Source organism: Anolis sagrei, chromosome Y, assembly GCF_037176765.1.
Source record: "Anolis sagrei isolate rAnoSag1 chromosome Y, rAnoSag1.mat, whole genome shotgun sequence".
NCBI classification, from domain to species: domain Eukaryota; kingdom Metazoa; phylum Chordata; class Lepidosauria; order Squamata; family Dactyloidae; genus Anolis; species Anolis sagrei.
In genome coordinates this window covers 76,267,172-76,328,119 of record NC_090035.1, presented here as the reverse complement: position 1 = coordinate 76,328,119, position 60,948 = coordinate 76,267,172, and the positions used below count along the sequence as shown (strand labels likewise).

The following is a 60,948-nucleotide window of genomic DNA, read 5'->3' as shown; positions in this document are numbered from 1 at the left end:
GATTATCTGCTTTGAAGTATATTATATGCCTTGTGTAGACCCAGATAATCCATTTCAAAGCAGATCATGTGGATTATCTGCCTTGATGTTCTGGATTATATGGCAGTGTAGAAGCACCTGCAGAGTATCACGGCAGATAATTCACAATATCTGCTTTGAACTAGGTTATCTAATGCCCCATCTACACTGCCATATAAAATCCAGATTATCTGCTTTGAAGTGGATTATATGGCAGTTTAGACTCATATAATCTAGTTCAAAGCAGATAATATGGATTATCCAATTTGATAATCTGGATTATATGGCAGTGTAGAAGGGGCCTGGGTTCACACTGCCATATAATCCAGTTCAATGTGGATTTTATACAGCTTTATGGAAGGAGTCTAGGCCCCCAGTAACACTGCCATATAAAACTCGAATTATCTGCTTTGAACTGGATTAGGCAGTGTTATATTATTATTATTATTATTATTATTATTATTATGTTTAATTATGCCCTGCTTTATATCTCCCGAAGGGGACTCAAAGCTGCTTAACATAAAAGCATTAGTACGAAATTTATAATATGCAAATATACCAACATTAAAATAGAATTAAATATAAACAGTATTAAAATTCACAGTTAAAAGCATTCAACATATTCAAAGCATAATCAAGTTAAAACCACAGCACCTTCTGACTTGATCTTAAAAAACCTTCATCTTAAAAATCTGACAGTATAGACTCACATAATCCAGTTCAAAGCAAATAATCTGGATTTTTTATGGCAGTGCAGAAGGAGCCCCGAAGATTCCAGTGTCTGCAAACTCACAATATGGAGTAGGCTCTGCTTTGGATGCAAAAAGTAATCTAACCTGTGTAAACGTAGTGGTGAATTTAAACCACCTAACAGCCAAGAAAGATGGTGGTTGAGCAATTAGAGAACATGTTACAATATGCAATTGATGAAATTATAATTAATTAGAAGTAATAGAATTGACAGAGCTATATTTTTCTAATATAGAGGGGTATAGATTTGGGAACAGATGACATGTCCCCTCGGGCAGAGAGGGCGGCACAGAAGTAAAGTTTTATTATTGATTATTATTATATAAGATAATTGTGTTCTGTTTTAAATGTTTTTCAATAAATACTGTTTTAAAAGGAAAGGAATCTGAAGAGAGGATAGCTTGGCCTCTGTATTCACAGGTTTAACTATCCACAGCACAAATATTTTTACTACATTGTATACAAAGGGGATTTGACCCAGCCAGTTTTAAGCGTGATTTTAAACTCATGTCTTATGTTTCATCTCTGTTCTCTGTGTGTATGTGTGTGTGTGTGTATAACTAGCCGTCCCCTGCCACGCGTTGCTGTGGCCCACATGGGGGTTCTGTGTGGGAGGTTTGGCCCAATTCTATCGTTGATGGGGTTCAGAATGCTCTTTGATTGTAGGTGTCCTATAAATCCCAGCAACTACAACTCCCAAATGACAAAATCAATTTTTTGAGTGAAGGACATACATTGGGTTGTTAGGTGTCTTGTGTCCAAATTTGGTGTCAATTCATCCAGTGGTTTTTGAGTTCTGTGAATACCACAAACGAACATTACATTTTTATTTATATAGATTTGTACAATGTTTATGTGTTTTAATTCTGCTGTAACCCATCTTTAGCCACGAGGAGATGCAAGTAAGAAATAAAATTATTGTTGTTCTTGTTTCCATGGAGTGGGCAGATCCTGGAATCAAACTTCAGATAATATAGGTTCTGAAATTCTTTTATTTGTCTAGAAATTTATATCTTTTCCATTTCTGTTTTGGGACTCCTTTCCTAACAGGCTGAACCCCATTCTCTGCATCTTCAAGAGTCTCTCTTTTCTGCTCCATATTTTCTCTAGGGTTAGTTGTGGGGTTTTTTTTCTTAATTATCAGCTCTCCATTGCTTTCTCTTCTTCTGGGCTGGGCTTGGGTTCTTCCTTCGCTGGGCTGGGAGACTTTGCTTCGGCCACTTGGGTCTCCATTTCAGGCTCCTCGGGAGAAGGAGAGGGTTGGTTTGCTGTGGGCGGTTTGCCTGATGATCCTTCATCTGAACTGCTGCTGGCTCCCCCTTCCTTGCTTGGCACCTCCTGCGAAAAGACACAAAAACCATCATAATACACTGATCTGTGAAAAATAAAAGCCCAGACCTTTCGAAGCAGCTTGTGTTTATTTGTATTTATTATTTGAGCTGAATCTGATTATCCTCATTAGATACATTTGGAGAAATGTCTTTGGACAATAATGAACACACACCCACTCTTGCAGAAAGAGGAATAACAGCGTCATGACTTTCATAGTTGTCCTACCCCAGTTTGTTCTGCCAAATAGCCTTTATTATGTACTAGTGTATTATTTCTTGTGTTGCCTGAGTGTTGGAGGGGCAGGTGCCCCCCGTTTTCATTCTTCTTTTTACCTGTGTTAAATGTTTTTAATGTTTAAATTATTTTTGTACTGTTGTGGGCATTGAATTGTGCTGTTTTGTAAACTGCCATGAGTTGCCCTCGGGCTGAGAATGGCGGTATAGAAGCATAGTAAATAAATAATAAAATAATTTTGCTTTCCTTCCCCCTTTCTTTTCTTTTCTTTCTTTCCTTCCATTCTTTTGCTTTCTTTTCCCTCCTGTATTTTATGTGTATTTTATAGAAATATGTTTTAATATGTATCCTTTGTAGAACTACATTTCAATACATATGTTTTTAGAATTTTTGCAATGTTTGTGTATTGTGGTGTGCATTGTGGTGTATTGTGGTGTGACTCGCCTCAAGCCTAGAGGAGAGGCAGGTAAGAAATAAAATAATAATAATAATAATAATAATAATTATTATTATTATTATTATTTGAAACACAAGATGAGTCCACAGCAGACACTCTGCTGGCTGTTGTATTGGATCACACGTTGGAGACTTCTCAAGTGTCTACGACTGTGTGATGTATCGCCAAATAATATGTGCAGATCCCAGTAAGGTGGCCTTCTGCAGCTGGCAGATGGTAATCTTGTCAGCACTGATTGTGTTTAAGTGCAGGCCAAGGTCTTTAGTGTGCTGCTTTATTTATTATTATTATTATAATCATTATTATATTATGATTGCACTCTGGCACCACGAGATGCAGAGCCAATCTTAAGAAGTGGGGCCACAAAGTGGAATCCACGACATGCGAGTGTGGAGAAGAGCAAACCACTGACCACCTGCTGCAATGCAACCTGAGCCCTGCCACATGCACAAGGGAGGACCTTTTTGCAGCAACACCAGAGGCACTCCAAGTGGCCAGGTACCGGTCAAAGGACATTTAATCAACTACCAAGTTTGCAAACTTTGTGATTTTTTTATCTGTTTGTTTGTTTTGTTCTGTTAGAAATGTAATACAATGGTCTGGTTGCCCTGACACGATAAATAAATTATTATATTATAATATTTATTATTATTTATTTCATTTTACTTTCCTTCCCTACTCCTTTTCTTTTTTCTTTTTCTCCTTTTCTTCCTTCTTTCCTTCTACTCCCCTTTTTGCCTTCTCCAGCTCTAATACGGCCTACCTCACAAAGTGTCTATAATAATAATAATAATTATTATTATTATTATTATCATTATTATTATTATTATTATTATTATTTTATTTCTTACCCGCCTCTCCTCATGGCTTGAGGCAGGTTACAGAACAATTAAAATACATAAACACTGCAAAAGTACCACAGATACACATATTAAAACATACCTCTATAAAATACACACTAAAATGTATCACTATAAAATATTAAAATGCACAAAACAAGGATTATACAAAGGACATGCATTTAAAATTCATGCTTAAAGACTGGGTAGGTCTATGGCAACATGGCTCGTTTGGTATCCCTTTCCACCCTCCCTTCCCCTCATACACATGTCACCTTTCTTTTCTAGTGACATCACAGGGACCACTTCACCTAGCAACAGCCAATCCTTCACCTAGCAACTGCCAATTCCGTGACATCACAAAGGACCACTGGACTGTCAATTTGCAACAGTCTTTATTGTACAAACGGACAAATATATACATATTTTGACTTTTATATAAATCTATTTATGTTTAATTTTTACATTTTTTAATTTTTTTTGTCCCAATCTGAATGTGGCTGCTCTCGTACCACAGAAAAGCTACGTAGAGTGGTTTGAGTTTATGGAAGGCAAAGCGGGATTATAAATGTAATAAATAATTGCAATTAAATTATTCTATGGCTGACTTGAAGTATTTATGTATTTACTGTATTTGTATACCACCTTTCTCAGCCAATTGGCGACTCAAGGCGGTTTCCAACAAATCAGTACATATAAAAACATAATACAGATTAAAACATTAAACAATATAAAACACCACAAAAGCAATAAAAACAACATCATTACCGTCTTATTATTATCAAGCATTGTCCAGTTCCATTGTCAAATCGTTTGATTTCCTATATTAGCTACTTTGCATTGGTAAATGCTTGCTCGAACAGCCATGTTTTAACGTTCTTCCGAAACGTTAAGAGGGAGGGAGCAGATCTAATCTCCCTAGGGAGAGTGTTACATAGCCGAGGGGCTACCACTGAGAAGGCCCTGTCTCTCGTCCCAGCCAAACGTACTTGAGACAAAGGTGGGACTGAGAGCAGGGCCTTCCCAGATGATCTTAGAGTATCATTCAAAGTATCATTGGATAGTATCATTCCAAGTATCATTGGCTCCTCAGATCTTTTGGGACCACTTAAGACTACCAAAAATGCCAGCAGGTTGGAAGGCAAAGGTACCTTATTGGGCCAGGGTCCCTCCAGACTGGAATCCAGCAGGGAGTTTTCTCCACCAAGGCTCTCCTCCTCCTCCGGCATGCTGATGAAGATGGTGGGATTTTCCGCCTCGGGCACGTCCTCATGCAGGTCCACAGACTCCTCTGACGGAGGGGGGGCCGATGGGGCCGTGGCACGGGGTGGTTGCTGCTGATTTTGCTGCTTGAGCTTCAGCTTCTGCTCTTCTTCCAGTTGGCGCTTGAGGGCCTTTTCCTGTGCCAAGCGGAGGGCGATCATGTCCTGGGACACCCGAGGAAGAAGCGGCTGGGGCTCAGCTTCTTCCTGTGATGGAAATGGAAGCTCATCAACACACACACACACATACACAGAACCCTTCCCTTCTTCCTTTTCTTCCAAAATATCAGCTAAATAGAGGTTTAATGGCTTCATTACTGGGCTTCCATTTCTTTTACAGCTACAGGAAAAGTATTGGGTTGTTGTAGGTTTTTTGGGCTATACGGCCATGTTCTAGAAGCATTCTTTCCTGACGTTTCGCCTGCATCTATGGCAAGCATCCTCAGAGGTCTCAGAGGTTGTGAACTCACAACTTCTGAGGATGTGTGCCATAGATGCAAGTGAAATGTCAGGAGAGAATGCTTCTAGAACATGGCCATATAGCCCGAAAAACCTACAACAGCCCATTGATTCCGGCCATGAAAGCCTTCGACAATATATTGGGTTGCTGTACGTTTTTTGGGCTATATGGCTATGTTCTAGAAGCATTCTCTCCTGACATTTTGCCTGTATTTATGGCAAGCATCCTCAGAGGTCTCAGAGGTTGTGACCTCACAACTTCTGAGGATGCGTGCCATAGATGCAGATGAAATGTCAGGAGAGAATGCTTCTAGAACATGGCCATATAGCCTGAAAAACCTACAACAGCCCATTGAGTCCAGCCATGAAAGCTTTCGACAATATATTGGGTTGTTGTAGGTTTTTCGGGCTATACGGCCATGTTATAGAAGCATTCTTTCCTGACATTTTGCCAGCATTTATGGCAAGCATCCTCAGAGGTCTCAGAGGTTGTGACCTCACAGCTTCTGAAGATGCGTGCCATAGATGCAGGCGAAATGTCAGGAGAGAATGCTTCTAGAACATGGCCATATGGCCATATACAACAACCCAGTGATTCCGGCCACGAAAGCCTTTGACAATACAGGAAACGTATTGTTTCTGGTTTCTTTGTTTGAATAAACCAGGCATGGGCAAACTTTGGCCCTCCAGGTGTTTTGGACTTTAACTCCCACAATTCCTAACAGCCTACCGGCTGTTAGGAATTGTGGGAGTTGAAGTCCAAAACACCTGGAGGGCCAAAGTTTGACCATGCCTGAAATAAACACTACAGAATGCTTGTCCCTTAATATTATCACCTCCTAACCTGGATATTCTCTCCTTGTCTCCTTTCTGTTTCCCAACACTCCCAAACCCAAAATATCATTATGCAGGTTGCAGCTGCTCAGCAAAAGCCTTATTTGTGTTCAGTGTTATGAACCAGCCTCCTGTCGACGCTCTCACCTCTCTTTCCCTTTTGATCCCCTTGTTCTTGGGGGGCGCAGGGCCCCGCACTTCCTCGGTCGCCTGCAAGTCTTTTCCTTCGGCCTCTTGCTTGTTGCTCGCTTCCAGGATAGCCATGGTGGAATTGGGGACATGGGCTTGCTGAAAGGCAAGGGGAGCAGAGATGTGAAAAGAGAGTAATTAATCAGATTAATAATGAAAAGTAAAGGTTTCCCTTTGACATTTTGCCTAGTCAGGTCCAACTCTGGGGGGTGGAGATCATTTCCATTTCTAAGCTGAAGAGCCGGCATTGTCCGTAGATGCCTCTAAGGTCATGTGGCCAGCATGACTGCATAAAGCGCCATTACCTTCTCACCATTTGGTTGGCAGAAGCTGGGGCTAACAACAGCAGCTCACCCTGTCCTGTAGATTAGAACAAACTAACTAGATATTCTCGCAGAATCCATGAGAAGACTTTGAAGTCCAGGTGTGTGAGATATGATGTCATGGGTGCCGGGACTGGCTTAAGTTATGTAGTTTGGCTTCAAGCCTCTCAGAGGAGACAACCTTGCTAAAGGATTATTTTCCTGTCTGTGCTCTCAAGTTCATGATTCAAGTATGCTATTCTGGCTCATATCTTTGTTCCTGTATGGGTTTGCCGTGGAAGAAGATCCTGTTTTCTAGTTTATGGATTCATGTATGAATAACTGCTGTGGATTCTGTTTTCCTTGACTTTTTTCAATATTTTTTATTGACATTTTAATAGTAGTGGTGTAGTAGAGGTGTAAGAAAGAAAGAGAAGAAGAAAAAAAAAGAAAAGAGAGAAAAAAAGTGTAAAAGTGTTGCAGAAAGGCATTAATTAGAAAAAAAATCGAATAAACCCAAAAATACAAAAAATAAAAAAATAAAAAGAGCTTGTTGACTTCCATCTACTTTATAGTGATGTGTAATCCTTCTGGTGTTATTTATTTATTTATTTATTTATTTTTTATTATTATTATTATTATTTTATTTACGATATTTATATGTTGCCCTTCAGAGCGGCTTACAAGTAAAAAGGAAATACAATATATTATATTATTACCGTAGCACAATATTAATATTATATATTACACTGTACTATAACATTATACTGTAATATTATTAGTAATATTACATTTAATATAAAATATATAATTATAATATATTATTCTTAGTAGTATTATATTGTATTACATTATAATGTAATAAAGCCTGTAAAACTTTTCTTTTCCGGCAAGCTTTTGACGGGTGAACAATAGACTATGCCTATAGTCTATTGTTTTGTTATTGTTATTTTTAAAGCTAATTGTATTGTTTTAATCTGCTTCTGTAAACCGCTCCGAGCCAAATTGGGAGTAGCGGTATACAAGTTAAATAAATAAATAAATAAATAAATAGATAAATAATATTATCAATATTATATGTATATACAATATATTATATTACACTATATTATATTTTTATCACTTTGATAGCATTGTTTGTTTCTTACATCCCCTTTCTCCATCACAACATTTGAAGAGCAACTACGTTCCTGTTTATTATAGTCCCTTTTTTAAAGTTATTATTTTCTCAAATAGTCCTTAACCAGTTCCCAGTCTGTTTGGATTCTTAGTCTGCCTTGATTTGTTGTTGTTAAATACGTCACTCTATCCATGTTCATTATTTCAGTTCTTTTTAACTATTGGTCGACCGAGAGTATTTCTTTACTTCTCCAATTTCTGGCGTAGACAATTACTAAGTAGTTTCCCTTGACTTTATGTACTTTGCCATTTTTTGGATTACTGCTAATTTGTATTTTCTATTTTTGGATTGCTTTTATTTTGTATTTTCTATTCTACCGACCCTTTTGGAAATGCCCCTTTTTCTCTTTGTACCTGCTTTCCTTAATAAACCTTTCTAGATAATATTTATTTATTTCTTATTTCTGGTATTTATATCCCGTCTCTTCTCTACCCTGAAAGGGGGACTCAGGACGGCTTACATAGGCAGCAATTCGATGCCGTTGCATGAACAATTAATACAATAACCATTAAACAAACCATCAAACCATTAAAATACATAAAATACATAATCTATATAAGCCATTAATTAAACGATATAAAAACATGTGGTGTTACCAAATAGAATCGTATCCTCGTGTAAATCGCCTTTCCAATCCATTTCCACTAAAGTACTAATTTATGTCTGCTGATCGAAAGCCTAGTCCCATAGCCACGAGGGATGGGATTGATCGTATCTCACTCGGAAGTGTGTTCCACAGGCGGGGGGCCACCACCGAGAAGGCCCTGTCTCTCATCTCCACCAGCTGCATTGTGATGTTGGTGGGAGCGAGAGCAGGACCTCCACAGATGATCTTAAGTTACAAAGTGGAACGTAAAGGCAGATGCGTTCAGACAAGTAAGCTGGACCAGAACCATTTAGAGCTTTATAGGTCAAAACCAGCACTGGACTCTGGTGTGGTACTGGGTGAAAAGGTGTTTCAGACCTAGACTGCAACCACTACCATTAATTTCCTCCCTGTTCACTCTTTTCCCAGCTCCATTTTAAGCAGCATTACCTGATGCGGAGTGAAGGAGCGGACATGGGCCAGCAACGGCTCTCGCAACTCTGGGCACTTCTCAAAGACGGCGCTGAGCTGCTGTGGAGGCAACTGGAGGATGACCTGGAAGGACTGGGGCTTAGTGCGCTGGCAGCACTTGATGAAGCCCTCCCAGACCTTGGGATACTTCCACACCTGGGGAGGAAGCAGAGTGTTAGTATCAGCAGGAAGAATCTCCTCTGTATTTTGTCCCCCTGAGACATAAGAGTGGCCTAGAGCACATGTGCCAAACTCAAGGCCAGCGGGCCGAATCCAGTCCGCCGTGTCCTTTTATGTCGCCCTCCAGATGTTGGATCAAAATGCCTATATTCATCATCATTAGACATTTTTATTTATTTTATTTCATGCATTTCTACCCGGTCCTTCTCCCCCCAAAAGGGGGACTCAGGGCGGCCTCACACATGCATCATGTGATGCTATCAGCATATAAACAACAACGATTACAGTTAAAACAGTAAAAATAATTAAAATACATTATGTTGTTGTTGTTCATTCGTTCAGTCGTCTCCGGCTCCTCGTGACCTCATGGACCAGCCCGCGCCAGAGCTCCCTGTCGGCCATCACCACCCCCAGCTCCTTCAAGGTCAGTCCAGTCACTTCAAGGATGCCATCCATCCATCTTGCCCTTGGTCGGCCCCTCTTCCTTTTGCCTTCCACTTTCCCCAGCATAATTGTCTTCTCTAGGCTTGGCTGTCTCCTCATGATGTGGCCAAAGGACTTCAACTTTGTCTCTAGTCTCCTTCCCTCCAGTGAGCAGTCGGGCTTTATTTCCTGGAGGATGGACTGGTTGGATCTTCTCGCAGTCCAAGGCACTCTCAGCACTTTCCTTCAACACCACAGCTCAAAAGCATTGATCTTCCTTCGCTCAGCCTTCCCTAAGGTCCAGCTCTCACATCCGTAGGTGACTACAGGGAATACCATGGCTTTGACTAGGCGGATCTTTGTTGCCAGTCTGATGTCTCTACTCTTTACTATTTTATTGAGACTGGACCTTGCTCTCCTCCCAAGAAGTAAGCGTCTTCTGATTTCCTGGCCACAGTCTGCATCTGCAGTTATCTTTGCGCCTAGAAATACAAAGTCTGTCATGGCCTCCACATTTTCTCCCTCTATTTTCCAGTTGTCAATCATTCTTGTTGCCATAATCTTGGTTTTTTTGATGTTTAGCTGCAACCCGGCTTTTGCGCTTTCTTCTTTCACCTTGATTAGAAGGCTCCTCAGCTCCTCCTCGCTTTCGGCCATCAGAGTGGTGTCATCTGCATATCTGAGGTTGTTAATGTTTCTTCCAGCAATTTTACATTATACAAATTTATTAAACAAGTTCATTTAACAATAAATAATACATTAAACATACCAATTAAAACCAAGTCAGGGTAAATCTAATGTTGCAGATGTCCTAAATTTTCTTTCCAGTTGCTGCTGTCCACTAATTGAACCCCTAGGACTAGAGCCAATGGGAGTTGTGATGCAGTACCATCTGGAAAGCTGAGTCAGGGTAGTGGGTTCTGAACTTTGATACAAGGTTAATGAATATGATGTCTGACTTTAAAATCCCCTTTAACCTTTCCCCAACCTCAGAGCCACAGTGCACTGGGGTTGCAATTCCCATTATCCCCAGATAATAAAAAGTGATGGGAGTTGTCATTCAAGAACATCTGGGGAACCAAATTGGGTAACAGCTAAAGGAGACTAGAATGGAATTAGAAAGGAGTAGAAATTGTGCTATATCAGAAGAGTGTGTAATCTCTTTTACTTGTAATAATAATAATAATAATAATAATAATAGTAATAATAATAATAATAATTTATTTATACCCCACTCCATCTCCCCCAGGGGGACTCGGGGTGGCTTACATGAGGCCACGCCCATCAGTACAATAAACACAATATAACAAATAAAATACATAAAATGCAAAACCAATACAATAAACAACACAGCAATATAAAATCAAATATTAAAACATAAAAGATTACACTGGGCAGGGCCAATTCAGAGATAAAATTTTAAAACACTGGGAGATAGGGCAATATAAAATTGTCAGAGAGGGGGATCCGGGGACGAGGAAGGATTTAATTGCATGAACCATAAAATAAAATGCTTCTGAGGCCATTTTATGTGAAGTTTGGTCAGGGAGTGCCTTACATTCAATCACTGAAGGCACACTGGAATAACCAGGTTTTCAGACTCCTTCTGAAAATTGTATTGGTTAATTACGTTTCTTTAATGTTTCTTTATTTTTATTTATTAACTGTATTTATAGTCTGCCTTTCTCAGCCCTAAGGCGATTCAAGGCAGGTTGCAGATTGGCAACAATTCCATGCCATACATTCATAAAAATACAATTAAAAATATTCACCGTAACAATATAAAAACAATATTAAAAAAACTATTAAAAACATATAATGACCAGTGTACTTCTGTAATATAATGGTGACAGTTATATTCTACTTATAAAATCTTATAAAATAATTTTAAAAAATCAGGACAGTAAATAAAGAACAACATTCTGAAAACAGGAGAATTCCAGACAGGAAACAATCAGGGCCAGCTAACAACTCCCAACAAAGGATTCCCCCAGGCAGGAATCAGTCAGACCTTGAAGTTGAAATGCTTTGCAATGCTAATCAATGTGATTAAATGCAACATTCACACTTGCCTCCAACAGACAAAAGCTCTTTCTCCCATTGTGGGCCTTCAACAGATACATAAGTCTCCCTTGTCTAGTTTCCAACAGGCCTCACAACTTCTGAGGATGCCTGCCATAGATGTGGGTGAAACGTCAGGAGAGAATGCTTCTGGAACATGGACAGACAGACAAGAGTTCTTTCTTCCACCCTGGACATCATTCCACAGATATATAAACCTGATTAGAACCAGACATCCTGAGGAGTGAGGTTGAATGGGCCTTAAGAAGCATTGCTAACAACAAGGCAGCAGGAGACGACGGGATCCCAGCTGAACTGTTTAAAATCTTAAAAGATGATGCTGTCAAGGTGATGCATGCCATTGGCCAGCAAATATGGAAAACACAAGAATGGCCATCAGACTGGAAAAAATCAACTTATATCCCCATACCAAAAAAGGGAAATGCGAAAGACTGCTCAAACTTCCGCACAGTGGCCCTTATTTCTCATGCCAGTAAGGTAATGCTCAAGATCCTGCAAGGAAGACTCCAGCAATACATGGAGCGAGAGTTGCCAGATGTTCAAGCTGGGTTTAGAAAAGGCAGAGGAACGAGAGACCAGATTGCCAATATCCGCTGGATAATGGAGAAAGGCAGGGAGTTTCAGAAAAACATCTACTTCTGCTTCATTGACTATTCTAAAGCCTTTGACTGTGTGGATCATAATAAATTGTGGCAAGTTCTTGGCGGGATGGGCATACCAAGCCACCTTGTCTCTCTCCTGAGGAATCTGTACAAGGACCAAGTCGCAACAGTCAGAACTGACCACGGAACAACAGACTGGTTCAAGATTGGGAAAGGCGTACGGCAAGGCTGCATACTCTCACCCAACCTTTTTAACTTGTATGCAGAACACATCATGCGATGTGCGGGGCTGGATGAATGCAAAGCTGGGGTGAAAATTGCTGGAAGAAACATTAACAACCTCAGATATGCAGATGACACCACTCTGATGGCCGAAAGCGAGGAGGAGCTGAGGAGCCTTCTAATCAAGGTGAAAGAAGAAAGCGCAAAAGCCGGGTTGCAGCTAAACCTCAAAAAAACCAAGATTATGGCAACAAGAATGATTGACAACTGGAAAATAGAGGGAGAAACCGTGGAGGCCGTGACAGACTTTGTATTTCTAGGTGCAAAGATTACTGCAGATGCAGACTGTAGCCAGGAAATCAGAAGACGCTTACTTCTTGGGAGGAGAGCAATGTCCAGTCTCGATAAAATAGTGAAGAGTAGAGACATCAGACTGGCAACAAAGATCCGCCTAGTCAAAGCCATGGTATTCCCTGTAGTAACCTACGGATGTGAGAGCTGGACCTTAGGGAAGGCTGAGCGAAGGAAGATCGATGCTTTTGAGCTGTGGTGTTGGAGGAAAGTGCTGAGAGTGCCTTGGACTGCGAGAAGATCCAACCAGTCCATCCTCCAGGAAATAAAGCCCGACTGCTCACTGGAGGGAAAGATACTAGAGACAAAGTTGAAGTCCTTTGGCCACATCATGAGGAGACAGGAAAGCCTAGAGAAGACAATTATGCTGGGGAAAGTGGAAGGCAAAAGGAAGAGGGGCCGACCAAGGGCAAGATGGATGGATGGCATCCTTGAAGTGACTGGACTGACCTTGAGGGAGCTGGGGGTGGTAACGGCCGACAGGGAGCTCTGGCGTAGGCTGGTCCATGAGGTCACGAAGAGTCGGAGACGACTGAATGAATGAACAACATAAACCTGATTTGCCTAGTTTCCAACAGACCTCAGAACCTCTGAGGATGCCTGCCATAGATATGGGTGAAACGTCAGGAGAGAATGCTTCTGGAACATGGCCATAAAGGTTGGAAAACTCACAGCAAGCCAGGAAAGCCTTCGACAACAAATGTTAAAAATCTCCTAAAAATTATAGTTGGTCCTTCATATTTGCAGATTAAACAGCTCTTTGAAGGCAACTATAATAAGTCTGATTTGGCCTTGACAAAAATGAGTTTGGCAACCCAGACTGATGGGATCACGTTACGATGCAAACAAAGGCTGGAGGAACCCTGGGAGTAAGAAACAAGGTAGGCCCAGGCTTCTTCCTTGCAGTCCCTTTCTCACCTGCTTCAAGATGAGGCGGGAGAGGATGTTCATGACGAAGCCGCCCAGGCGTGGATACATGGTCAGTGATTGGATGACTGTCCGCATGAGGAGCATGGGCAGCGGGCTCTGCTCCATGAGCTGTTGCATCACCACGGCCAGGACCTCCGATGTGTAGACGTTGCGCTCAGCAAAGCACAGGTTGGTGGCTGTGTGCATGGAAACAGGCAAAACCAGCTACTTATATATATAATTTCTATACACATAATAAATAAATACAAATAATAAGTGTGAAAAATGTGTTTGTGTGTATGTTGTGAAGCTGTCCATTTGGAAGGACTCCCACCTCCACAAATAGGGTACAGTTCCCATAAGAATTAAACTATACATACGCAACTGATTTAAAAGAAAATTGGTAAAAAAATGTTCCACTGGTGGTACATTACACTAAAAAAATTAAATCAAATGTATAAAAACACCTCCAAAAATTGTTGGAAATGTAATGAACACGAAGGGAGCTTCTACCATCTTTGGTGGACTTGTAGGGAAGCTCAGAAATATTGGAAATCAATTCATGAAGAATGCTAACAATTTTTTTTCAAAACAAAATTCCAAAAAAAAAACCAAAACCCTGAATGTTATTTACTAGGAATTATTGATGGGGATATTAAATTAGACTCGAATGAAGACGTTTTGTTTATGTATTTAATGACAGCCGCTAGGATAATATATGCGAAAGTTTGGAAACAGAAGGAAATACTGGAAAGGGACCAATGGATAACAAAAATAAATGAAATTAAAGACATGGACAAATTAACCTTTTTAATAAAGAGGGACACGGGAAACCCGATTAAGCAAACAGACTGGTTACAGGTGGAGAAATACATAGAAAAGAGAAATAAAGAAATTCAATCGTGAATAATTCAATAAGATTGGACACAAGGGTGGTAAAACTTCGGGCCTTGTTTTTCTCTTTTTCCATCTCTCTCTCTCTCTCTCTCTCTTTTTGGAATATTAGTTATAACCTGGAAGATCAAGTAGATTATAAAGTTGGACTCACGAAGGATTAGAAGAAAGTCACAAAATCCTTTTTCTTCTTCTTTTTTTCTCTTTTTTTACTCTTGTTTCTTACTTTTTTAAAAATTGAATTGTTCCCCCTCTTTACTTGGAAACTATACATATATCTATATATTTTTCTTTATACCAAATAAAAATTTATTTTTTAAAAAAGCACTCCCTCTAAGGACATTGCAGATTACAGCGAGCTACATCCTAGGGTTCCTTTCTCTCTCCATTGGAGTGGAATTTGCATGACCTCGCCCATTGCTTCTCCTACCCTTTCTTATGGCTCAGAGCAAGCAGAGGAATTGATCTGCAACTGAAAAGGGGTTTGGGGAACTGACTTAACAGGATGGAAGTCGTAGTTCATCCTGCATCAAGACACAGCACTGTGACCCCCAGCGACTATGGGCCTGGACCACATCTGACACACAGAACCTCCATGACCAAGTTTGGTGGCAATTGACCTTGATTTATAGGGCTTGTAGTTCACCTACATCCAGAGAGCATTGTGAACCCAACAAATGATAAACATATTGCAGGGGTTTGTGGGAATTGACCTTGATTTTGAGAGTTGTAGTTCACCCGCATCCAGAGAGCACCGAACCCAGCCAACGTCAGATCTAGAACACACTTGGCACACAGACCCACAGCATGGCCAGTTGTGCATACAGCTCTGGTTTGGGAAGGATTGACTCACAATTCTGGGAAGTGTAGTTCACCCACATCGTTATGTATTTTCTAATGAGAGCATTTACAAAAAAATGAAATTGAAAACTGGCTTTTTTCCTAATAAATAGTGTTACTAATTAACTAAATGATATTACCTAACACCCCAAAACAAACAATGCCTTTTCAAAAACATGGGCAACGCCAGGTACCCAAGTTACTATACACACACACACACACACACAGAGGCAGCCATACCTTTGATGATCGACTTCATGTCACACTTGGTGGAATCAATGTTGTGGAGGGCGATCAACAATTCCCCAGGATTCAAAGGGGAAACTGCCGAGTTGCCTTCACCTGTTCGAATTATGACAAGAGAGAATCAACATTGGCCAGTACAAATAATTCATTAAGCAGAAAGAACAAAAGAGAAGCTACCAGAATCCCATAGTCAGTGGGCATGTTGGCTAGTGGGAACGACTCTCCTCACATATATACAGCAGAGTAGCTTATTAGCTTATTCCTTCTTTACTTCCACACGGCTTCTTTCTCATGCAGATAAACAGCTTCATTTTCAAAGAGACTCTTCTCACACCAAACTTATATAGGAGCTTCACACAGTAGCTTTACGCACAGCAGCCTTTGCACTGAAGCTTCATACACAATGGCCTTCAACCTGGGGTTTCTCTCCCTGAAGCTTCTCACATCAGGCCTTCTCACACTGAGGTCTACTAACACTGAAGCCTACCTCACACTGAGGCCTTTCTCCCACTAAGGCCTTCTCACACTGAGGGCTCTTTCAGACTGACCCCTCTCTCACACTGAGGCCTGCTAACACAGAGACAGTCTCATACTGAGTCCTACTAACACTGAGCCCTACCTTACACTGAAGCCTTTCTCCCACTAAGGCCTTCTCACACTGAGGGCTCTTTCAGACTGACGCCTCTTTCACACTGAGACCTACTAACACAGAGACTGTCTCATACTGAGGCCTACTAACACTGAGCCCTACCTCACACTGAGGCCTTTCTCCCACTAAGGCCTTCTCACACTGAGGGCTCTTTCATACTGATGCCTCTCTCACACTGAGGCCTAGTAACACAGAGACCTTCTCATACTGAGACCTACTATCACTGAGGTCTACCTCACACTGGGGCCTTTCACCCACTAAGGCTTTCTAACACTGAGGGCTCTCTCACACTGACGTCTCTTTCACACTGAGGCCTACTAACACAGGGACCATTTCATACTGAGGCCTACTAACACTGAGGCCTTTCTCCCAGTAAGGCCTTCTCACACTGAGGGCTATTTCAGACTGATACCTCTCTCACACTGAGGCCTACTAACACAAAGACCTTCTCATACTGAGGCCTACTAACACTAAGGCCTACCTCACACTGAGGCCTTTCTCCCACTAAGGCCTTCTCACACTGAGGGCTCTCTCTCAGACTGACGCCTCTTTCACCCCAAAGTCTACTAACACAGAGACATTCTCATACTGAGGCCTCTCACCCTGAGGGCTACCTCAGTCTGAGGCCTTCTCATACTGAGGCCTCTCTCACTGAAGTCTAAGACTGAGGGCTTCCTCAGGGCTACTAAGCTACAGGCACGCTTGCTTATATTGAACTGCAGCTTTTGCTGAGTCATTGTATCCATTTAACCCTTTCAGTGCTTGGCTCACATTTTTGTAATTAAAATACCTAGTTAATTTTGAATATGTCTGACAAGAACATGGCATTTGGTCCATGACTTCCAAACCAGTTTACATCTCTGCAGAATATTTGGGGACAATGAGTTGCATTACAGCTTTTTTTTACTATTCGGACAATGAGTTTCATTCTGTTCACTGTCCTTTTTCTTTCCCTGGGAAAAGCTTGTCACAGCAGCAGCTGAACAATTGCCATTAGAGAAATACAAGGTCTGCTTGCAGCTTGGATCCCTACCGTGTTGTGTTCCCAGCAGGCGATTAAACACTTCCTTCACAACGATGGGATTCAGCTTGATGAGCTTTGGGAGGGCCTGAATCACCTCTTTCTGAAAGGAGGAAAGGCGAATAAAGCCTCAAAAAGGATAGGCAACAAATTCACATTGCATTTGCCATCAGACTCCCTGCACACTGCGCCACCTCCACAAAAATATAAGTATATTTGGAGATACTTAGTGATCAAATGGAAGAAGGACTCAGTAGCTATTAGACAAGTCACAACACAATTCTTTTCTCTTTTCTCGAGGGGAAGAAAGTCCAAGACTTTTACTAAGAGTGTCAAACTCATTCTCATTGAGGGTCACTTCCAACTTATGGTTGACTCCAAAAGGCAGTTGAATCCACAGATGAGAATCCGTGGATACAGAGGGCCAACTATATATATATATATATATATATATATATATATATATACACACACACACACACACACACACACACACATCATGGTCAGGGCTTTTTAGTTCTTATCCCTATTATTTATTATTATTTATTTATCATATTTATATACCGCCTTTCTCAGCCCAAAGGCGACTCAGGGCGGTTTAGGCTCTTAGTTCTTATTCCCATTATTTATTATTATTTACTTACCATATTTATATACTCTTACCATATTTATATACTCTTAGTTCTTATTCCCATTATTTATTATTGTTCATTTACCATATTTATATACCGCCTTTCTCAGCCCGAAGGCGACTCAGGGCAGTTTAGGCTCTTAGTTCTTATTCCCATTATTTATTATTGTTTATTTACCATATTTACATATCTCCCTTCTCAACCCAAAGGCGACTCAGGGCAGTTCACAAATGACACAATTCTACGCCTCCAACAACACAAAATCCAATTCAAAACATTTAGCATAAATATAAAAACCACACAAATCAACAAAAACCAATAAAAACATCAATACTCAGTGTATTCATGTTTTTATTCATAAATATATATGTTCGTATTCATATGTTGCTTAGCACTTTTGATTGTTCACAATGCACAGTGGGGATTATGGGAATTGAAACCCAACAGCACTTGTGGCGCTGAGGTTGGGAAAAGGTGGAAGGACATTTGAAAGTCAGGCAACATCTCCTCAAGCCTTGTATCTCAATTCAAAGCCCACTCTCCTTACTAAACAAAACAAATGGAAGCCTTCCAGATGTTACTGTATCACAACTCCCATCAGCCCTAGTCATGATGCCTAATGATACAGAATACAGAAGATTTCAGCATCTCGAGGGCCACATAAAAGGACATGGTGGGCTAGATTTGGCCCACATGTGCTCTACACACTGTGGATTTAAGCCTGTTTGACACCACTTGAACTGCCATGGCTGAATTTTATAGAACCAACCAGCTGGAATGAAATTATGGATCATAGAGTCAGCTTTGTCCCATCTCTGAGAGTACCTTTTCCAAGCCGTTGAGGACAGGGATAAGAAAGCGGACATCTGGGAGCCTTTTATTGTACAGATCTCGAACTCGCTTCACTAATTCCGGAGACGGAGGAACTGAGTGGAAAAAGAAGTAGTGTTCAGTTATGCGACAGAACAGACTACATCAGACAGTACAGTATTCCTTAGGTAGTTTAAAACCTAATTCTAAAGTAGTTCTGAAAAGTGATTACCGTATATATTCAAGTATAAGCCAACCGAATATAAGCCAAGGCATCTAATTTTACCACAAAAACTGGGAAAACTTATTGAGTCGAGTATAAACCGAGGGTGGGAAATGCAGCAGCGACGGGTAAATTTCAAAATAGAAATAGATGCCATTAACATTACATTAATTGAGACATCAGTAGTTTAAATGTTTTTTAAATATTTACATAAAACTGTAAGATAAGAGTGTCTAACTCTGATTAAGCCATTATTCTAACCTTCTTCAATGTAAATATGCTTGTGTATCCTTCCAATAATAATAATAATAATAAAGAGAGTAAAATAATAAATGTAAAAAAATAATAACAGAGTAAAATAATGGAAATGTAATAACAGTAATAATAGAGTAAATTTATTTATTTATTTATTTATTTCGTGTATTTCTACCCCGCCCTTCTCAACCCCCAAGGGGGGACTCAGAGCGGCTTACAAAAGGCACAATTTGATGCCTACACAAACAATAAAAATAAAACATATATAAACAGCAATTAAAACAATTATAATTGTAAAACAATCAATTATATATCACAATCAATCAATAATAAATGTATTAATAAATTATTTTAGTGATGAGACGCTGAGGACTTGTGTTTTATGGCTTTTATTGTTTTTATATGGTTTATACTGTATTATATGTATAATATAAACCATGTATACGTATATGTTTTTAACTGTATTTTATGTTGTTTGGGGGCATTGACTGCCGATAGTAAACTGCCTCGAGTCACCTTCGGGCTGAGAGGGGCACTATATAAATATGGTAAATAAATAAATAAATAACAATAATAGAGTAAAATAATAAATGTAATAATAATAATAATAATAATAATAATAATAATAACGGGTTGTTGTAGGTTTTTTCGGGCTATATGGCCATGTTCTAGCGGCATTTTCTCCTGACGTTTCACCTGCATAATAAATAACTTTAACTTGAGTATAAGTTGAGGGGGGGTGCTTTCTGAGCCTTAAAAGGGGGCTGAAAACCTTGGCTTATACTCGAATATATACGGTACTCAGATCAAATGGCTGTAAGCAACTCTGAATCCCAAGAGTGGATAGCAGGTCAAGAAATACCAATATGTGGATCAAAGAGAAACTAAAACCAAAGGTAGACCACCCCAAAGATCTGTCACACTCAGAAAGTGGCCCTGGGATTGGCTGTAACCTTTTACCGCTGTCAAAGAATATACAATAATGCCCCTCGTACCTTTATCAGTGAGGCTGTGCAGGCAGCGGGTCACCAAGGTCTCTGCACCTTTGGGGCAGTTTTTAACCAGTTTGAGCAACTCCTGGGAATTCATGCCCATCCCACGGATCTGGAAGACAGGAAGATAACGAGAGGAGAAAATGGCATGTTAGGAATGATAATTGTGTTGAAGGATCTAGAGATTCCTACCAAGGTAGCCTCACTGAGAATTTATGGTGTCATCCGATGCAACTCTACAATAGCTTCTTGGGAAATGCCAAAAAAAATCACTGGAAGACCGAGCAAAGTCCTAGAGAAATCATTTCCCCTTGGGCTCCAGGAAATGAAACTGAGGATATAGGGCATATTAAAATGTACTTCATGATCCAAAATGGGGTCCCCTTTGCTCAATATTGGAGTCCCTTTTTTTTCTGAATACCATCTAGTGGCTGATTTAGATGTTTACACGAATCTTTTGGGCAATATGGACTCTGTGAAAGATATGTGTATTTTATATAATTACTAGTTGTCCCCTGTCACGCCTTGCTGTGGCCCAGTCTGTGTATATGTGTCTTGTGTGTATATATATATATGTATATGTGTGTGTATATATTTGTGTATATGTGTATATATCAATCAAATCATTTATTTTGGTCATTGACCAGCACAGGAATATATATGTATATATGTATATGTATATGTCTATATATATTTGTGTATATGTGTATATATGTGTTTATGTGCATGCATTGTAATGTATTTTTTAATATATATTTTTTGCTTTTTAAGTCTCTTCTGGGGTGTTTTCCAGTGTTTTATGAGTGATGGTCACTTGTTGGCCTGAAAGGTGTCTTGTGTCCAAATTTGGTGTCAATTTGTCCAGTGGTTTTTGAGTTATGTTAAACCCACAAATTAACATTACATTTTTATTTATGTAGATTATGTGTATTTAAGCTATGTTGTAACCCGCCACGAGGAAAAGCGGTTAAGAATTATTATTATTATTATTATTAAAGACTTTATTGAAAGAGCTACATATTTATTTATTTACGACATTTCTATGCCGCCCTTCTCACCCGAAGGGGACTCAGAGCGGCTTACAAGGTATATATATACATACAATATATTATATTATTGGCATAGTACAATATTTATTTATTTATGTATTTATTTACTTCATTTGTATACCGCTCTTCTCAGCCCTTAGGCGACTCAGTATTAAATATTACTATATTGTACTATACCATTATATTGTAATATTATTAGTAATATTACATGTAATATAAAATATATAATTATAATATATTATTAGTAGTATTGTATTACATTATAATACAGGATTAGTCAAAATGCATAGGCCAATCTGCCATTCAATTGAATGGCAGATTGGCCTATGCATTTTGACTAACCCTGTATTATATTAAATGTTTATACAATATATTATCATATGTTATATATTACAATATATTGTTATATATTATATTACATTATATTAATTTTAAAAGGGGATCAAAAGTGCGACTATTATGCAATGAAATACAGGTAAGTTATAACATAGTGCTTAGTACAATATCAGTATTAAATATTACTATATTGTACTATACCATTATATTTTAATATTATTAGTAATATTACATGAAATATAAATATATAATTATAATGTATTAGTAGTAGTAGTATATTGCATTACATTATAATATTATAAATATTACATGTATATATTTATATTCCGTTCTATCTTCCCAAAGGGACTTGGGGCAGATTCCCAACATAAAAGGCAAACATTCAATGCCGAAATGCAACAACAATATATCCATACTAGCAAAATTTATACAACCCAACATATAAACACGAATTATAACTTAACAAATCTATATTTGTTAACAAATCTATATTAACATATCTATATAGAAAAGTTAGAGCACAGCTATGTAATTATCTACCGAGAAGCAGGAATATTGCATTCAAATCACCCCTGACAGATGGCCATCTGTCAGGGATGATTTGAATGCAATATTCCTGCTTCTTGGCAGGGGTTTGGACTGGATGGCCCATGAGGTCTCTTCCAACTCTTTGATTCTATGATTCTACCGCTCTGGAGACATCTTGCCTCTCTCCATGCTCACAGGAGAAGAACAAAAATGGAGGACTCAGAGACTTTCCACGAATAAAGAGATGTGTGTCCCTGAGAAGTATCATTCCAACAAACAGAAGTAGGAGAGAATAGAGACACAGACCAGGAGGGCAATGGGGACAGAAAGGATCTCCTTATCAACGAACTCATCTGCCTATCTATTTCCTTGATGAGGTCTACAAACTTCTGCAGGATGTGGTTGACTTCCAACACCCCAGGCTACTTACTGGTTGCTCGATGACTCTGAGGACGGTACGCTTGATGTCAGCAATGGCCTCCGTATACACGGATGCCAACTCATGGATCAATTTGTGGTTCTGGGGCAGGAGGGCCAGGTAAAGGTAGAGGCAGTGCTTGATGGTCTCTTCTGTCCAGGGAGCAGCTACCTCTGCAAGGCAACAAAGACATTTGGAAGGGAAGAGGTCAGGCATCAGGCTGCTAAGAAGTTAAATATACGTTGGAGAAGCTGGGAGACGAAACAGGAAGCTTAGAGGGACCCATCTGAACTCGGATGACAATTCCCATAATCTCCCAAACCAGCATTAGTTTTAGATCAAAGAAGTACAAAGCCGACCCCAATATAAGCCGAGTCGTCTAATTTTACCACAAAAAACCTGGGAAAACAGGGGTTGGAAATGCAGGAGCTACTGGTAAATTTCAAAATAAAAATAGATACTGATAAATTTACATTAATTGAGGTATCAGTAGGTTAAATGTTTTTGAATATTTAAAATAATAATTGTAATAATAATAATAATAATAGAGTAAAATAATGAAAATGTAATAGTAACAGTAATAATAGAGTACAATAATAATGTAATAATAATAATAGAGTAAAATAATAAATGTATAATAATAAAATAGAGTAAAATAAATGTAATAACAGTAATAATAGAGTAAAATAATAAATGTAATAATAACAATAGAGTAAAATAATAAATGTATAATAACAGAGTAAAATAATACATGTAATAAAATAGAGTAAAATAATAATGTAATAATAACAGCAATAATAGAGTAAAATAATAAATGTAATAACAATAATAAAGTAAAATAATAATGTAATAATAGAGTAATATAATAAATGTAATAAAAATAACAAAGTAATGTAAATGAATAATAATCAATAGAACAAAATAATAAATGTAATAATAATAATAAATAGAGTAAAATAATGTAAATGTATTAATAATACTTAATAATAAATAGAGTAAAAAAATAAATGCAATAAAAATAATAACAGAATAAAATAATAAATAACCTTGACTCGATTATAAGCAGAAGGGGGCTTTTTCATCCTAAAACAGGGCTAAAAAACTTGGCTTATACTCAAGTATATATGGTAATTTTTCTAGTTTTCAACTTTCTTTAAGAAAAAAAGTCTGTCGACACTCAATTCTGTCTAATATTGGAAGTCAAGCAGGGCCAGCCCTGGTTAGTATTTGGATGGGAGATGGCCAATGAATTTTGTATGCTATCTTAGAGGAAGGAATTGGCAAAACTATCCCTGGGAATCCCATAAGAAACTCTATAACATTAATTGAGTCGCTGTAAGTCAACAAGGGACTTGAAGACACACCTACTGACACAAACATAAACAATAAGCACCCAGTGTAATGGGATAAATAAACTGTGATGCCTTTTAGAGGCGTTATACCTCAATGTACCCCTATCCTTAAGCTTGTCCAACCTGCTACACCTCTTGATCCAGATCAGTCCCATTACCTGTATCTTTGTCAGCGCCAAAAAGGACAGAAGGAGGATTGGGATGGACCAGGAGTTGCAGGTAATTCAGGGCAAACTTCTCCACATATTCCCTCAGGTGGTCTTTGTCATACATCCGCTTGATGAACAGAAGGGCTTGCTGGCGAACCTGAGAGAGAAGATGATGTGAAACGTCTGAAATGATCTGAAACACTTGGGATCCAAAAGGCTTGTGATTTGGGAATACCTGGGTTTGCATAGGAAATCCTTACGTTTCATATGCACCTTACAAACATAATCTGGAAGTCATTTATTTATCTTTTATCTACCTGGGCATCACTGGGTACCTAAACTAGTCTGTAATAAAAGTGAACATATGTATGCATGTATCTATGTATCTATCTATGCTTGTATGTGATTTCCAAGATAGCTCCCACATCCAGAGAGCCCTGTGAACCCCACCATCAATGGATCTGAACCAAACTTGGCACACATACCCAATATGTTTAAATGTGATTACTAGAGGGGTTTGGGGGAACTGACCTTCCTTTCTGGGAGCTGTAATTCACCCACAACCAGAGAAACTGTGACCTCCACCGATGGTGGACCTGGACCAAACTTGGCATACACAACACTATGACTAACTCAACCTACTGGAGGGGTTTGAGGGGACTGATTCACCATAGTGGGAATTGTAGTTCACCCTACACCCAGAGAGCACACTGAACCCCACCAAAGATGCCTCTAGAGCAGATTTTCCCAACATAACCAACTTTAAGGACTGATGGAGTTTCTTGGGGTTAACCTGGCATGATGTGAGTTGTAGTTCACCCACAACCTTATGCATTTTGTACCATTAAAATTGACTTTTTCAAATAATCCGGGCAACGCTGGGTACCCAAGCTAGTTTCTAATAAATAGTGTTTCAAAATACCTAACCTGGGCTAGCTTACTACCTAAGCTAGTATAACAATATTTGTAATAATTTGGGGCAGGAAACAAAGCTGTTGTGTACCAAAGAACCAGAAAGCAAAGATGTCACTATCTCATCCAACCCCATCACTGTTGCTTGTGCTGCTCCCAGCGACCAACACAGGCTAACCCAAGACTCACCTTGTCCTTCTCATGGGAGCTGAGGTCCAAGAGAACATGAAGGTACTCAAACTGCCTGGCTGGGCGTTTGAAGATTAGATCCCGAAGCGTGGACATGCCCAGGTAGGACCGGCTCTGCAGAAAGAGTCAGAAAAAAAATGCCCTGAGATTAGCAAAGGGGGTGCTTCAAACTACAACTTTTGCAGGAAAGTGGGGGAAAATAATACACAGGTTGAGCTCCAGATTGTGTTTCACAACATGCATGCAGTTGAGCTGGCAGAGAGGAGCTTCCCCGACCCTTCCTTCTCAGGGCATCCCCTTTCAAAATACATGAGCATTATAGAATCATAGAGTTGGAAGAGACCTCATGGGCCATCCAGTCCAACCCCATTCTGCCAAGAAGCAGGAAAATTACATTCAAAGCAACCCCAACAGATGGCCATCCAGCCTCTGTTTAAAAGTTTCCAAAGGAGGAGCCTCCACCACACTCCAGGGCAGAGAGTTCCACTGCTGAACAGCTCTCACAGTCAGGAAGTTTTTCCTCATGTTCAGATGAAATCTCCTTTCTTGTAGTTTGGAACCATTGTTCCATTGCATCCTAATCTCCAGGGAAGCAGAAAACAGGTTCTCTCCCTCCTTCCTGTGACTTCCTCTCACATATTTATATATGGCTATCATATCTCCTCTCAGCCTTCTCTTCTTCAGGCTAAACATGCCCAGCTCTTTAAGTCGCTCCTCATAGGGCTTGTTCTACAGACCTTTAATCATTTGAGTCACCCTCCTCTGGACACATTCCAGCTTGTCAATATCTCTCTTCAATTGTGGTGCCCAGAATTGGACACAGAATTCTAAGTGTGGTCTAACCAAGGCAGAATAGAGCATGACTTCCCTGGATCTAGACAGTATATTCTTATTGATGCAGGCCAAAATCCCATTGGCTTTTTTTGCCACCACATCATATTGTTGGCTCAAGTTTAACTTGTTGTCCACAAGGACCCCAAGATCTTTTTCACATGTCCTGCTCTCAAGCCAGGCGTCACCCATTCTGTATCTTTGCATTTTGTTTTTTCTGCCTAAGTGGCGTATCTTGCATTTGTCACTGTTGAACTTCATTTTGTTAGTTTTGGCCAATCATCTCTCTAATCTGTTCAGATTGTTTTGAATTCTGCTCCTGTCCTCTGGACTATTGGCTCTCCCTCCCAATTTGGTGTCATCTGCAAACTTGATCATGCTTTCTAACCCTTCATCTAAGTCATTAATAAAGTTGTTGAACATCCTCTCTTGCTAAAGAAGACTGGACTATATGGGACCACCATGGCACACACCTCATCCTCACAGTATTTCCGGATCACCTCCAAGGCACTCTCTGTGATCAGTGGGGCCTCAAGAACCATCTTGGTGAAGATCCTGCATAGAGAAAAGGCAGGAACAAGCTCTCAGAAAGAATTTGTGGGCAAAGATGTCCAAAGGATATGAAAAATAACAGTACAGTACTACAAGCAAGATAGTAGGCCCTTGATATGCCTCTGCAAGAGCAACTACCTACCCGTCCTTTTGGTCCGGCTTCTCTTGAAGCCCAGAGAGCAGCCCAATGAGGCACTCATCATAGTTGTTGAGAGAACCAGTGGGATACTGGCTCAAATAGGCATTATACTCCTGGTACAGCCAAGCGAAGGCCAAGTCGAGCCGGTTGCGGACGTCGTCCAGGATGAAGTTCAAAACCTCGTTCTTGAGCGGGACCTCGAACTGGGTCACCAGGGAGGAGAGGATTTTCACCCGGGCCTGTTGAGAGGAAGGAAGGATCAAAGTGAGCGAAACGTCCCAAACTCAGCCAGTTCATGGTCTGGAAACCATGAACTTCTCTGAGACGTGGCTTAAAAAGCTGGGTCTGTTTAGCCTGCAGAGGTGAAGGGTGAGATGAGACATAATAATAATAATAATAATAATAATAATAATAACAACAACAACAATAATATACTGTATATACTCGAGTATAAGCCGACCCAACTATAAGCCGAGGCACTTAATTTTACGACAAAAAACTGGGAAAACATATTGACTCGAGTATAAGCCGAGGGTGGGAAATGCAGACACTACAGGTAAATTTCAAAATAAAAATATATACCAATAAAATTACATTAATTGAGGCATCAGGAGGTGAATGTTTTTAATATTTACATAAATCTGTAATGTGAGATAAGACTGTACAACTCTGATTAAATTATTACATATCTTCAATGGAAATTTACTTACGTATCCTTCCAACAATAATAAAGAGAGTAAAATAATAAATATAATAATAATAATAAATGCAATAATAACAGTAATAATAGAGTAAAATAATAAATGTAATAATAGAGCAAAATAATAAATGCAATAATAATAATAATAAATAGTGTAAAATAATAATAATAATAATAATAATAGGGTAAAATATTGTAAATGTAATAATCATAAAGAGAGTAAAATAATACATGAAATAAAAATAATACTAATAACAGAGTAAAATAATAAATAACCCTGACTCGAGTATAAGCTGAGGTGAGCTTTTTCAGCCTAAAAAAGGGGCTGAAAAACTAGGCTTATACTCGAGTATATACAGTAATACTTTATTTATATAACGTTCCATCTCCCCGAGGGGACTCAGAGCAGTTCCCAGGTAACATCACAAAACATACAGAGTAAAAGATTAACTAACAAAATATAAGCATAAAAATTGTCTCCATAACACACATATATTAAAAGTAATCCTGCCTGTTCAAGGCAATTAAAAATTTAAAAGGCTGGGCCAAGATTTGTGCAAGCCCAAAAATTCTGAGGGGCCGGAAATTAAGTGCAATGCTATGGCAGGCAACAATAATATTAGGTATGGATCTGTGGATGTTCATTCCAGGCCCGATTAGAGGAAATAATCTGGGTAACTGGTAGGAAGAATAAGGCCATATTCGACAATGTGTAGGGCTGAGTTAGAACTGGTCATTCTCAAAGGTTTGTTGAAACCACCAGGTCTTCAAGCTCTTACGAAAGGAGGGGAGGTATGGGACCTGTCTTATTTCCCTTGAAAGGGCGTTCCAGGGACGAGGGGGCCACCACCGAGAAAGCCCTCTCTCTCGTCCCCATCAACCGCGCTTGAGATAAATAAATAAGACAAGCTGGCACATCACTGACAATGGTAATGATGATAATGTTACGGAAAATAGACTGACAGGCTTCAGATTGAGTTGTGCTTGCTGGATTTGTTTCTACATAAGGTTAGACAGCCAATAATAATAATAATAATAATAATAATAATAATAATAATAATATACTTTATTTATATTCCACTCTATCTCCCCAAGGGGACTCAGAGTGGATTACCAAACAAATATACGGCAAACATTCAATGCTGTTATACAATTAACAAGTCTTTCTCTTCCCCCCCAAATGATATCCGTTCTTACATTTGCCCCCCACAACCCACCCCAAAAAGGCCTTTTTTTCTTCCTCAAGCTTTGTCGTTTCCCATATGTATCCTGGACAAAGAAGACCCCCAAAGCTCATCCAGAAATGTCTCCAAATTCTTTCTCATTCTTCCTTCTAAAGCTTTATCAGTTCCCTGGACAAGGAAGACCCCCGAAACCCACCGCAAAGGGTCTGTCTGTCTCTTGCCCCAAACGTTTTTAGTTCTCACATTCCTCCCCCAAAATCCACCCCAAAATGAGCCCCAGATGCTCTCTTCTTCTTCGTCCTGAAGCTTTATCAGTTCCCGTGTGCATCCTGGCCAAGGAAGCCCCTCGAAACCCACCCCAAAAGTATTATTGCACTTTCTATTTTAAAACTAATTTTAAAATTAATTTGCTGTGTTCTTATATGTAATTACTGTATGTATTATTTATATGTAATGGCATCGAATTGTGCCGGATGTAAGCAGTCCTGACCCCCCACCCCCGGGAGGGTTGAAAAAGGCGGGATACAAATGTTTGAAATAAATAAATAAAATAAATAAGGAGCGACAGGTTCAAATTACAGGAAAGTGGATTCCACCTGAATATTAAGAAGCACATATTGATGATAAAAGCTATTAAACAGTTGAACTCTCTGACTCCTCAGAGTCCCATTTTGAGGCTTTTAAACAGATGCTGTAAGGCCATCTGTCAGGGGTGCTTTGATTGTTTTTTTCCTGCCTGGCAAAAGGGGGTTGGACTAGATGGCCCTTGGGGTCTCTTCCAGTTCTACAATTCCACATTCAAACTCGTTTGGACTTGCCTGAGCAGCCCCGCTGCATGCCACGGCCTTCTCCGAGCGCAGGATCCGCTTCACGGCCGCCACCTTCAGCTTGTCCCTCTGTGCGTCTGTCAGAGGCTTGATGGCATCGCTCAGGCGGAAGATCTTCTTCCGTCCGCTGGCACCAGCCAACCTGAAAAGAAGAAAACTTGGTATCTCCTTCTGAATTTTGGGCTTTGCTTCAGTAGCAGCGACACAAAATGGATACCAAATTCTACCTCGGCTTGGTATCTTATGTTTACAGGAGGAAATCTGTCCAACTGTGACATGGAATTGAAAATATTATAAGGACTCAGCACAATAAATATGGAGATTTTCCTGGCTACTGCAGAAGGAGGTCGAAAGCATTTCTGCTTTTTTGGCCTACTTGCAGGTCAACTGAAAACAGTGATGCCACAAGTATGAAGAGGAACATAAACTTCTTGGAAAGGTTCCTTTGGGGAGGGACCGTCTCTCTAACAGTAACTTTGGTGGTAATAATAATAATAATAATAATAATCAAAGCCAGAATTGAAAAGTTGACAACAGATCCCAAATGTAGATTCTGCAAGGAAGCAGATGAAACAACAGATCCCATCCTCAGCTGCTGCAAGAAGATCGTGCAGACAGACTACAAGCAGAGGCACAACACCGTTGCTCAGATGATTCATTGGAACTTGTGCCACAACCACCATCTGCCTGCGACAAAGAACTGGTGGGATCACAAGCCGGAAAAAGTTACAGAGAATGAACACGCCAAACTCCTCTGGGACTTCTGAATTCAGACAGACAGAGTTTTGGAGCACAACACTCCTGACCTCACAATTGTGATAAAAAGCAAAGTATGGATTGTTGACGTCGCAATCCCAGGTGACAGCAGGATTGCAGAGAAACAACTGGAAAAGCTGACACAATATGCGGATTTAAAGATTGAACTGCAAAGTCTCTGGCACAAGCCAGTCAAGGGGGTCCCAGTGGTGATCGGCATACTGGGTGCAGTGCCTAAAGACCTTGGCCTGCACTTAAACACAATCGGCGCTGACAAAATGACCATCTGCCAGCTGCAAAAGGCCACCTTACTGGGATCTGCACGCATTATTCGCAGATACATTACTTGGGAAGTGTCCGATGTGTGATCCAATTCAACAGCCAGCAGAGTGTCTGCTGTGGACTCATCTTGTTGTGTTTCAAATAATAATAATAATAACAATAATAATAATAATATTTTCATAGTTCAAGACGGGATACAACACAATCAAAACACACCACCATATAATACATGCACCAAAACACATGGTACCAAGATCAAAATATAGCAGCAATAGAATCCAAATCCAAAACTCATAGTTCAAAGTTGACTGGGTCAGCCTGCTGGAAAAGACAGGTTTTCCGTTGTCTCCTAAATTCTAACAGCTGATTTAGCTCTGGAATCTTTTCCAGCAAATCTCTATTTGACCTTCAAGTACTTTTACAGCACTGCAAACGTGCATCAACAGCTTGCAAATAATATTAATAATAATAATTATTATTATTATACTGACACAAAAACACAGTATGGCAAAGCAAACAAGATATATATGCTGGATTTTGTTTCACAAAATTACAAGTCGAATACTTCCCAAGCATTTAGGACTGTGTGATTTATTATTATTATTATTATTATTATTGACACAAAAGCACAGTATGTCACAGCAAACGAGATCTATATGCTGGCTTTCGTATCACAAAATCACAAGTTGAACACTTCCCAAGCATTTAGAACTGTGCAATATATTATTATTATTATTATTATTATTATTATTATTATTATTATTGTTGACACAAAAGCACAGTATGTCACAGCAAACGAGATCTATATGCTGGCTTTCGTATCACAAAATCACAAGTTGAACACTTCCCAAGTGTTTTCGAATGATGCGCACAGATCCAAGTCAGATGGCTTTTTGCAGTTGACAGATCGTTATTTTTACTATTATTATTATTTGAAACACCACAAGATTAGTACACAATAAATACACATTAACAAGAAATAATAATAATAATAAAAATAAAAATAATAATTATTATTATTATTTATTTCTCATCTCTTTCAGCTTTTATTACTATCTGAGAACTATTTCTGCCCCTAACATGCACAAAACCAGTCATACATAAACCGCCACAAATGAGGCTTGGGTGATTCTGACCTGGGCTGAGTGGAGGGAATGATGGGCTCCGGGCGGCGTTTTGTCTGGGAGGCCTCTGAGTCGGCGGCGGCGCTGGTGGTAGTCCGCGCTCCCACCACAGAGATGGCCTGCCCTGGTTGAATGGTTGAGATGCGCCGCTTGATCAACACGCTTTCGGGTTTGAGGGGTTTCTCTTCTTTAAGTGCCTCCTTGGCCTGTTTGATCTGTTCCACACCTATCGGGAGGGGAATTACAGAGAATCATCAGTTATAGAGTAGGATGAGACTTCCAGGACCATCCAGTCCAAGGGAAAAGAGTGTTCCTGGATGAGGACTAATAAATTGAAGGTAAATCCAGACTAAACAGAGGTACTCCTGGTCAGTCAGAAGGTGGATCAGGGTGTGGGATTACAGCCCGTGCTGGACGGGGTCACACTCCCCCTGAAGATACAGGTCCTCAGTCTGGGGGTGATCCTGGGCTCGTCGATGACTCTGGAACTCCAGGTGTCAGTCATGGCCAGAAATGCCTTTGCACAACTAAAACTTGTATGCCAGGTGGGCGGTGCCTTGAGATACCAAATCTGGCCACAGTAGTCCACACTTTGTTTACTTTCCTTCTGGACCACTGTGACACACTCCATGTGGGACTGCCTTTGAAGATAGTTTGGAAGCTTCCACTAGTTCAGAGATTTTTAAAAAAACTTTTTTTTTTAGTCAGAAGCGACTTGAGAAACTTTAAGTAGCTTCTGGTGTGAGAGAATTGGCCATCTGCAAGGACGTTGTCCAGGGGATGCCTAGGTGTTTGATGTTTTACCATCCTTGTGGGAGGCTTCTCTCTCTCTCTCTCTCTTAAAATATCTTTATTAAAGAATTTTCCAATTAACATAAAAAGATAATGGGGGGAAGGATAGAGAGGGAAAGGGGAGGTATGTGTAGGCTAAGTCTAGGGTAGAGGGATTAGGGTAGGGAAGGGTGATGATATTGATTGGGTGAATTAAAATGGGTGGGATAAAGGGTAAGGGGTAGCTATGGAATTAGGGAAGGATAGGCTGGGGGGCGGGAGGCTTAAGTGGCTGCGGGGGAAAAAGAAAGGGGCCTGAGGCTGTTAGGAATTATGAGAGTTGAATTCCAAAACAACCAGAGGTCAAAGTTGGCCCATATCTGATTTAGGGTGATTGTATCTGTGGGACAGCTCCCACTATAAATGCCATTTTCAGTCTTACCAGGTCCCAGCCCTGCTGCTGTCATCTGGCTAGCCATGAGCCGGGCGAGATGTTTGATTTGGACATCTGTGCCAGCTGATTCCACGGGGGTATAGGTCGCTTGGAAAGAGGCAGGCATGTTCTCAGGAAGGTAGACCATGCTGATGAGAACCTGGAGGCAGAAGGACATGAATGAGAAGTTAGGAGAGCTCAGAAGGTCACAGATATATTTTTAAAAAATCTGAATTGGCAGATTTTACAACCAAAGTATGCCAAAGAGAGGGCAAAACCAGCTACTAAGTCAGGCATGGGCAAACATTGGTCCTCCAGGTGTTTTGGACTTATTTATTTATTACTAGCTTGGGGACCCGGCGTTGCCCGGGTTATTAGAGAAAGTGGGTAATGGCGGTTCTGTATGCCAAGTTTGGTCTTTATTGGTCTTTGGATAATGGCTGCATTATTTTCAGGAAGTGAGTGAAGGTACTTGAAGTCCCATCATCCATGGGTCATCCTCCTACAAACAGCAGCAGGATATAGAGTGGGTCATGGGGGCTCTGTGTGCCCAGTTTGGTCTTTATCAGTCATTAGATGAGGGTGGCAGTGGTGTCAGTAAGTGAGTGAAGGTACTGCAAGTCCCATCATCCAAAGTCCATCCCCTTTCAAACTGCAGCAGGATGTAGAGTGGATCATGGGGGCTCTGTGTGCCAAGTGTGGTCTTGATTGTTCATTAGATGAGTTTTGCAGCAGTCTTGGATAGTGGAAGTACTTGAAGTCCCATCATCCATGGTCTGTCATCCTCCAAACTGCTCCAGGATGTAGAGTGGGTCATTGAAGCTCCATGTGCCAAGTTTAGTCTTGATGAGTCATTGGCGAGGGTCTCAGTGGTCTCAGGAAGTGAGTGAAGTGACTGCAAGTCCCATCATCCATTGTCAAATTCTTCCAAACCGCACCAGGATGTAGAGTGAGTTATGCGGGCTCTCTGTGTAAATTGTGGTCCTGATCCATCATTGTTGGCAGTTATAATGGTCTTAGGAAGGGAGTGCAGGTATTGCAAGTCCCATCGCCCATGGTGCATCCTCCTTCAAACTGCACCTGGATGTAGAGTGCACCATGGAGACTCAGTGTGCCAAGTTTGGTATTTATTGGTAATTGGATGAGGGTTGCAGTGGTCTGAAGAACTGAGCAATGGTACTGCAAGTCCCATAATCCACGGTCCATTCCCGGCCAAACCACACCAGGACGTAAAGTGGGTCATGAGTGGTCTATGTGCGAAGTTTGGCCCTGATCAGTCATTGGATAAGGTTAACAGCGGTCTCAGAATGTGAGTGGTGGTACTGCAAGCCCCATCATCCATCGTTCATACTCCTCCAAACTGCAGTAGGATGTTGAGTGGGTGATGGGGGCTCTGTGTGCCTATTTCGGTCTGTATTGGGAGTGTTCTGACCCAGCCCCCGGCCTTTCCTTTCCTCTCTTTCTCATCTCGGAATGTTGGATTTGAGGCTGGCCAATCAGAGACCATATGCAAATTTCCTTCTGTCATGCCCCGTTTCTGCCATGAACCCTCTTCTCCACCAGGGGCTCCTATTGAAGCTGGCCAATCAGAGACCATATGCAAATAGCACCACAGCGGCAGCCAATCAGAACGCTGGCACATACACCGCCCTCCACAATTCCAATACAAACACTCTTCTTTATTATATATATAGATTTGATGTACAGCATTTATATTCCACCCTTCTCACCCACAGGGGACTCAGGGTGGATCACAATGCACATATACATGACAAACATTCAATGCCATAGACACACAAATATATAGACAGAGACACAGAGGCTATTTAACTTTCCAGCTTTATGGGGGTATGCTTTTTGAATTCCGGCCATCGGGGGAGCTGTCGCTTCACCATCCACTTGTGACATTTAGCATAACGCCAAATTTTTAAAGTTTGTTTGTGTTTTTAAATACATTATAACTGTACCCTCAACTCGCTTCTGATACAATAAAAAAACCCACTTCAAAAATTAAAGTCGTGCCATAGGCCAAGATGCTAGTTCAAGAACTAGTAAACACAAGGATGAATTTTTCATCAGATGATTTCAGGTGTGTACAATATCAGCTAAAGATCTTTGACTTTTATGTACATATCTGCATGGTTATACATACTGCGAGCATTCACAAAACCCCCATTCTAGCAAATACTTGGGAAAAGCTGTTGGCAATAGACCAAAGCACCCTTTAAAACAGTGTTTCTCAACCTGGGGGTCATGATCTCTGGGGGGTCACGAGGGGGTGTCAAAGGGGTCACCAAAGACCATCAGACACAGTATTTACTGTTGATCATGGGGGGGTGGGTTCTGTGTGGGAAGTTTGGCTGAATTGTATCATTGGTGGGCTTCAGAATGCTCTTTGATTGCAGGAGAACTATAAATCCCAGCAACTACAACTCCAAAATGTCAAGGTATATTTTCCCCAAACTCCACCAGTGTTCACATTTGGGCATATGGAGTATTCATGCCAACTTTGGTCCAGATACATCATTGTTTGAGTTCACAGTGCTCTCTGGATGTAGGTGAACTACAGCTCCCAAACTCAAGGTCAATGGCCACCAATCCCTTCCAGTATTTTCTTTTGGTCATGAGAGTTATGTGTGCCAAGTCTGGTTCAATTGCATCATTGGTGGAGTTCAGAATGCTCTTTGAATTTAAATGAACTACAACTCCCAAATGACAAAATCACTTCAACTCTTACAATTCCTAACAGGATACTGGTATGTCCATGCCTGCTCTAGAGTCAGAGTCCATAATCAAACCACGACACCATGCTGGCTCTCACTTATCTTGTTCTGTGAATATACCTTTGCACAAACAGTGATGCTCTCCCCATTCCACCACCACAAAAAGTACCAAGTTCTGGACCTCCTCGCCCCCAAAGATGCTCCTCCCCAAGAGCAAGAAGTGAATGAAGCAAGGATGCACATAACCAGAGAAAATGAGGAATACACACCAGGTTGGCCACATTATCTGAAGTCAGAAGTGGCTGCAGGAACTCCGCTGTGATGTCGATGTCTGACTGCGTACTGACTTGGATGGAGGGCTTGGGGGCTGGGACCACCACTGTCTCCAAGTCTTTATCCTCATCATCCTCCCCAAGGGCTGGTTCTGCAGAAGCAAAGGAGAAGAGCAGTGGGCAGAGATGAAAGAGAGCATGGGGTTGGTATTAGATAGGTAACAACATTTGAATATTTTTGTTCCTGGTTTGAAAGTGTTGTTTCCTGTTTAATTGTGCAGGCCTTACTTTGAATGTAATTTTTCTACTCAGAAACTTCATTCTTGTGACTGCCATAAAAGTATGTTGAATTGATTGAGCCTCTACGAGATAGGTAAAGGTTTTCCTCTAACATTAAGTCCAGTCGTGTCCGACTCTGGGATTAGGTGCTCATCTCCATTTCTAAGCCAAAGAGCCGGCGTTGTCCATAGACACCTCCAAGGTCATGTGGCCAGCATGACTGCATGGAGCATCGTTACCTTCCCGCCGGTGTGGTACCTATTGATCTACTCACATTTGCATCGAACTGCTAAGTTGGCAGAAGCTGGGGCTAATAGCGGGAGCTCACGCCACTCCCTGGATTCGAACCAGTGACCTTTTGGTCACCAGGTTCAGCAGCTTAGCGCTCTAACCCACTGCGCCACTGTTACGAGATATTAATTGAAAAACTATAGCAAAACATGCTGCAGGATGTTCCACAAAAAGTTTTTGCAGTTTAATAAACTTTTTCCATGTTTTGTGACAGAAACAATTAGGAAATGGCACTTATAACCCAGGAACAACAATTGTGACACATAATTATAGTTTTTACTGCTGTTGCTTTATTTATTTATTTACAGTATTTATATTCCGCCCTCCTCACCCCGCAAAGGACTCAGGGCGGATTACAATGTACACATATATGGCAAACATTCAATGCCAAAGATTTACAACAGATATAGACACACAGTCAGAGGCTATTTAGCTTTTTCTGGCTGCCAGGGGAGCTGTCGCTTTCATTGTCCATCTGTGACACTGATTCCCCGCATGCTTTTTTGTTGGAGTGCTTTGCTGGAGTCTTTTTATGGCCTCGTAAATTTTGTTAAATTAGCTCCTCACACATAGGTGGTACCTAATTTTCCTACTTGGCAGATGCAACTGTCTTTTGGGTTGCAAAGGTCGACAACAAGCTACCCAATTGGTCAGAAGCTCACTCCGACCAGGGTTGGCTTCAAACTCATGACCTTGTGGTCAGAAGTGATCTTAATGCAGCTGACACTCAGACAGTTGCATCACAGTCCCGGTGCTTTAGTTTATGATGACCCTATAAATGAAAAACTCGGAGTCCCATTTGTCTACAGCCCTGTTCAGGTTTCCTCCATCCACCGATAATATGGTCTCCCTCTTTCCCTGTTGCCTTCAAGCTCACCAAGCATGATCATATTAATTTTAATCTACATTTCATCAGTGGATTTAAACTTTTATTTTAACTCTGTGTATCTTGTATTTGTTTTAATAGTGTTTTATCTCTTGGTTTAATGACATAATACCCCGGCTTGAGACGCAGAGAGAGGTGGATATTATTATTATTATTAATAATAATAATAATATAAATACTGTAAATAAATAAATATACTGCAAATAAATAAATAAATATTTTTAAGGTTTTTTTTTACAATGAATCATGTCACTACATGACAAGCACAAATTATTATTATTAATAATAATATAAATACTGTAAATGAATAAATAAATAAATGAATAAATATACTGCAAATAAATAAATATTATTAGTTTTTTTTACAGTGAATCATGTCAATACATGGCAAGCCCAAATTATAAGAAAGAAAGAAAGAAAGAAAGAAAGAAAGAAAGGAAAAGAAAAAGGGAGGGAAAGAAAGAAAGAAAGAAAGAAAGAAGGAAGGAAGGAAGGAAGGAAGGAAAGGAAGGAGGAAGCATGGAAGCAAAGAGAGAAGGAAGGAAGGAAAGAGTTAGAGAAGGAAGAAAGGAGAGAAAGAGGGAGGGAAAGAAAAAGGGGAAGGAAGGAAAGTTAGAGAAGGAAGGAAGGAGAGAAGGAAAGAAAAAAGGGAAAGAAGGAAGGAAAGAGGGAGCGAAGGAAGGGGGAATGTAGAGAAAGAGGGAGGGAAAGAAAGAAGGAAAGCGAGAAGAATAGAGAGACAGCAGAAGAGAAAGAAAAGGGGGAAGAAAGGAAAGAGAGAAGGAAGGAAGAAGCGAAGAAAAGATGAGAAGGAAGGAAGGAAAGAGGGAGGGAAAGAGGGAGTAAATGAAGGAGAGAAAGAGGGAAGGTTGGCCACAGCAAAGTGTGATGGGTACAGCTAATAATAATAATAATAATAATAATAATAATAATAATAATAATAATAACTTTATTTATATACTACTCCATGGCCCCAGATAACATCACAAAACACACAAAGTAAAAACAACATAAACTATAAGATTAACAAAACAAAATATAAGCATAAAAATTGTCGCCACAACACACATATATCAAAACATATATTAAAATGTCGCCATAACACACATATATTAAAACATATATTAAAATGTTGCCATAACACACATCTATTAAAACATATATTAAAATGTTGCCATAACACACATATATCAAAACATTATCTGTGTGTTTAGATGACACATATATTTGTACTCACCGATCTTAATTTTCTTCGTGGTGGGATCGATCTCGTCCCGAGGGCGCTTGCGCAGCTCCTTCAGGTTGGGCATGTTGCGGGTGATTTCGGCCTGCTGGGTACCCAGGTCCATCAGGAGGGTGGTGATCTGGGCCTGGAACTCCACTGATGCCGGATGCTTCAGGACACTCAACAAATGGAGCTTGAGGTTCTTCCGCACGCTGCTCACTTGAGATTTGGCCAGCGTCGGGGGCAGATTGGCTGTCAGGAGAGCCGGGCAAGAAACCAGTCAAGAAGGCAACGGTTTCAGAGGCCATCTCAGCATCCTTTTCCTCATACTGAGATCAGAAGAGGAGCAAGGAACCTCTAGCCTCCCAATGACATCCCTACCTAGATCTACAGTCATATAATGCGTAACTGCAATGAACTGCACTATATGGCAATGTAGACCAGGTATGTGCAAACTTCGGCCCTCGAGGTGTTTTGGACTCCAACTCCCACAATTCCTAACAGCCGGTAGGCTGTTAGGAATTGTGGGAGTTGAAGTCCAAAACACCTCGAGGGCTGAAGTTTTCCCATGCCTGATTTAGTCAGTGCCACAAATTCAACACGCTTACCATGCAACGTCTCATAGGCCTGGATCACCTCCGACATGAACATAGGCCGCTGGCGGGCAATGGAGGCCAGAGATCCCAGTGCTGCGGTCAGGTTGATGCTGGAGATGGCTGGGTGCCCCATGAACTTCAGCAACTGCTCCAAAGCCGCCTTGCCTTCCTCCCACAAGATATCTTGAGAGGGGAGAGTGTGATAGAAATCCATGTCACCTCCAATATAGTAATACTTTGCCATACCAGTAGATGATTGGATACAGATACAGAACATATGCCATCTACCAATCGCCACCTGCTTGCCCATAGAAAATCATAACTAAAGAAACTAGAGCTGATGTGGTCTATCCAGTACATTGCTTCTGATTTAGTGCCCCAAAGAACCCCAGAGACAGGCCTCAACACTGAGATTTCTTGTTGATGTTGTGCTGTGTTAATTGTTCATACTGGCTGGGACTAATAGAAATACTAAATCTGCAGAAGCATGGTTTCCCCACCCTGCGTCACAGCCAATGTTGTTGTGCGCCTTCAAGTCGTTACTGATTTATGGTGACCCCAAGGCAATCCCATCACGAGGTTTTCTGGGTAGGACTTCTTCAGAGGAGGTTAGGCATTGCCCTCCTCTGAAGCTGAGAGAATGGGGTTTGCCTAAACTCACCTAGGCCCCTTCTACACTGTTCTATTTCCCAGGATCTGATCCGAGGTTATCTGCTTTGAAGTTGATTATATGAGTCTCCAGTGCCATGTAATCTGGGAAAAGCAGATAATCTGGGATAAGATCCTGGGGTATAGGGCCAGTGTAGAAAGGGTTCCAATGAAACTGGAAGAGAAAGGAATGCCCAGATATAGATCTAGACCAAATCTTAAAATGGGAAATAGGGAAGGAACGGTGTAATTTATATAAAAACACTACAATTTGAAATGGATACTGATTGAGGAATTAAACAGTAATGAGAAAGACATTGAACAATGGATAAATTCAATTTTTTAAAAATTAAGCACCTAAGGATTAAGAGAACACAACAGAAAATACTGACAGAATAATAATAATAATAATAATCCAGCACATGTATCTCGACTGCTGTGACATACTGCACTTTTGTGTCAGTAAAATAATAGTAATAAAACTTTATTTATATTCCCGTCTATCTCCCTGGAGGGACTCAGGACAGATTCCAAACATAAAAGGCAAACATTCAATGCCCGAACACAACAACAATACACCCATATTATACTAATTTATTGTTTTTATCACGTTTGTATTCATTTATTGTATTTATTATTTTTCATTTTCATTATTTTATTTATTATATATTATAACAGTTATGTTTGTTTAATGTACTTATTTTACCTATTTTTCTGATTGTTTTATATAGATATATTTTTCATATTTATATAGATTTATTTTTCATGTTTATCATTTTATTTATTTTTTCTCTATTTATTTAATTGTACCTATTATATTTTGTTTTTATCATGTTTTAGTATATTTATTTTGATTTAAAAATATAATAAATATAATATTAAATATATTATATTATTTATTAAATATTATTTATTTTATTTTATTTTTGTATTATACTTATTTCATTTACTATATTTTATATTTTATATAATATTAAATATATTATATTATTTATTAAATATTAATTCATTTATTTTATTTTTGTATACTTATTTATTTCATTTAATATATTTTATATTTATTTGATTATTTTTTGAATTATAATAAATAAAATATTTATTTGTTATTTATATTATTCATTTTATTTATTATTTATTTATATTATTTTGTTATTTATTATATTTATTTGTATATAATTATTTTTATTATATTTGTTATTAAATATTGAACTTGGATGCGGGTACATTGTTTTTAATGTTTCAAATGCATATTTTATAATTTAATGTTTTAATTAATGTTTAACTTGTGTTATATTGTTATGTTGTATGTGTTGGCATTAAATTGTTGCCAGTTGTAAGTCACCCTGAGTCCTCCCTCAGAGGTTGAGGACGGGGTACAAATGTTTGAAATAAATAAATAAATATTGACGAAAATGGTATAGAACCCCACATCAATTAGCTCACCTTACAAAAAGCACATCAAAATTATGCTGGCATAAATGTGGTGAAACAAGGGCCTTCTTACATATGTGGTGGGACTTGACAAGATACAACATAGTATAGGAAATTAAAGTGTCAGAGGAAATATCTGGGTAAAAAATAGAACTGAATTTAAAAAACCATTTTTTTACTCAGCAAATGGAAGGTAAAGGTAGGAATAAAGAATGGGCAGATATTGTAAAATATATGATAGGATCAGTGCATTTATTATAATGATTAATTCAGGCCTATCTTGGCTTTAGTGGAGTGGGAGACCTGGTATCACTTGAAACTGGGCTTCCACCTCCCTCTCTTTTCCCATTTCCTTACTATATTTGATGTAGGGATGGTCATTGGGCACCCGGTCCAGGCTGATGTCGGTCTTGTGACGCTTGGGCACCTCCGAGTCCGGCATGCGGGGCGACAGGGTGATGATCAGCCCTTCCACAAACTTGATGGCGTGGGTGCGGATCCCGTCGTTGTCGGAGTCCAGCAACTGGATGATTTCACTGGCCATGGCTGACACCATTTCCCAGCAAGCCTCCTGCATTTCATTGATCACTCGGGATTTCACCATCCACTACAGGAATAGACAAAGGGGTCATACAGATAGAAGGCAGTCAGTTCAAGACTCCAGTATGGGAAACAGAAGCTTTGCTGCCAAAGAGGAACATCCCCTCCTTACTCAATCGGTCGTTTCACCCAGCAGGGATTGTGCTGTTGCGCTTCCCTACCCTTTGACGAAAGAAGGAGGGTCTCACCTGCAGCGCCACCTTGTACAGCTGAGTCATGGCCAGGATCGCCTTCTTCACCACATTGACGTTCTCATCCCTCAGCAACATGTTCAAGTTGGCAATGAGCTTGAGCAACAACTCTGTGTCCCGTTTGCTGGAGGCAAAGTCAGAAAAGAGGGGGGTGAAGTAATGAAAACAATGGTATGAGCCGAAGAAAATGGCACAAGGTATTCATGAGTCGCCCTAAATGGCTGAGAATGGCGGTTAATAAATGCATCAAATAAATAATAAATAAAATAAATAAATAAATCCGCAGCACAGAAGCAGCCAGGCCAAGGAAGCCATAGCCCTGCTTTGAACTGTTTTGTTGTTTGTTTACTTGTAAAGTGCTGTGTACAGTGATTGAGATACATCAATAAATGATGATTGCAATAAGAATGATGGTATGCTGTGCTGCTTTGAATGTAGTCTTTTAACATATCTGAACTTCAGAAAGTGTTTGCCTTTTGGAAACTTTTATCTTCATACTTTCATTGATGTTTTTGTATGATTCTTTAAAAATCTGTAGTTTTTAATCTATGTATATAATAAAAGTCAAAGTAACTATCTATCTAGGAGCCCCTAGTGGTGCAGCGGGTTAAACCACCAAGCTGCTGAACTTGATGACCGAAAGGTCGGTGGTTCGAATCCGCGGAGCGGGGTGAGCTCCCGCGGTTAGACGCAGCTTCTGTCAACCTAGCAGTTCGAAAACATGCCAATGCAATTATATCAATATTTATTTATTTATTTATTATTTACGGCATTTATATGCCTCCCTTCTCACCCCGAAGGGGACTCAGAGCAGCTTACAATATATATTTTCATACAATATATTATATTATTAGCATAGTACAATATCAGTATTATATATTACTATATCGCACTATACCATTATATTGTAATATTATTAGCAATATTACATGTAATGTAAATATATAATTATAATATTGTATTATTATTACTAGTATTATATTGTATTACATTATAATATTATAAATATTATATGTATATACAATAAACTATATTATATTATCAGTAAAGACAAGATGGAAATGTCTTCTGCTCCCCTCTGTCTTCGTTCTGGCCAGAGCAGCTGTTGGTGCTGCTCCGGTGGGAAGGTAATAATGCTCCACGCAGTCATGCTGGCCACATGACCTTGGAGGTGTCTACGGACAACGCTAGCTCTTCAGAGATGGGGATGAGCACCACCACCCAGAGTCAGACATGACTAGACTTAACATCAAGGGGAAACCTTTACCTCTGTCTGTCTGTCTGTCTGTCTGTCTGTCTGTCTACCTATCTATCTATCTATCTATCTATCATCTATCTATCTAGTGTTTTCCCAACAACTATGGATCTGGACCACACAGAGCCACCATGACCAATTTTAAGTACTGGAAGATTTGAGGGATGATTGACCTGGGATTATGGGAGTTGTAGTTCACTCACATACAGAGAACTCTGCGAACCCCACAGACAAAGGATCTGTACCAAATCTGGCCCACATACCCATCACAACCAATTTTCACTGCAGGTGCAGATTGGGGGCAATTATAGGTGATGATGGGCGTTGTAGTTTTCCCCCATACAGAGAACTCTGTGAACCCCACAGACAAAGGATCTGTACCAAATCTGGCCCACATACGCATCATAACCAATTTTCATGCAGGTGCAGATTGGGGGCAATTACAGATTATGATGGGAGTTATAGTTTGCCCACATATAGAGAACTCTGTGAACCCCACAGACAAAGGATCTGTACCAAATCTGGCCCACATACCCATCACAACTAATTTTCACTGCAGGTGCAGATTGGGGGCAATTATAGGTGATGATGGGCATTGTAGTTTTCCCCCATTCAGAGAACTCTGTGAACCCCACAGACAAAGGATCTGTACCAAATCTGGCCCATATACCCATCACAACCAATTTTCATGCAGGTGCAGATGGGGGCAATTATAGGTGATGATGGGAGCTGTAGTTCACTCACATACAGAGAACTCTGTGAACCCCACAGACAAAGGATCTGTACCAAATCTGGCCCACATACCCATCACAACCAATTTTCATGCAGGTGCAGATGGGGGCAATTATAGGTGATGATGGGAGCTGTAGTTCACTCACATACAGAGAACTCTGTGAACCCCACAGACAAAGGATCTGTACCAAATCTGGCCCACATACCCATCACAACCAATTTTCACTGCAGATGCAGATTGGGGGCAATTACAGATTATGGTGGGAGTTGTAGTTTGTCCACATCCGTATGCCTTTTCTAATAGGATCATTTACAAAATCCAAAACACAACAATGACTATTTCTAATATGTATTGTTACAAAAGACCTAACCCAGGCATCGCCAGGTACCTAAGGCTGCCTTGACGGCTATCCTTGGATGGAAAAGATGTACTATTATTGCCTACAACATATATACACAAGCAAAGTAGTGTCCCCTTCCCCAGAGGATGCCCACTTCGATCGTAAACCAAAATGGCCTCACCAGGCTTCCTCTATGAACCCAATGACGAACTTCCGGACCTCGACAGACTTGTCTGCCTGGAAAGCAATGATCTCCTGCAATGTAGAAACAAAGAAAGTTGCATTTCATTTTGGCCCGTGTTTTTTATACCAAAAACACGGTAAAAACCAAACATACAAAAACATTCTGAGGAATTGAATTTCAGAGGCTGATAAAGTTCAGAGGCTGAGTCTGAGGACCAGATAATGGGGGGCAATGGGGGGCTGAGAATGATGCTTAACCAAGGCAAAAATCAGAAACTGGGGTTATAAAGCCCTTAGGAATCTCAAGGAAAAGCAAACTAAGCATTTTCTGGGCACTCATTGATTAAACTGGAATCAACCTGAAATGTAAGGAGTGACTGCATTTAATAACGCTATAAAAATGGAAAAAAATCTGTTCTTGGTTTGAAAGAGTTATTTCCAGTTTAATTGTGCGGTCCTTACTTTGAGAAGCTTGGGTTTGTGGCTGCCACAAACTAGGTTAAATTGGTTGAGACTCTATGAGGCATTCATTGAAAAATATAGCCAAATGTGCTGCGGGATGACCCTCCCGCAAAAAATGAAATTTCTGCAGTTTAATAAACATTTTTAAATGTTTTTATGCTAGATTTATGCTAAATAAATAAATGATGCTGTCTGGCAGAATTTCCAAATCTGTTCCAAGTGGAAAAGTGTGAGTTTGCTTTGGTGCCAGACTGCTCACTTTCAAGACTGACATCTGAACCAACACACGTAAACAACTGTCTTCCGTTCTCTAATGCCACTATTCTTGTTGGGAAAGGAGTTAGGGGTAGGTTTCCCTCCAATGACAATAGATGGAACAGAACCAAGCAAGCAGCAATTCCTACAGTCTGAGGTCCAAAGAACTGGGAGGAAGACACTGGCTATATCACGCATCAACAAATACTTACATCCAGGAAATTATCCAGTAAGGTGGGGTCCTTGTTTATAATCAGTTCTTGGACCTGAGAAAGGAAGAAAAACAGGGGAAGGAAGGTTAATGGATTCAAACATGAAACACCCAGAATAATATTTCTGCTACACCAACAGATTCTTTAAAAATCTTTGCCATTTGCTAGGACTGGGCTGTGACACAGAGAGTTAGTAGCCAGCTGCATTAAATCACTACTGACCGAGAGGTCATGAGTTCAAAGCCAGCCCGGGTCGGAGTGAGCTCCCAACCATTAATAGTCTACCTTGCTGTTGACCTATGCAGTCCGAAAGACAGTTGCATCTGTCAAGTAGGAAATTTAGGTACCGTTTTATGCGGGAAGGCTAATTTAACTAATTTATGACACCATAAAACTTTCCAGCAGCATGCATAAGAATGAGGACGTACTCCATCAAGGAATCGGTGTCACAAGTGGATGGTTAAGCAACAGCCCCCCCTGTAGCTGGAATCGAGCATATGCTCATGAAGCCGAAAAACTGGAATGATAAATTGCCTCTGTGTCTGTCTATATACGTTGTATGTCTATAGGCACTGAATGTTTGCCATGTATACGTGCATTGTAATCCACCCTGAGTCCCCTGTGGGATGAGAAGGGCGGAATATAAATACTGTAAGTAAATAAATAAATATTTGGAGATATCAGCTCCTGCTGGGTCCTGCTAAACAAGATGCACTCAGGTGAGTGATTATGGGAGATGAGGTCCAAATAATCTGATTTAAACAGAGACAAGTGAGGTTCCAGTCTCAGAAACATGCACTTACCTGCTTGAGAATTGTGATTTTTGATTCATTGCTGATTAAGGCTGCTTGGTTTAGCAAATCCACAACCTGTTTGAACAAATTTTAAAAAATCAACAACACCGGAATCAGTGCTAAAGGCATAATAGGACTTTTATCATCTGTCTATCTATCAAGAAATAGTTTTCTAAGATCTACAGAGACACTCGCTGGAACACCTCAGCAAGCAAGAGTCCAAAAGTGGCAGATTCAAACCCAGAACCTCAACCAATGGCTGATACCAAATGAGAGACTCCCCCCTGGGCACACAGAAGACTGGACGACTTGGAAAGGGCTGAACAGACTGCGCTCTGGCACCATGAGATGCAGAGCCAACCTTAAGAAATGGGGCCACAAAGCGGAGTCCATGACATGCGAGTGTGGAGAAGAGCAAACTACAGACCATCTGCTGCGATGCAACCTGAGCCCTGCCACATGCACAATGGAGGACCTTCTTAGAGTAACACCAGAGGCACTCCAAGTGGCCAGCTACTGGTCAAAGGACATTTAATCAACTACCAAGCTTGCAAACTTTATATCTTGTTTGTTAAAAAATGCAATACCACTGGTTTGCTCCTGGCATGATAGATAAATAAATAAATAAATAAAATCATCTATCTATTTCAATCTATGAATAGACAGGCATACATACGTGAACATTTCTAGTACTGACTATTATAAAAGGTCATAGGAGAGAATATTAAACAGTCTTGAGCTGAAAGTAAGAAAAGTTTAGATTTCCGTTTGAAAACGTGTTGCAAAAATGTGTTGCCTATATTTAGCAGAAGGAGATGCAATTAGCATATGTAACACGGTTTTTGTTCCTGGGTTTAAAAAGTCATTTTCTAATTGGTTCTATCATAAAAACATGGAAAAGGTTGAGTAAACTGCAAAAACTTTGATTTTGTGAAAAGGACATCCTGCAGCATGCTTTGCTATAGTTTTCAATTAACATCTCATAGAGTCTCAACCAATTCGACATAGTTTGTGGCTGTCACAAAAACAAAGTTTGTGGAGCATAACAACAACTTTCAAAGCAAGTACCACAAAATTAAACAAAAAATAACCCACAGGTTGGGAACCACTATTTTAGACCCAGATCCTCCCTTTAGGAACACCACCTTACCCTTTCGGAGGTGGTCATGGTGTCAATGGCAGTGGTCTCCTCTCCGGCGAAGAATTGGGATGCGATGCTCATCCGAGCGAGACCTGGGTCTCCTGCGCTGCTCACATTCGCCATGGTTCCTGACCTCTGGCCTCTCCAATAGCCGAAGTTCAGTAAATGAGAGCAAGACCTATTAGAAGGAAGCATGGAAAGTAACATTGCAACAAGGAAACTCCCAGGATGCATCTAAACTGCCATATCATCCAGATTATCAAGGTAGATCCATATTATCTGCTTTGAACTGCATTATATGAGTCTACACGGCTACATAATCCAGTTCAAAGCAGATAACCTGGATTTTATAAGACAGTGTAGATGGGGCCCCAGTCATTCCAATGGCAATGTTAGGAAGGGATAACTTGGTTCCTTGTGCCCATTTACAGTTCTTGCAAATTTACAGTACTTTGCAAGAACTGAAGTAAACTCAGGACACAGAGAAAGTGGGAGTAAGTAAGTAAAAGTAAATAAGTAAAACTTTATTTATATCCTGCCCCACCTTCTGCTGTCAAGAATTCAATGACAGCACATTGCTTAAGTCGCATTGACCGAACGTCTGCACAGGGTTCCATACTTTGCACTTTAATAACACAACCGTTCAATGCTAAGGCTCCCCACAAAACTGGAACTGCAGAGGAGAGTTTACTGAACAAGCCAGTACCTGCTGCATACCAGGACTGCCATCTGTTTAGGAGTTACGAAGGTTGAGGCATTACTTTTCATTCAACCTTCGTAATTCTTACTGATGTAGCCTAGAATCACATTGGCCTTCCTAGCTGCTGCATTACACTCTGGGCTCATGTCAATTCATGGCCTACGAAGGGCCCTGTCCACACAGCCATATAACCCAGAATAGCAAGGCAGATAACCCACAAGATCTGCTTTGAACTGGGTTATCTGAAGGCCTTGTCCACACAGCTATATAACCCAGATTATCAAGGCAGAATAACCCACAAGATCTGCTTTGAACTGGGTTATATGAGAGCCCTGTCCACACAGCCATATATAACCCAGAATATCAAGGCAGATAACCCACAAGATCTGCTTTGAACTGGGTTATCTGAAGGCCTTGTCCACACAGCTATATAACCCAGATTATCAAGGCAGAATAACCCACAAGATCTGCTTTGAACTGGGTTATATGAGGGCCCTGTCCACACAGCCATATATAACCCAGAATATCAAGGCAGATAACCCACAAGATCTGCTTTGAACTGGGTTATCTGAAGGCCTTGTCCACACAGCTATATAACCCAGATTATCAAGGCAGAATAACCCACAAGATCTGCTTTGAACTGGGTTATATGAGGGCCTTGTCCACACAGCCATATATAACCCAGAATATCAAGGCAGATAACCCACAAGATCTGCTTTGAACTGGGTTATCTGAGGGCCTTGTCCACACAGCCATATAACCCAGAATATCAAGGCAGAATAACCCACAAGATTTGCTTTGAACTGGGTTATCTGAGGGCCTTGTCCACACAGCCATATAACCCAAAATATCAAGGCAGAATAACCCACAAGATCTGCTTTGAACTGGGTTATATGAGGGCCTTGTCCACACAGCCATATATAACCCAGAATATCAAGGCAGATAACCCACAAAATCTGCTTTGAACTGGGTTATATGAGTCCACACTGCCATATATCCCAGAATATCAAGGCAGAATAACCCACAATGCCTGCTTTGAACTGGGTTATCTGAGGGCCCTGTCCACACTGCCATATATCCCAGAATATCAAGGCAGAACAACCCACAAGATCTGCTTTGAACAGGGTTATCTGAGGGCCCTGTCCACACAGCCATATAACCCAGAATATCAAGGCAGAACAACCCACAAGATCTGCTTTGAACTGGGTTATCTGAGGGCCCTGTCCACACAGCCATATAACCCAGAATATCACGGCAGAATAACCCACAAAATCTGCTTTGAACTGGGTTATATGAGTCCACACTGCCATATATCCCAGTTCAAAGCAGATAATGTGTGGACTGGACCTAAGACTCCCATGTCCCTTTCTAATGGGCTGTTTTCCCTCTTCCAGGAAAGCCCCCCCCCCGCAATGACCTCATCCCCTTCCTGTTGCCATGACAACCCATTACTCCCAATAAGGCTCCTTGATAGTCACTAGGCCCAAGCGCCTTTTCCCCTTTCTCTTACCGACGAAGCCTCGCTCACTTCTTCACCAAAAGAAGCCAAATACTTCTTTACTTTTCCTACATGAAGCCACCATATCCGCCGACGCAAATTCCTCCAAAAATTTTAATAACCTACCACTGCGCATGCGCAGAGAGAAAAGGGCTCTTGGGTAATGTAGTCTTCCTGTCTCGACAATACGTCACCTCCTTCCTCTTTCCCCCCTCCCTCCCTTTCGCGTTTCGAGCCCAGCCACTGACGTCATTCCCTCCCAGCCTATCAGAACACGGCTGCCGCTTACAAATGGCTGCCGTTTGCCGCTGACGTCACTCCCTCCCCAGCCTATCAGAACACGGCTTTCGCTTACAAATGGCTGCCGTTTGCAATCAGTTGTGGGTAATGTAGTTTTTACGCAAAGGCAAAGTATGTTTGTTGGTTTGTACCACAAAGGCTCCTCCGTGGCTCAATGTATCCGGCCCAAATTTGGCACAGAGGCACTTCACGATCTAAATTAACATACTTGACAGCCTTTGACTTGTGGTGTTCCTCAGGGCTCCATACTGTCCCCCATGCTGTTTAACATCTACATGAAGCCGCTGGGTGAGATCATCCGGAGTTTCGGGGTGCGGTGTCACCTGTACGCAGATGACGTCCAACTCTGTCACTCCTTCCCACCCGCTACTAAGGAGGCTGTCGAAGTCCTGAACCGGTGCCTGGCCGCTGTAACGGTCTGGATGAGAGCGAACAAACTGAAATTAAATCCAGACAAGACAGAGGTACTCCTGGTCAGTCGCAAGGCCGAACAGGGCATAGGGTTACAGCCTGTGCTGGACGGGGTCGCACTCCCCTTGAAGGCGCAGGTTCGCAGCTTGGGTGTGACCCTGGACTCATCGCTGAGCCTGGATCCCCAGGTTTCAGCGGTGACCAGGGGAGCATTTGCACAGCTTCGGCTCGTGCGCCAGCTGCGCCCGTATCTTGGGAAGTCTGACTTGGCCACGGTGGTACATGCTTTGGTCACATCCCGCCTTGACTACTGCAACGCTCTCTACGTGGGGCTGCCCTTGAAGACGGCCCGGAAGCTCCAGCTAGTCCAGCGCGCGGCAGCCATGTTGTTAACCGGAGCGGGACGCAGGGAGCACACAACGCCCTTGCTGTCCCAGCTCCACTGGCTGCCGATTTGCTACCGGGCCCAATTTAAGGTGCTGGTGTTATCCTACAAAGCCCTAAACGGTTCCGGCCCAAAATACCTTGCGAACCGCATCTCGGCCTACGAGCCCACGAGGACCTTGAGATCATCTGGGGAGGCCCTTCTCTCGGTCCCGCCTGCCTCACAGGCACGCCTGGCGGGGACGAGAGAGCGGGCCTTCTCGGTGGTGGCCCCCCGGCTATGGAACTCCCTCCCTGCTGAAATCAGACAGGCGCCTTCCCTCATGGCCTTCCGCAAGGGCCTGAAAACCTGGCTCTTCGAAAAGGCCTTCAACTAAGTGCTATGTTTTTGGAATGACCACCGGAATGGACTATGACTATGAGACTGATTATGACCCAAACTAGACGAAGCGGATTTTTAAATGTTGTGTTATGGTCTTGATCTATTGTAAATTGTTGTCTTTTCTATGTTCTGTACACCGCCACGAGTCGCCCTCGGGCTGAGAGTGGCGGTTAACAAGTGCAAATAATAAATAAATAAATAAATAAATAAATAAATTGTAGTAAAATAATCATCCCTTTCGGGCCCAGAACAGAGGGAAGGGAAAAGAACAAAGCTGATTGGCTGTTGCTAGGTGACAGGTAGATGAGGGACAGGAGAGAGGAAAGAAAGGGAAGGAAGGAAAAGGAAAAGGAAAAGGAGGGAAGGAAGAGAAGGAAAAGGAGAAAGGTCTAGCAAGGAAAGAAAGAAAGAAGAGAGGAAAATGAAAGAGGGAATTAAAGAAAGAAGAAGAGAAAATGAATGAGGAAAAGGAAAGAAGGAAAGAAAGGAGAGAGGAAAGTGTATGAGGGAAAGAAAGGGAAGAAGGAAAGAAACGAAAGAAGGAAAGAGAAAGAGGAGGGGAAAGTGAACAGGGGAAAGAAAGGGAAGGAAAAAGCAGGGAACGTGTGAGGAAAAAAGAAAAAGAAGCTGCCAAAGTATGAGGGAAATGGAGGAAGGAAAGAAAAAAAGGAGAAGGTGTATGAGGGAAAGCAAGGGAAGAAGGAAGGGAAGGGAGAAAAGTTAGAAGGAGAAGGTTTATGAGGAAAATGGAGGAAGGAAAGAAAGAGAAGGAAGGGAGGAATGGGGCAAAAACGTGGAAGAGAAAGGAAAGGAAGAAAGAATGGGCAATGAGGAAAGAGAAAGGAAGGAAAGAAACCATATTAAAAAAATACATCCCTGTGATATTCAAATTAGCATTAGTAGCAGCAAAACTCCAAAACATACATTTTCCCTACTTATATCATTTTTTCAGTAATTAAAGAAGGCCATTTATTATTCAAAATTTCCAAAAGAAGCTAGCAAAGAAAAATATACTACAGTCCTGTAGTATAGGGGAATTCAAGGGAAGACAGGAAGAAAGAGGACAGTGGAAGAGAGGAAAGGCGGAAAAGGGGGGGAAAGGACGAAAAAGAAAGAAGAGGGGAAAGTGAATGAGGGAAAGAAAGTAGAGAAGGAAAGAAGCAGGGAAAGAAATGAAAGAAGGAAACAGAGAAAGAAAGAAGAGGGGAAAGTGAATGGGGAAAGAAAGGGGAAAAGGAAAAAGCGGAGAAAGAATGAGGGAAATGGAGGAAGGAAAGAAAGAAAAGGATAAGGTGTATGAGGGAAAGAAAGGGAAGAAAGAAAGAAAAAACGGAGAACGTGAATGAGGGAAAGAAAGAGGAGTGGGAAGTGTATGAGGGAAAGAAAGGGAAGAAAAAGAAAGGGGGAAAGTGTATGAGAGAAAGAAAGGAATGAAGGATGGAATGAAAGAAAGGGGAAAGTGTATGAGAGAAAGAAAGGGGGAAAGTGTTTAAGGAAAAAGAAGAAGAGGGTAAAGTTTATGAGGGAAAGAAAGGAAAGAAGAATGGAACGAAAGAAAAGGAAAAGTGTATGAGAGAAAGAAAGGGGGAAAGTGGATGACGGGAAAAAGAAGAAGAAGGGAAAGTGTATGAGAGAAAGGGAAGAACGAAACAAAAAGAAAAAGGGTGGAAGTGCATGATTGAAAGAAAGAAAAGAAGGATGGAACGAAGGAAAAGGGAAAGTGTATGAGAGAAAGAAAGAAAGGCAAAAAAAGAAGAGGGTAAAGTGTATGAGGGAAAGAAAGGAAAAAAGGACGGAACGAAGGAAAAGGGAAAGTGTACGAAAGAAAGAAAGGGGAAAGTGTATGAGGGGGAAAAGGAGGAGAGGGTAAAGTGTATGAGAGAAAGAAAGAGAAGAAGGATGGAATGAAAGAAAAGGGAAGGTGTACAAGAGAAAGAAAGAAAGGAAAGAAAGAAAAGAAAAGAAAAAGGGGGAAAGTATTTAAGGAAATAAGAAGAAGAGGGTAAAGTGTATGAGGGAAAGGGGAAAAGGACGGAACGCAAGAAAAGGGAAAGTGTACAAAAGAAAAAAGGAAAGAAAGAAAGGAGAAAGTGTATGAGAGAAAAAAGAAGAAGAGGGGAAAGTGTATGAGGTAAAGGGAAGAACGAAACAAAAAGAAGTGTATGAGGGAAAGAAAGAAAAGGACAGAAAGGAAGAAAAAGGAAAGAATGAGGGAAAGAAAGTTAAGAAAGAAAGAAAAGGGGAAAGTGAATAAAGGAAAGAAAGAAGAAGAGGGGAAAGTGTATTAGGGAAAGAAAGAAAAGAAGGATGGAAAGAAAAAAAGGGGGAAGTGTATGAGATAAAGAAAGGGAAGGAAGGAAGGGGAAAGTGCATGAGGGAAAGGGAAGAAAGAAGAGGGGAAAATGAATAAGGGAAAGAAAGAAGAAGAGGGGAAAGTATTTGAGGGAAAGAAAGAAAGAAGGAAGAGGGCAATGTGTATGAGGGAAATGGAGGAAGAAAAGAATGAGGAAAGAAAAAAGGGGAAAGTGTATGAGATAACGGGAAGAAAGAATGAAAGAAAGAGGGAAAGTGAAGGAGGGAAAGAAAGAAGAAGAGGGTGTATGAGGTAAAAAGCAAAGGCAAAGAAAGGGGGAAAGTGTATGAGGGAAAGAAAGAAAGATGGAACGAAAGAAAGGGAGACGTGTGTGAGAGAAAGGAAGAAAAGAAAGAAAAGGATAAGTGTATGAGAGAAAGGGAAGAAAGAAAGAAAGAAAGAAAGAAAGAAAGAAAGAAGGAAAGAAGGAAAGTGAAGGAGGAAAAGAAAGAAGAGGGTAAAGTGTATGAGGGAAAAAGGAAAGACAAAGAAAGGGGGAAAGTGTATGAGGGAAAGAAAGGAAAGGAAGATGGAATGAAAGACAGGGGAAAGTGTATGAGAGAAAGAAAGGAAGAAAATGGGTTGTAGGTTTTTCCGGGCTATATGGCTATGTTCTGGAGGCAGTTTTTCTCCTGACGTTTCGCCTGCATCTATGGCAAGCATCCTCAGAGGTAATGAGGTCATTACCTCTGAGGATGCTTGCCATAGATGCAGGCGAAACGTCAGGAGAAAAATTGCCTCCAGAACATGGCCATATAGCCCGGAAAAACCTACAACAACCCATGGATTCCGGCCATGAAAGCCTTCGACAATACAAAGGAAGAAAAGAAAGAAGAGGGGAAAGTGTATGAGGGAAAGAAAGGAAAGAAGGATGGAAAGAAAGAAAGAAAGAAAGGGGAAAGTGTATGAGAGAAAGAGAAGAAAGAAAAGGGGGAAATGAATAAGGGAAAGAAAGAAGAAGAGGGGAACGTGTATGAGGGAAATGGAGGAAGGAAAGAATGAGCCACAATGAAGATGCATACCCTGACAATGCCAGGTATATGCTCAAGTATGAATATAAAAAAACATTCAATCTTTTGTGTCATGAACATAAAATATTAAAACATATTAAAAACTACACAGTTCCCCAAAGTACTGTCCTATAATTATGAAAACATCTTTTTGGGGGTCCTGTAAACAGCATGTCAACTGGCCTGTTTCCCCACCCAACCTGAGTCCTTTCCTGCTTTGAGCGGCCTGCCTCTGAGGCTTATTGTGCAATGAGGTGCAGCAAAGATTGGGTTACGAAGCCTCCTCCGTTTAGGATTAGAGAAGCAGGAGGCAATTAGTTAAATGTGTTCTCGTTGGCCCCCACTTTCTTTTGTGTGTTTTCTAGATCTTTAATCCCAAAACCGATGGATGGACCAGGTTTTCTCTTGACAACGCTGTGCAAAAGCAGGGAAATGTCCGTGGCAACCGAAGCTCCTAGGAAATATGATTCGGGGCGACAAGGACGAGATGAAAGGAGGACGAGAGCATTAAATAAGAAGAGGGCCAATGGAAGCCAAATGGAGAAGAGCTAAATTATAGTTTGAGAATCCAGGACCACACTGTGGAACGGATGCAGTTTGACACCACTTTAAGTGCCATGGCTTAATGGGGTCAGAGGAACTGTAGGTTTTACGAAGCTTTTGCCTTTCTTACCCAAGCGGTCCGGAACCTCACCAAACTAAAAATCCCAGGATTTGTAGAGAAGTTAGGTCTTTTCTGGAGCCCCCGGTGGCACAGTGGCTTAAAGCACTGAACTGCTGAGCTTGTTGATCGAAAGGTCACAGGTTCGATTCCGGGGAGCGGCGTGAGCTTCCGCTCTCAGCCCTAGCTTCTGCCAACCTAGCAGTTCGAAAACATGCAAATGTGGCGGGAAAGTAACGGCGCTCCATGCAGTCATGCTGGCCACATGACCTTGGAGGTGTCTACGGACAACACTGGCTCTTCGGCTTAGAAATTGAGATGAGCACCACACCCCAGAGTCAGACATGAGTGGACTTAATGTCAGGGCACTACCTTTACCTTTACCTAGGCCCTTTCTATGCTGCATACAATCCATATTATCAAAGCAGATAATCCACATTATCCACTTTGAATTCTGATTATATGAGACCCCTTCCACACTGCCTCAATATCCCAGGATCTGATCCCAGATTATCTTCTTATCCCAGATTATTTGGCAGTGGAGACTCAAATAATCCAGTTTAAAGTCTGCACTGCCATATATTCCAGTTCAAAGCAGATATTGTGGGATTTCCTGCCTTGATATTCTGGGTTATATGGCTGCGTGGAAGGGCCCCCAGTTGGCATGAAGGACCATGCTGTTTCTGAAGAAGATGTCCTGATTCAACACACTAGGGTTGTGGGTTCAAGTCCCATCTCCTCGAGGAATAGGGAGCTTAGTCCTTGAGGAGGGGATGCTTCCCAGTCTAAGGACATTATCACATGAGGCTGATATAACGTAATTACAGCGGGATAAAAGTGCCTCTGTTCCTTCTTCACCCTTCTTCTCATTCTCCTTCCTCTTGAATGTCCCAAATTGCCAATGGTCCAACATTCACCATTCTTCTTCCTCTTCTTTTTCTTCCTCTTTGGCAGGAAAAAATGAAATGCAAAGATACAGAATGGGGGACAATGCCTGGCTCGAAAGCAACAAGTGTGAAAAAGATCTTGGAGTCCTCATGGACAACAAGTTAAACATGAGCCAACAATGTGATGTGGCGGCAAAAAAAGCCAATGGGATTTTGGCCTGCATCAATAGGAGCATAGTGTCTAGATCTAGGGAAGTCATGCTCCCCATGCTCTATTCCGCCTTGGTTAGACCACACCTGGAATATTGTGTCCAATTCTGGGCACCACAATTCAAGAGAGATATTGACAAGCTGGAATGTGTCCAGAGGAGGGCGACTAAAATGATCAAGGGTCTGGAGAACAAGCCCTATGAGGAGTGGCTTAAGGAGCTGGGCATGTTTAGCCTGAAGAAGAGAAGGCTGAGAGGAGATATGATAGCCATGTATAAATATGTGAGAGGAAGCCACAGGAAGGAGGAGGGAGCAAGCTTGTTTTCTGCTTCCTTGGAGACTAGGACACGGAACAATGGCTTCAAACTACAAGAGAGGAGATTCCATCTGAACATGAGGAAGAACTTCCTGACTGTGAGAGCTGTTCAGCAGTGGAACTCTCTGCCCCAGAGTGTGGTGGAGGCTCCTTCTATAGAGGCTTTTAAACAGAGGCTGGGTGGCCATCTGTTGGGGGTGCTTTGAACACTATTTTCCTGCTTCTTGGCAGAATGGGGTTGGACTGGATGGCCCACAAGACTACTGTTCAGCAGTGGAACTCTCTGCCCTAGAGTGTGGTGGAGGCTCCTTCTTTGGAAGCTTTTAAACAGAATCATAGAATCATAGAGTTGGAAGAGACCTCATGGGCCATCCAGTCCAACCCCATTCTGCCAAGAAGCAGGAATATTGCATTCAAAGCACCCCTGAGAGATGGCCATCCAGCCTCTGTTTAAAAGCCTCCAAAGAAGGAGCCTCCACCACACTCTGGGGCAGAGAGTTCCACTGCTGAACAGCTCTCACAGTCAGAAATAAGATAAGTTGTTTCATAAATCCTGATCTCCTTCATGACTGGTTCTGCCCCACCTGATTTACCTGTGAGCATCATTTATGTCTGATCACCTTGGCCCTGTCTTTATTGACTTTCTTGGACCCTTCTAGATTGAGATGTCGGCACCCAAATTTTGGAGAGGTCATTTAGTCCCAAAAGGTGAGCATTAGATTTGAGTAAATAAGATACGTTGTTTCTTGAATCCTGATCTCCTTCATGACTGGTTCCGCCTCACCTGATTTACCTGTGAGCATCATTTATATCTGATCACCTTGGCCCTGTCTTTTTTTATTGTCTTGGATCCTTCTAGATTGTGATGTCGGCACCCACTTTTTGGAGAGGTCATTTAGCCCCAAAAGGTGAGCATTAGATTTGAGTAAATAAGATACGTTGTTTCTTGAATCCTGATCTCCTTCATGACTGGTTCCGCCTCACCTGATTTACCTGTGAGCATCATTTATATCTGATCACCTTGGCCCTGTCTTTTTTGACTTTCTTGGACCCTTCTAGATTGAGATGTCGGCACCCAAATTTTGGAGAGGTCATTTAGCCCCAAAAGGTGAGCATTATTTATTTATTTATTTATTTACCTTACTCAAAACATTAGTTTTGAGTAAACAAGATACGTGGTTTCTTGAATCCTGATCTCCTTCATGGCTCTAGTTCTGCCTCACCTGATTTACCCGTGAGCATCATTTATGTCTGATCACCTTGGCCCTGCCTTTTTTGACTTTCTTGGACCCTTCTAGATTGAGATGTCGGCACCCAAATTTTGGAGAGGTCATTTAGCCCCAAAAGGTGAGTATTAGATTTGAGTAAACAAGATACGTGGTTTCTTGAGTCCTGATCTCCTTCATGACTCTGATTCTGCCTCACCTGATTTACCTGTGAGCATCATTTATGTCTGATCACCTTGGCCCTGTCTTTTTTGACTTTCTTGGACGTTTCTAGATTGAGATGTCGGCACCCAAATTTTGGAGAGGTCATTTAGCCCCAAAAAGTGAGCATTAGATTTGAGTAAATAAGATGCGTTGTTTCTTGAATCCTGATCTCCTTCATGACTCTGGTTCTGCCTCACCTGATTTACCTGTGAGCATCATTTATGTCTGATCACCTTGGCCCTGTCTTTTTTTACTTTCTTGGACCCTTCTAGATTGACATGTTGGCACCCAAATTTTGGAGAGGTCATTTAGTCCCAAAAGGTGAGCATTAGATTTGAGTAAATAAGATACGTTGTTTCTTGAATCCCGATCTCCTTTATGATTGGTTCCGCCTCACCTGATTTACCTGTGAGCATCATTTATGTCTGATCACCTTGGCCCTGTCTTTTTTGATTGTCTTGGATCCTTCTAGATTGTGATGTCGGCACCCAAATTTTGGAGAGGTCATTTAGCCCCAAAAGGTGAGCATTAAATTTGAGTAAATAAGATACGTTTTTTCTTGAATCCTGATCTCCTTCATGACTTTGGTTATGCCTCACCTGATTTACCTGTGAGCATTATTTATGTCTGATCACCTTGGCCCTGTCTTTTTTTACTTTCTTGGACCCTTCTAGATTGAGATGTCGGCACCCAAACTTTGGAGAGGTCATTTAGCCCCAAAAGGTGAGCATTAGATTTGAGTAAATAGGGTATGTTGTTTCTTGAGTCCTGATCTCCTTCATGACTCTGGTTCTGCCTCACCTGGTTTACCTGTGAGCATCATTTATGTCTGATCACCTTGGCCCTGTCTTTCTTGGACCCTACTAGATTGAGATGTCAGCTCTTGAGTCCCTGCCAGTAGACCCTGCCTTACGTAAAGCAACTATATCCTCTTGTTTTAGAAATGAAGGGGATGGAGAGGGAGGGAGGCCAGCCTGGTTGCTAGCCACTTTTCAAACTTGTGGGATCAAGTGTCACTCCGAGTAAGAGGAAACCTTTCCATCTCATAATTGCTCTCCAATCCAATCTCCAGATGACCTCATTCCTTCCCAACAGGGCCATCGATTGGTTTGGGCTAAATCCTTCAAAATCTCAGCTCTGCTCTTAAATAGGTGGAGCTGGAGGTGTTTGCAGCTGCTTTCCAAAACCAGGGCCCGCTGAGAAGGATGACCAACATGGATAGTCCGGCTGAAGTTCTTCCTATGAGGTCCTTTTCCAACAGTGAGGTGGCTCCTCAGAAGAAGGTCTTGGACCTGTCCACAGCTTCTCGGCGCCTGGCCGATTTCTCCATCCGTTCCATCCTGGCTGTAGATGGTTCTGAAGGAGAGAAAAAGGATTCCAAAGAACCATCCAGAGATGCCAAGGAGGTCCAAGGCTGCTCTTGGATCAACTGTACTCGCTGCAAGCCTCCCAATGCTCCAAGTAAGGCTTCTTCTGTCATGAGCTTCTGAAATTTTGCTTCGGGAGAGATAAAGTGGTGTATAAATAAACATAATAATAATAATAATAATAATAATAATGTGTTCAACTTGTGATTTTGTGATATGAAATCCAGCATATAGATCTCGTTTGCTGTGACATACTATGTTTCTGTGTCAGTAAAATAATAATAATAATAATAATAATAATAATAATAATAAATGAGACAACAGTGTGATCCAGCAACTTAACAAGTGAGTATGATTCTAGACTCGATAAATAGGAATATTGTGTCCAGATTAAGGGAAGTCGTAGTCCAATTCTACTCTGCTTTGGTCAGACCTCACCTGGAATTAATCTGTGTCCAGTTCTGGGCATCACAATTCAAGGTGGAAATTGACAAGGTGGAACATATCCAGACAAAGGCAACCAAGGCCCCTTCTGCATTGCCAAATAAAATCCAGATTATCTACTTTGAACTGGATTATATGGCAGTGTAGACTCATATAATCCAGTTCAAAGCAGATAATGTCGAGTATGTGCTTTGATAATCTGGATTATATAGCAGTGTAGAAGGGGCCCAAAATGGTCAAAGGTTTGGAAGCCAAGCCCTACAAGGGGTCCTTCCACACAGCCATATAACTCAGAATATCAAGGCAGAAAATCCCACAATATCTGCTTTGAACTGGGTTATTTGAGTTCACACTGTGATGTGAATGGATAATGTTTTTAACAAGGAGACGCCAATGATATATGCTTTTATTGATCTTGTTATGGTTTTATATGCTAATGTTTTTAATTGTATTTTATGGTATTCAGGCATTGGATTGTAAACCGCCTTGAGTCGCGTTCAGACTGAGAAAGGCGGTATACAAATATGGTGTATGTATGTATGTATGAGTGTGTGTGTGTGTGTGTGTGTGTATTCCAGTTCAAAGCAGGTAATGTGAGATTTTATACAGCGGTGTGGAAGGGAATCTGCATCCAATACAACAACCAGCAGAGTGACCTTGTTTGCTGTGTACTAATCTTGTTGTGTTTCAAATAATAATAACATTCCCAACCTGAACATCTGGAAACCAGAGTACAAAATCCTGCAAAGGGTCCCCATTGTGGGAGAAAAGTGGCATATAAATAATAATAATAATAATGGCATATAAATTATTATTATTATTATTATTATTATTATTATTATTATTTACATGCCGCTTTTCTTCCACAATGGGGACCCTTTGTAGGATTTTGTACTCTGGTTTCCAGATGTTCAGGTTGGGAATGGGAACCCTGGTCTCATGGTCTTAATAAATCACTACAGCACCATTGGCAGCCAAGACAAGAACTGTTGTCATCGGATATATTAAACTTTCTTTTTCCGCAGAGGTGAAGAAGGCTGGCAGGTCTTGCCCGGCCTCCCGGAACCCCCGGGTGCCCTTCTCGGCCGCTCAGCTGGAAGTCCTGGAGAAGAGCTTCCAGCAAGCCTACTACCTTAGTACTGGGCAGGTGAAGGACTTGGCACTGCTGCTGGGACTCACAGAGAACCGGGTAAGGGATCTATCTATCTATCTATCTATCTATCTATCTATCTATCTATCTATCTATCTGCCTATTCCATTTGCTAAAGCTGAAACTGAGCTGCATCTCAGGTGGCATATTTA

General features: G+C 41.0%; 1 protein-coding gene across 1 annotated transcript; it reads right to left on the bottom strand.

Moving 5' to 3' along the window:
• Nucleotides 1–1,742: 1,742 nt before the first annotated feature.
• On the bottom strand, nucleotides 1,743–49,621 carry LOC137095216 (symplekin-like). Its single transcript, XM_067461617.1, has 27 exons — nucleotides 49,504–49,621; nucleotides 47,303–47,471; nucleotides 46,162–46,227; nucleotides 45,359–45,412; nucleotides 44,428–44,501; nucleotides 41,916–42,042; nucleotides 41,485–41,734; nucleotides 39,061–39,231; nucleotides 38,465–38,704; nucleotides 35,769–35,923; nucleotides 32,786–32,936; nucleotides 31,585–31,798; nucleotides 29,402–29,552; nucleotides 26,703–26,938; nucleotides 26,482–26,563; nucleotides 25,178–25,291; nucleotides 24,086–24,233; nucleotides 22,588–22,748; nucleotides 20,248–20,356; nucleotides 18,790–18,890; nucleotides 17,345–17,435; nucleotides 15,657–15,758; nucleotides 13,692–13,879; nucleotides 8,893–9,069; nucleotides 6,333–6,473; nucleotides 4,782–5,099; nucleotides 1,743–2,106 (listed from the first exon to the last, which is right to left on the bottom strand). Exons 2-27 carry the CDS (start codon nucleotides 47,414–47,416, stop codon nucleotides 1,909–1,911), a joined length of 3,933 nt encoding a protein of 1,310 aa, XP_067317718.1. The 5' UTR covers nucleotides 47,417–47,471; nucleotides 49,504–49,621; the 3' UTR covers nucleotides 1,743–1,908.
• Nucleotides 49,622–60,948: the final 11,327 nt, after the last annotated feature.

Coding starts and splice junctions, on each gene's coding strand:
- LOC137095216 (XM_067461617.1), bottom strand. CDS start 47,416: ATGGCGAATGTGAGCAGCGCAGGAGACCCAGGTCTCGCTCGGATGAGC. Junction 38,705..39,060: donor GGCCTATGAGACGTTGCATG/GTAAGCGTGTTG, acceptor CTCTCCTGACAG/CCAATCTGCCCCCGACGCTG. Junction 20,357..22,587: donor TCAGAGTCATCGAGCAACCA/GTAAGTAGCCTG, acceptor CCTGTCTTCCAG/ATCCGTGGGATGGGCATGAA.